General features: G+C 37.6%; 2 protein-coding genes across 2 annotated transcripts; one reads left to right on the plus strand and one right to left on the minus strand.

The window, feature by feature from the left end:
- Positions 1-22,628: 22,628 nt before the first annotated feature.
- On the plus strand, positions 22,629-23,675 carry LOC145130383 (uncharacterized). The gene is made up of 2 exons (XM_079065195.1): positions 22,629-23,193; positions 23,281-23,675. The coding sequence occupies exons 1-2, from the start codon at positions 22,629-22,631 to the stop codon at positions 23,673-23,675; spliced, it is 960 nt and encodes a 319-aa protein (XP_078921321.1).
- Positions 23,676-24,877: 1,202 nt separating this feature from the next.
- On the minus strand, positions 24,878-27,188 carry LOC145130389 (uncharacterized). The gene is made up of 3 exons (XM_079065199.1): positions 26,193-27,188; positions 25,468-26,107; positions 24,878-25,401 (listed from the first exon to the last, which is right to left on the minus strand). The coding sequence occupies exons 1-3, from the start codon at positions 27,186-27,188 to the stop codon at positions 24,878-24,880; spliced, it is 2,160 nt and encodes a 719-aa protein (XP_078921325.1).
- Positions 27,189-72,089: the final 44,901 nt, after the last annotated feature.

Raw genomic sequence — 72,089 nt, forward strand, 5'->3', positions numbered from 1 at the left:
ATGACTGTCAGCCCTACATAGATGATCTTAATGACACTTGTGCTGCCGTCCTTACAGACTATAACAAAGCCTTAGATGAGAAGAACATTGTGTCCCAAGAGATGTTCCACGTGAGAGGACGACTGGATAACAAAAGACTCAAAATGGCTATGTTAGAGAAGGACCTAGAGTTAGAAAAAGATGCAAGAATGTTAAGTGAAACCCAATTAGAGATAGCTTTGAACCAGAGAGATTTAGCTCAGAGAGAAATTGTACGCTTAAATCTCTTAATTGAAAATTTGTTTAATGAAAGTGAAGCTATTGAAAATTTGGTAAACAATGGAACCGTAGACAATACGTACAATTGGGGTTGGTCAAATGGATATCCTACCGCAATAGATTCCTCACCCCGGTTCAACAAAGATAGACTGTATGTCCCTCCAGACCGAGAATTTCATTTCCCAGTCAATGACAAGACCTTTCCCGAAGATATCAAAACTCACTTCGGTAGACTGCATACTCTAAGCAATAATTGTGTCATTGAGGAAATTGTGGCTGAGGTTTCGGGCCACACATGTGATCAAATTCCTATCTGTGGCACCATTTACCCAAATTCTCAAACCTCATCCGTAGTTGATGAAGAAATTGTTATTGAGGGCCCCGAAGTCTCGAAAGACTTTCCATCTTTGTCCTCAGACCGCAGTGTCTCACACCATAGTCAAAAGTCCCACAAATGTCCCACTGAAGTCCCAACTAAGACTTACTATGCAGTAGTCAAATCTTCACTACCTCAGTCCTCAGTAAAAGGAACCGTGACCCTTCAGGCGATTCATCATGAATTACCTATAGAGAACTTTGAAGTGGGTCAATGCTCACAAACCCCAGAATCTTCAAGTTCGGATGACTCAAGCCCACGTTTTTAAAATCATTCTAAGAATTCCAGGAAACCGCAGTTGAACAACAATGACTGCGGTTCACCAAAATCCTTGGCCAAAAGGGCCTTCAAAGAGGAAATTAGATCTCGAGGCACAAATAGACAAACTTTTTCAAAAAATAAGAAGGATGTCAGAATTCCAAAGTCCAAGAGTCCAGAAAAATTTGTTTTCTCACACTACTTTTCAAAAAACTCTCCCACCAAGAAAACAAACAAAAAAGAAAGTCCAGCTTCAAAAGTCATTCCTACTCCTTCTGACACAACCCAAAAGGGTGTTCAGTCTTTTCGAAACAATGGTTTTCAGGTCTATTCCTCAAATGATCCTAAATGGAAAGGTATATTTCCCACTCCAACACTTTTAAAGTCACGTCAAAATTTCAACAAATGGAAGGGTATCCTACCAAATCCACCAAAAAGGACTCAAAGATTTGCATGTGCTAAAACTTTTCAAAAACAAACTTTTTCAAAATCCAACAACTTACATGTCAGGGATCACCAACCTCGGACCGGTAACAAGTCCAATTCATCCTATAGACTGCTGACCAAGCATAGTGTCAGATCAAAAGACAAAATCTCTTTTTGTAAATGTCAGTGTAGTTGTCAAAAGGATTCATCCTATGTCAAATCTAGTCGGAGTCAGAAACCTCGTACTCTTTCGAAAAATCACCACACTCCAAATCTGCACAAACATCCAGGACTAGGATTAAAAGTTGACAAGAGACCTGTCCCTGCAACCTCGGTCCATGCATCATTCTGCAATTCACCAATTGTCCCAGGCTCCAAACTAGTTTGGATGCCTAAACTAACCGTGTAATTCTCAGGCCTTGTGCAAGGAGGAACAAGAAGAAGAATGGTTAATCGACAGTGCCTGCTCCTTGCACATGACCGGAAGGTTAGAATACCTTCGGGATTTCAGGCCAATATGCAATGGTGGAAATGTCACATTCGGCAACAATGCGAATGGGGTCATCCGAGGTTACGGTGTTCTCACTACGTGGAATTTCTCTATTTAGAAGGTTGCCTACGTAGAAAGCCTTAAGCACAATCTCATCAGTGTTGGCCAACTATCTAAGGCAGGACATCGGGTTAAATTTGATGATCAATTTTGCTACGTAATGACAAGTGATAGGAACACGTGTCTGATCAAATCCAGATCCGAAGGTACCATGTATCCTTTGGATGTCTCTCTGATCATTGGTAGACCACAGTTGTGTTTCCTGTCCAAAGCTGTATCCGAAGTCAGCTGGCTATGGCACCGCAAGTTAGCTCATCTCAACTTCAGGTACATCAACAACTTGGTCACAGGAGAACTAGTCAGAGGTCTCCCTATTCTCAAATTCAGCAACGATACTCTCTGTCCGGCTTGTGAATGTGGTAAACAGTCCAAAGCAAGTCACCCTCTGGTAATGGACTCTTCTATTTCTGAACCACTGGAGCTATTACACATTGATCTTTGCGGTCCATCTACCATAGCCAGTCTCCATCATAAAAAATACATACCGGTTATTGTAGATGACTTTACACGCTTCACATGGGTCTTCTTCATCAGACTCAAGTCAGAAACACCGCAGATTTTCATCAACTTCATCAAAGAAATTGAACTTCAGATCAAGCTTCCAGTAAGACGTATCCGCAGTGATAATGGAACCGAGTTCACTAATCATCTTCTCAATAGTTTCTTGGTGTCCAAGGGCATCTCTCACAACTTCTCAGCTCCCTACACACTGCAACAAAATGGAGTAGTAGAAAGAAGGAACCGCACACTAATAGAAGCAGCCAGATCCATGCTCAACTTCGCACACCTTCCTCTCTACTTCTGGGCTGAAGCTGTAGCAACCGCATGCTTTGTCCAAAACCGAAGCATTATGTGCAAACGCCTCAATAAAACACCATATGAGGGCCTTAACAACCGCAAGCCAAATGTTCGCTTCTTTCATATCTTTGGGTGTAGATGTTTCGTGATCAACAACAGAGATCAGCTTAACAAGTTTGCACCGAAGTCTGATGAAGGCATCTTCCTAGGTTATTCCACTAACAAGGTTGCTTATCGAGTGCTCATCAGACGTACAAGGCTGATCATTGAAAGCTTCGATGTGAAATCATGGAAAGCGATATTCCTGCCTCTTCAGGTCCTTTAAATCTAGTTGAAGTCAATTATGACGATCTTTTCGATCCTGTTGAAACGGCGAAACTATCCGAAGTTCTTGTGTCACCCGCAGCTCAACAACAACACGCCGATGTTTCTGGACCATCTCTATCTGAAGTAGCATCTCTTAATACTTTCACCTCTCCGGTTGAGGGTTAAAGCTCTAATCCGGATCTAGCAACAACCGTCGAGCTTCCAGTACTTGATGTTGTTCAAGTTCCCATCCGCAGAGAATCATTACCATCAAACGTATCTTCGGATTCAGATGATGAACTCATAGAGAACATTGACACAAGAACCGATCCAAGGATTATCACTCTCCCATCCGCAGTCCAGGGGGAACCTTCTCAGGTTCCAGAGGAACTCCCATCAGCAATCCAGGCGGAACCTCTTCCAACTGTTCAAGAAAACTCCATTCCCGTTCCAACAAACCAAGATGACTCAGCAGGATGTTCTCAAGTCCAGGGGGAACTGCCATCTCCAACCGCAGATTCTCCTGATATTCAAGATATTCCCTCTACCGCAACTGCTGATCATCTGCAGCCCCGTCTACACGTATAGACGAAGGACCACCCACCAGGTCAAATCATTGGCAATCCATCCGTAGGTATCCAGACTCGATCTTCCAAGGACCTATCTGATCACTGCCACTACGCAGCATGTATGTCCTCGGTAGAGCCCAGAACGATCAAAGAAGCATTGCTTGAACCTGACTGGATAGCTGCAATGCAAGAAGAGCTAGAAGAATTTCAAAGAAACAAAGTTTGGCAGCTCGTTCCGAAGCCACGTGGTCACTCTATTGTTGGCACTAGATGGGTGTTCAAAAACAAGCTGGATGAATCTGGTGCGGTAGTCAGAAACAAGGCAAGGCTAGTTGCAAAGGGGTATAGTCAACTTGAAGGCATTGACTACGATGAAACGTATGCTCCGGTAGCACGCATGGAAGCTATCTGGATCTTCCTAGCATACGCAGCCCACAAGAACATCAAGGTACACCAAATGGACGTTAAGAGTGCATTTCTCAATGGGGAATTAAAAGAAGAGGTTTATCTTCAGCAACCTCCAGGTTTTGAAAATGTTGAATTCCCAGACCACTGCTACAAGCTTGAAAAAGCAGTCTACGGTCTGAAGCAAGCCCCAAGAGCATGGTATGAGACTCTTTCTGAATTCCTTGTCTCATCCGGGTACAAGAGAGGAATGATTGACCCCACGTTATTTAGAAAAGCAAATTGTAACCACCTTATGCTTGTACAAATATATGTGGATGATATCATCTTCGGATCGACTGATCAAGGAATGGTGGATGAATTTGCTAAGCTCATGACCAACAAGTTCAAAATGAGCATGAATAGAGAGATTAACTTCTTTCTAGCACTTCAAGTGAAACAAGTTTCGTAAGGGATATTCATTCATCAAGAGAAATACACCACTGAACTGTTAAAGAAATATTCTATGGACAACTATTCTTCGGCTAAGGTCCCCATGGCCTTCGGTTATAAGATCTCTGCTGATCCCTCAGGAGAATCTGTGGATCACAAGACTTATAGAGGTATCATAGGCTCTTTGATGTACCTCACCGCAAGCAGGCCAGACATTGTCTTTGCAACTGGTGTATGTGCAAAGTATCAGGCTGACCCAAAAGTGTCACATATGACCGCAGCCAAACAGATACTACGGTACCTGAAAGGAAGCAAATCTCTTGGTCTACGGTACCCCGCAGGCAATGACTTCAGCCTGCAAGCTTTCACAGATGCGGATCACGCCGGATGCAAACTAGATCGAAAAAGCACTTCAGGTGGATGTTAATTTCTGGGTGAAAGACTCGTCAGCTGGTCTTCAAGGAAACAAAGTTGTGTATCTCTATCTACCGCAGAAGCTGAGTATATGGCCGCAGCCAGCTGTTGTTCTCAAGTCCTTTGGATGAAAACTCAATTATTGGACTACGGATATAGAATGTTGCGGATAGCGATCTATTGTGACTCTGAAAGTGCTATTACTATTTCCACAATCCAATTCAGCACTCCAAGACTAAGCATATTGAACTACGGTATCACTTCATCAAAGACCACATCTTGAAAGGTAACATTGAACCCATCTGTGTCCATTCTGATGAAGAGATTGCTGATGTGTTCACAAAAGCGCTCGACTCCACAAAACTTAACACCTTCCTGCAAATGTTAGGAATGATGAATCCAGACCCGCAATTCTTTTTGAATTGTTAGTTACCGCAGACCATCCTTGGTCTCCGTTGTGGTTCTAACTGAAAGTTACTTATGATAGATGGTTTTGGTACCGCAGTCTAGGTACCGCAACCATATATCATACTTATTTTTCATGTGTCCTTATTGTTTGTTATTACTAACTTTTTGTACAAGTGCTCTCCTCAGTTTCTTCTACTGCAGTCATAAATCTACCCATCCGCAATGACACCTGGTCATCCGCAATGAAGTTTCCATCCGCAATCACGTTGATAATTTCTCAACTGTTTTATCAACCCTTGAATCTTTGTGTGCTATTTAATGATCCTTCATTAAATAAAACATTAAATATCAAAAAAAAACATTTCCTTGAGAAACTGCCTCATTCCCTTTCTGAATAAACCTTGTGTCAGACCTATTTTTAGGGATGATGACAAAAAGAACGTTTTTCCATAATCACATCCTTAATCTGTCTTTTCCGCTTACCCAGAACGTCCCATCCGTTACAACTTCCTTTCCCCTCACCCCACGATCACCTGACGTATTGATATATGTCTGACTTTTCATTAAATGCAAACCCTCTTTTGGCAAATCTCAAAAATCTTTTTTAAACCGTTTCTTTTTATGTGGCTGAGATTTAATCTCCGATTCAAAAGATTCCCTCCCAAACGACGTTTTACCTTATCCTAGGGTAAAAAATTTCATCCCTTTATAAACCCTTCTTCTTCCCCAAAATCATTTTACGCTTTCTGAACATTGAACCTTCCCTCTCAAATTCTTCAAGAACTCTGTTTGTTATTACTAACTTTTTGTACAAGTGCTCTCAAATTTATAAACCCTTCTTCTTCCCCAGGATGTTCTCAAGTCTAGGGGGAACTGCCATCTCCAACCGCAGATTCTCCTGATATTCTACTCTTTCTCTCAACCTTCAACAATGGTGAAATCTGGTGCATCCAAGAAACAATCCAAGGCTTTAGGATCAGTGAACCCTACTGGTTCAGACTCTCCCACGATTGCATCAAGCAACTTTCGAACAGTGTTCAAAGATCATCCATCTCATAATGCTCCAACCAAGCTGATGATCAAGTTTCTGAAGAATCACCCCCTGGTTGGCCCCTTTGATGCTTACACAGATGTTGTCCCAATCTCAACCCTTTTCAAATGTGCATTCTCTGCTTATCGCTCAATCGAAAACCCCCAAGAAGTTCATCTCAACCTGGTTAATGATTCTTTGGTCATTCTGTCCAAGGAAAAGTTTCTTTCAGCCATAAACCTCCTTGTTCATCCCTCCATCAAGATTTTCTCTCCATCCATGGCGGACGTTACCTCTGCCCTTTACCAAATGGGATATCAGAAACAGATTAGAGGAATTAGTGAATTCAAGAAAAACCAATTGCCTGCGGTCTGGCAATTTATTTGCCACTTTATCATCCGCGGTCTATCCGGCAGAACCGGAGGCACAGACAATATGGGACTCAAGCTTCTGGAGCTAGTATGGAGTCTATTCACAGGACACGATGTAGACTATGGGCAGGTATTATGGGACGACTTTCTTCAATACATTCCCAAGGGGAACCCAAGGGAAAACCCAACCGAGCTCACATTTGCAAGGTTCTAGTCACTCTGCATTTCAGACCTTCACACGGACGCTGGACTCGACATGGGCAGTGACATCAATTTCTTTGTCACCAAGGATCTTAAAAGGTACAATCCCTCTTCTGATCAATCTAATTTTGGACCAATTCGAAGACTCCCTACCCACATTCTTTCCACACTTGGTCTTGAGACTGCTGATGTCTCAGATCATATTGAGGCTACGGAAGGTATTGCCCCACACCCTCCTACCCCGCCTCTTCCATCCGCAACCATTAACCCTAAAGGTACCGTAGTCCCTTCTTCCACTACTCTCTCCAATCTTTCTTAAAGAAGAAAGCAATTGGCCACCAAGAAGAAACAAAGAACACCCAAGAAGGATGCTCCCAAACGAACCACACCCACCAAGAAACGAAAAACCAAACCTACCACAACCACACCTAATAGTGATTCTGATGAGGATAGGCAACCAATTGTTATCCTTAAGAAACGAAAAACCGATACCTCTGGCCAAATGCGTAACCGGACCGATACTGAAGCCTCTCAAAAGGCTCCGGTAGTCCTTGGGGTGGCCGCAGACCCATTCAACACCACTATCATTTTCCAATCAGACTCAGAAAGTGAGTCTGATTCACAACATCGTGGAGACTCCCCCCCCCAGTTCACTCCCACAAGGATGACACTGGTACTCGCCCTAAGGTCTCCAGGGCTTCCCGACTGCATTTCTTTTCACCTGAGGAGTTGCACTAAATCCTTTTGAACGTCACCCAAACACTTCAAACACCTCCCCAAACGCAGGGCACTTCTTCCGCCCATGCCAGAACTAAGCCGAGGCCAAACTTGACCACGGGTCAAGGAGACCAAGGAAGCTCAGGAAATCCTACTCTGCTTATATCCGCAGCAGGTGGTTTAGGCACGGTGAGCACAAATGTGCAAGGATCCGTGGACCCAAAGGACACTTCGGTGCGTTTCCAAGGATTTGACGGCGATGACTCAAACGACTCGTGGTTACGCTACACTCCGGTAACTGAGTCAGAAATCAAGAAATATGATGCTTTCAGAAGAGCAATCCAAGCCCGCAAGGAACAACAAATCAAGCAACAACAACAAAAGGAGCAAGAAATCCAGTCAGTGGCACGGTATTGGGCAGACGCAATCAATAATGCCAATACCGTAGCCACCATTCTAAAGGTTCAAGACTGAATGACCAAGATGACTGAAACACTCCTTAGAGCTCAAGCAACAGGTGAAGGTGCAGGTACCTCCAGAGTAACTCCAACTCCTACTCCAACTCCAAATCCAATTCCAACTCCAACAGTTCATGAATCACAAGACGAAGGAACCGCAATAGAAGTCAGTTCTGCTCCCACCTTCGGTCTTGATGATGAACACATTCAGGAGGTAAACAAGCCCAGTCCTTCTGATGATGACCTCATGATGTTCGATGAGGAAGAGGAATCCAGTGGCTCTCACCATTCGACTTCTAAACCCAAAGAAAAGAAGAAAAAGAAGAAGAATGTTGTCACCAGGAAAGAATTTCTGAGCTTACAAGCCAAAGTCGATCAGATCTTAGCTGCGGTCAAGCCCACTCAACCCCAACCAGACGATACCCCCGGGCCGCAGTCACTGATCGAACGTATAGAACGCTTGGAAACAAGGGAGCGCTTGGCTGCTGAGAGAATTTCTCTCAAAGTGGAAATGGGGATCCGGTCCCTTGACAACAACCGCAAAGCAGATCACAAGGATTTTATGGCTGCTGCGGAACGCCTCATCACTGAGGTGACCGCAATCAAAACGGATCTCCAAGCAGCCATTGCGGATCAAGCCACTCAGTCTCAGAAACTGATAGCTGAGACTCACACTGCGTATGAGTCCACTATCTCAGTTCTTCAAGCAACAATCAATAGACTGCAACGATCCCTGTCCTCCAACTTCCATGGTCTCGAGATCCTCCAGCTCACCAAGGAAATACACAGGCTACTCTTCAGCTCCTCCATTCCCAATAATCAACAGTTGGCCGAAGCCCTCAAAGCTCAATTTCAAGAGATTTTTGCCAAGGTTGATGGCCTTAAAAAATGGCTTGAGGAAGCTCCTCCGTTGCATTCCTCAAGAGGGGGAAGTGAAGAAGAAATCCATCACTCTGATCACTCCATCTCACAACATCAGAGCCCCCCCATCATCACAGAAAAAATTCCTTCACCGCAGCCTTCACCGCAACCATCTTATCATACTCCACCTCATAACACTCCACCGCAAGAGAAAGTCACTCCTGAAAAGCCAGAGACTCCCCCTCACTTCAAAAACCTGGCTGAGCACATGTCATCTCCAAGCTCAACTGATTCTCCTGCCACCACCCAAAGGAAACACGATTGGAAGGCAGCCAAACTTGCAGAGCTTATATGGAGAGAATGCGGTTTTGATACTATGATGGACGAATACTTGATAAACTCTTGGATCAATCCTCACCGCAGACTGCTGGACGAAGATTACAGACCCCACCTCACCTATGCTGAACCCCCTACTGATGGCTACTGGGATGTCCCAATCTCTCCAAATGCCAAATACTTCACAGTATTTGAGCAATTCGACCGCAGCCTTCTTGACCACAAAAGACTGCCAATGGAATTTGAGAGACTTAGTCTTTTTCATGTTAAACATGCCTCTTCCATTGAAAATATATGGTCTAACGATAGACCATCCGCAGTCAAGAACTACAAAATCCGGAAGTTCATGAAGGCTGACTACATCCAGTATACCCTCACTAGAAGGGAGCATGACTATATCCGCACCCAGGCAGACTTTCCCTGTATGAATCCGGAAGAAATCTTTCTCATTGCCAAGGTGTTCCAATACAAGTCAGAAAAGCACCCGAAAATGAAGATTGCGCTTGAAAAGGCCAATACTTTTCTGAAGGAAACGGTCTGTGATTTTGCCAAGATCGATGCAGATATCTACCCTATCATTGCCAAGAAATTTCATCTGCCACCTCTCGAGCCTGCACAAATGACTACCGAAGGCTATCAAGAAAGATCCTTAGGTGCAACCAACTTTCCTGAACTTGGAGTCATTTTCAAAAGGAAGATCGATAATGTCAAATACTTCATTCCTATGACTGCCATGCATCACCTCACCAAGAAGCAACTTGACATCTGCCGAACCGCAGTTGAAAGATCGAAGCACACTACCGCAGAAGTCAAGTTCGAGATCTGAAGAAGAATCACCTGGCTGGAAAACATCAGGAAGTTTTGGTGGATCCTGATCAAGTTCCTCAAACTTGATAGCTGAACAAAAGTTAAAGAGGTCACTTAGGGGGAAATTGTTGAATCATAAAAAGTGACCCTCTTGAACTTCAGCTACCGCAACCTCTTCAGCTACCACAGCCATCCAGCACCCGCAGTCAAGCTACTTCTTCAGCAACCGCATCCGGAGTCTCTACCTACCGCAGTCACTTAAATAGATTACTTTAATTGTCTTTATTATAATACTCTCTATTGTCCAGTATGCCTTGCATGGCTACTCTTAGAGATGTAATCTAGTGTACTTCATGAGTCTCTATAAATAGAGCTCATTCTCTTGTATTCAATACGGTGAACATTATTCTGAATACACTTCTCTGAATTTATCGTTCTATCTCTCTATTACTCATCCCTTCTTACTCTCAAATAATACTAGAATACAACTGATTATAACCTCTCTTCGGAGCAAGTCTTTTGTGACTTAATCACTAAGTTTGATCTTCCTTATTAACTTGGTTTGAATGCATTCCTTGTTATGAATCAACTTATGTGTATTCTTGATATAACAATTGTTGTCATTTCTATTTCTTTACTTTCCGCAACTAACTCTCTAACTATCTAACTACTTATTAATATTATTGTTGAGCTTTTGGATCCTTCGAGATTAACTATTCCGCAATCCACTTGTTCTAACGTTTGTTCAAGTGTGTCTCCAAGTTTTTCTCTCAACAAATACAACTATGGATCTGTTCTTTTACTGGTAAACCCTACAAGTTATTTAAACAGTGTAATTTGGGTGTATTATGTGGAACCCTATAATTTTTTTCGATCCTTTATGTCATTAGTAAAGTACATTAACAATGATACATTTAGTTGACTGGAAGTTGAAAAAATGGATAAAGGAGTAATTTTTTTTGTACTACATCTAATTGAAGTGGGGATTTAATGGTTTTGCACAAGCCATGAGTAAAGGAGCTTTTCAGAACAATCCCATACTTGGTTCTGATAAAATGTACTCATGTCTTACTTTTAACATTTGGGAACCTGTTTTGTATCATTTTTATGTTGCAGGCCCAAGAAACATTTAATTTTGTTATAAATGAGGTTTTGGAATTGATCCCGGTAAGTTTTTCCAAGTAATTGAAATTTTTGCATAACCAGAATAGCTGAAGTTGGAAAATTTTAACAGTGATTAAATTTTATGAGATTTCAGATTTCTTATATAGCTTACTGATTTCTGATATATCTTACTACTTTCTTATATAGCTTACTGCTGAATTGAAGCTATCTGATCAAAATTGTAGTCTTCTTGATCCAGGATTGCTATAAGTTTCCCTAATTTTTTTAGGTAATTTAATTTTTTACATTTATTGTGAATTTTACAAGGTTTTATGCTATAAGATTTTCTTCAATTTTTGATGTTATCGTTTTCCTTATTTCTGATTAGTCTGATGTATTCTGAATTCTAATTGAAAATGTGATATGTGATTTCTGATTTTGAAAATCTAATATAGGATTTTGTTTTCTATAATTCTTTATAATGAGATTTTGAAATTCTGATATTGTAACTATGGTTTTGAAAATCTATAATAATAAAATATGATGTATCTAAAATCCTGATTATGAAAATCTGATGCATCTGAAATTCTGACATTGAAAATCTGATATTGGCATGCGAGTATATTTTTTTGGTTTATCATGGTGTTTCAGATTTCTTTGTGATTGTTTCTATTTGGATGGATCGCAGATGCTCCTGTGTTGACTTTTTTGCCCTTGTGATGATGGCTGCCTTGGTGGTTTTCTGATATGTTTACGGTTGCTCATGTGCTCTTGATTCAACACACAAGATCTACACATTTTTGCGTGGAATGAATCTTACAAGTGGAGAATTCAGTATCGTATGAATTTTTAGCATTGGAGAAATTGATAGCTGCATGGGATGTCGGTCTTAGTCTTAGATAATGATATGATTTAATTTCATTGTGGAAAGTTGAACAAGATGGGAAGATGGATGGGGCTGTTGAGACCTGCTGTATAATCTCTTTCAATTTACCAATGTACATTCTTTTTTATTATTATTATTTTTTATAGCATACTACAACACTTTAATATCTTTTCTTATTAACACATTGTCCTGTGAAAATTCTATCCAATTATTGGATTGTATTTTCAAAAAAAAATTATTATAACCAAGGTTGTAAAAATCGCTCTGCGGTAGCTCGGCGGTCGATTGGGGTCAAGCGATTAATCGGTTTGGCGGGAATTAATCGGGGACCATAAATTACTAATAAAACTATTTTAAAATTTAATATATCCTAAGAAAAAATAGTATTTGAAAATTTAAAATTTTTAAATTTTAAAATTTTGAAATATTTGGTATAATATTTGAAAATTTGAATATTTAAAATTTTAAAATTTTTAAGTTTTGAAAATTTTGGGGTAATACTTGAAATTTTGAATTTTTGAATTTTTTAAAATCTTCCCGCCAAGGACCGTCTAGCCTAAGTTTGACCGATATTGACCAATTTCCGCCAAACACCCCTAATCGTAATCAGTTGCAGACCGCCTAGCGCCTAGGCGGCCGCCTAGGCCGATATTTACAACACTGATTATAACAATTACACGTTTGTAAATGGACAAATCTCCTACAATGGCAACGTACTTTATTGTGGCTAACAACTTAGGCAATGTACTTTACTTTGACGCAAAAGCAACACCTTCCGCCCCCCCCCCCCCCCCCGCAACGCGGGGGGAAACTTTCTAGTTGTTATGCATGTTTTTGTTGTTTTATGTTTATGTTATTATTATTATGTGATGGTTGATAAACTAGTTTTTAAATGCAAAATAATGTTTACACATAAATAAACATCACAAGGAGTTTGGTTTTAATGAAATTTACCTTTTAACATAAGATGCTAAAAATAGTTTTAAAATAAAACAAGTTTTATCGTTAAAACTAGTAACCGGTAAAATTTCGGGATTAAAATTATATAAGTTTTAAATAGAGATTTGTAAACTTATCAAACTCCAAACCTTATTTTATAAAGGAAGTTTTATTAAAAGGTTTTCAAATGTTCTAAAGCGATCAAATGATATAACTTAATACTAGTTATTAATTTAAAACTTTGATCGCGTCAATAATATAAAACTGGGTTTTATATATAGAATATTGTTAAAAATGAGATTTTACATGAAATAAGATTTTTAAAGTATACCATGGTTTATTGAATGCATGCAATAACCATGATATAACATGTTTTTAAACTAGAATTATAAAAACATCAAAGACCCCTTACACACCTCAAATCCATGTAGTCATTTTTTAAAGAACACTCGCACGTCTCTTGTATGCACTAGTGGTATAAAGGATACCTAACCGCTTGGTGTTATCTTTTGATGGCCGAGGTGTTTTCGCGATTTCTATAACCAAGTTATAGGCCGATTACACAAGTTTTTCAAATTAGATGATTTGATCGGAAATCTCTTGTGATAAAGGATACCTAAGCAAGAGAGTTCCGAGGAATAGATGATATCAAACATGTCTAATGAAATTTGTTATTAGCGATCCCATAAATCTAGGAATTATATAGCAACATATAATTGATATTCTATATCTATCGGGTTGAATTTAAAAGGATGGGATAAAGGATGCCTAACCATTTATTTATTTTGCAACTTGGATCCTAGACTTTAATAATTAATGGTTTTAGAAACTAAAAGGGTATTAATTATTAAAGATTCAATATTGAAAATACTAAATGAGTTTTGTTAAAATTTTGTAGATATATAATCCACTCTCATAACCACGAATTGTAATTTCTCTTTAAATGACTTACTAAAACAATAACATTCAATAGATACAACTTCAATGAAAGGGTTCATGTCTTAAGAGACAATCTCGTGAGAGATGTGAAATTGTATACACTTAAAGGTCTTAATCCTAAACAAATTAGGTTGAGTAATAGACCTAAATATGTTACCTAGTAAAGACATCATTGTGATGCTCAAGATGCTTCTAACATCATACTAGGAACAATTATTCATGACTTCTAGGAAGTTTTGGATTGTTTAAACATATATCTGATGATATAACATGTCAAACAATATTCCAATAAATACAGTGATATTTTATTTAAAGCTAGTTTAAACATTGGAATAATGCAAGGCTAAAAGAATCACCTTGTGTGATCTAAAAGGCCCATATTTTATGGAATAAACACCTTTAAGCCCAAGAAATTCAATAAGGCCCACATAGATGGATCTTATTTATTTTGTGAAGAAACTGGATACTGGTAGAGGAACTGATCCCCTTATCTAGAAAGAAAGTTTGGAAGAGACTAGTACTTCAGGTATCTACTAGATAGAACTCATACTTTTCGTGTAACACTCAAGTACTTGGTACTTGAATGTTAATCTAATATTTGTAACTTGATTGCAACTATTTACAGAAGAGTAACTAGCTGAGCACAAGCAAGTTGGAACTAAACTCTCGAAGTCTAGTTTATTATTTATGCTTAGAACATAAATTGCTTGTAATATAAAACAATGTTTGTTTTGGAACAATGTACGTTTTAAATTTAGCATGTCTAAATATTTATGTCTCAGTTATTTATTTTAATGTTTGATTATTTACAAAATCGTTTTTCATAACGATAATACTTATAATATGAAATGATTGACTTCTATTATCTGAGACTAGATCTCTTAATAGAATTACAAAGTAAATATCAACATTTTATAAATAAAATTAAGTTCTATAGGCAAGCACTTTTGATTTAAACTTGTTTTAGATCAAACTTATCCATGACATTGTTATCTTTATTGTATAAATGAAATCCACATATTTCAACTTCAATACAGGGATCATTGAAGGCAAATAATGTAGTTTATTTGACATATGTGAACCTTATTTATATGTAAAGGATTCCTAATGATATTTTCACTAAGGTGCAGAGAAAATAATTAAGGAACTATACACTTTGGTGTATGAATTCCTTTCTAATGAATGTATGAGATTAAGCACTAGATACCAAATCAACTTTATTAACAACTATAGTAGTTTTAGTTATAATTTACATGGTAAAGCATAATTGTGAAATCTTTGTTGAAGGTTTCAAAAGTTGAGATACAAACCGATAAGAACCATCTAAGGTCTTAATGATAATAAAGGATGAACTAATCTTACTTGGTATGATTTACTTTCTAATCGGTAGAAATATTCTCCTTTAACCATTTTGGGATTATACTTCAATCACTATTAATTGTATCTAGAATACAAACACCAACTAATTACATTATTGTAGAATATTCTAAAAGGGCATTTAGATTATTATATACAAACCCACCAAGAATACGTTCCTTTATTCCTCTAAAACCTGAGTTAGTAGAAAGCAAGCTTCTAATGACAAAGCAAGTGGGAGGCACATGAAACTTAAAGTAGCTCAAGAACCATAGACGTATGTAACAATTGTTGGCACTAGTTTCAACAAGGAATTGTTGAACATGAATAGTAGTTATTCATAAACACAAATTGTTCAAATAATGGTAGAAATCATCTATGACTTGAGAAATGTGGAATCTCTCATTGATGACTTCTTGATGGTTTCTAGTTAAACCATCAACTACCGAAAGGTTATATCAGATCTTGAATCTGACAAATGACTTAGAGTCATGAACATTGAGATGTAATCCATGTTTGAGAATCAAGTATGGGCTTGATTAATCTTTCACTCTATAGCAAGGCTAGAAGTAGTAATAGATTCTTTTAGGAAGAATATATACATGGATAATATACACATTTAGTAATACTTGTTATATAAAGTTTTTCTCATACTCATGTCATTGACTATGGTCCTTATCATACTCACGACATTGACTATGATCAAACCTTTTCACAAGTTACTATGATTAGATCAACAAGGATATTATTTACTATAACTTCATATTCTTAATATGAGATATAGCAAATAGATTTCAAGACAGACCGCTTTTTTTAATAGACATCTACTAGAAGGTATCTATTTAGCTTATCCTGGAGGTTTTCTTAATCCAAGTTATCCTAACCAAATGTATAAGGATTAAGATCCACTTGTGGATATAAAGCAAACATCTCAATGTTGGAATAGCCATTTTAATATAAATATACAAGGTATGCTTTTATATCAAAATGAAAAGAACGTGTTTGTGTTTACTAAGAACTAGTGGGAGCATAGTGATATTCCTAATCTTGTATGAAAGAGACATACTTAATCATTTGAATGACATTCCGACTATGCAAGGTGGTTTGCACCTTGACTCGAAAAGTATTTCTAAAATGAAAGACTTAGGAATGACAAGATACATTCTTGGAATGTAAAATCTATAAGAGATAGATAAAGATGAATGTTAAAGGTTTTAAAATTCTTTTGCATGAAATGACAATATCTTGAAAGAGGTCAAGATAAAAGAATCCTTTGGAAAATTCTTGACATTGTCACATGACACCATTTTGAGTTTGTCTCAAATGGACCTAGCACATAGGTTGAGCTAGATGAAATGATTTATATTCTATTTGCTTGGCAAATGAATCCATCATGTCATATCATGAGATACAAATTTAATACATGGTTAAGTCACTAGATGACCGTGACATCCCGAAATTTAGGTCAAAGACTGTGAACGGTCAAGTTCACAGTAAGTCTCTTGGTAAATTGACTCATTGAGTTTTAGTATACCTAAAGTAAAATAAATGAGTTATTCCAACTATATACTTCCAAATATGTAATCTGACAAACAAATCAAACAGCTCAAACTGCAACCCTAGTTAACGCGACTAAAAAAAACTGAAATTTTGTATTAAGCGGTTTTGAACAATACAAACACTCTAGTCTCGTAGTACTTGTTTCTCTGATTTCGAAAATATAAATAACGTCCGAAACGGAGTTCGTATGCAGAAGATACGACCGTTTTAAGAATCCAAAACCAGTATAATACCGATTTCTTAAAAACTGTACGTTTCTATCCGTTGAGGGACTTGCACACCTCAAATGGAAATTCCGAAAACACTTTTGGACTTTGGATATAGCCTAATATTTAATTTGATATTTGAAATATTTTGAGTAAAAATAATTATAAAAGTTGACAAATCAAACGTTTTCAGGATTTTTAATCGCGAAACATTAAACTATTTATTTCGACATGATTTCTATTATTAGTTATGGATTCTAGAATAATATATATACATCCAAATCCGGTAGATTTGGAATAGCCTAATACTTAAAAAAATCGTGAACGACTAGATATATGTACGTATATACAAGTATGAGATATGTTATATGGTCAAATACAAGACGTATTTACTAGAGTTTTGATAAAATATACAATACGAGACAATCATGCAATTCATATATGTTATATAATTAAAATTATATAACAACACTGAATATATAAATATTTATATAAATCATATATCATTTTTCCAAATACGTATGCTAGTGTTTATAACTAGTAAAAAATAAATCAATACTCATCCAAGTACACAAATAATGGGAAAATACCGCTAATAGACAAAAAAAGGGGCCAATTTCATAATTTAGTCATAAAAAATGACTTTTCCACTTATAGACACGCATTCCGCGGAGGGCCCTCTGCGGACCTCCGCGGATCGATATTACCTCCGCGGAGAGGGGTATTTTTGTCATTTGCCCGTCTTCTTTTTGACAAAATCGGACCCTCCTCTTTGGTACCCCCACTCGTCCCCCGATTCCTCTTTGACAAAGAAGGTTCTCCGCATCGACTTACCACCGAAGATTCCGACGACACCGAAGATTCTGGCGACCACGATAGCAAACAACGTCATTTTCCGACGTCCAAACCGGCGACCAGGACTTCGATTACGACGTCATTCCGGTAGTAATGGAGGACAATCTCCCCAATATTTTGAGCGACGGTTTAGGATCCCGGGTATTTCTCACATTCCTTTCTTTGGATTAATGTTGTATATGTATGAAATTTGTTGAAAAACGATTATACTAAACTGAATAAATAGGCAAAATTAAAAAATTTAGATAGCAAAAAATGGAGTTCGACAGGTGGGTTCCGGAATGGTGATGATCCATTCCGCGGAGGTGTATGTCTCTCCGCGGAGGGTTATATCAGTCCGCAGAGCACCCTCCGCGGAGTGAAGTATGCTGTTTAAAAAAGCGGATTTGGTCTATCCGCGGAGGTGTTGGTCTATCCGCAGAGCCTTTTCCGCGGAATGACCTAAAGCCTCCGCGGAATGACCTTAAACATAATTTCCTAATTTTTTTTCATGTCTTTTTATATTAAATTAAATTAAATTAAATCTTATGTTTTGCAGCATTTAGATCTCAATCAAAAAGCGGATTTAACTTTAAAAGGTGTGGTGGGTACTATCATTAAAGATTATTTTCCGCGGCTAACACAATCACAACGACAATTATTCGAAGCTTCGCCGTTTGGAATATTCTTAGGAATGCATATCCCACATGGTGATCCGTTACTTGTGCATTTGATGATGTTGCACGAAGTAAGGTCTCAAGAAGTATTTGAAATGGGGAGGTTTTTTTTATATACAAGGGACGCATTTGGATTTTGGTGAAACGGAATATATTCTCATTTGTGGTTTAAAAGTTGGTCCTTATGTGGATTTACTCCACGATGAAAAAGGCCGGTCAAATTCAAGTCTTCGTGCTCGGTTGTTCCCAGACATTTCTGATGCGCGTATGCGGTTGAAAGATTTAGAAGACTTCATTATGTCTCCAAAATATTTGGCAGTTCAAGATGAAGATGTTGTGATGCTTATCCAGCTTGTTTTTGTGTTGAAGGGACTCCACGGATGGGACGTTAAAACGTGCATTCCCGCTGCAATATACAAGCTTGCTGATTATAGAGATGATTGGAACAGGTATTACATTTAAATATTGTGTAAAAATAGAATACAATAATAATAACTATAATATACAATATGAAAATTGCAGGTTTGCATGGGGTACGTATTTTTGGAGGTATACTTCGCGGATGATGCGTGGAATGTTTAAGAAAATAGTAGAATTTAGACAATTCAAGGAGGCCAATCCCGAATCCAAGAAAATACACAAGTATACCGTTCCTGGTTTTATGCTGCCGTTTAAGGTTATTTTCTAATAAATTTAATTACTTATCATTGTTTTGTTTTTATACGATAATAACATTGAACTTCGGTTTGTAGTATAAAATATAATAGCATGATACTTCAATTTTCTTTCTATAGATCTGGATTTTGGAGATGTTCCCCGAGGCAACCAAATTTTATGTACGCATCCCGACAGAATTGCCGCGGATGAGGTCGTGGAGAAGTAAAACACCGTTATCTTGGGATAACTGCCGTCGAATAATCAACGTACTTGTGGTATGCTTTTTATATTAAGGATTATTTATACTTACAAATTCCAACGTATTTTCATTTTAAACTAACAATTTGATTTTAATTTTTGTAGCCTAACAACGTACCTATTCCAGTCGTGGCAAATGGGACGGAGCTGATGTTGCCGTTTTATGTTCGCTACGTCAATTGGACTCTTAACCATGAAGAGTCTCCTCCACCGCAACATAGTCCGGTCCGAAATAGTCCACCTGTTGTTGCCTCGCCTCCTCGAAGAACTATGTACAAGTCGGATACATGTTCGACTGAATCTGCCACAAATGCTTCTTCCTCGCAACATCCTGAAATAGAAACAACTTATACGTCAAGCGACACATCAACGAGGGTCGTAAAGAAGAAGAAGAGTAGCACAAAGGCATTAGTGAAGCGTCTACTAGGCGTTGTGGCTGAGTTATCATCTAAAGTAGATCGTGTATTACATGAAAAAGATGAGCCAAACAAACGGGTTGTAGAGGAGGAGGAGGAGGAGGAGATGATAAATGAAGAGGATGAAGAACCATATTACCATGATAAACAGTTCGACTATGGTGGTTTGGAGGAGAAAGTTGTGCCTACACCTACGCATGGTGAGCCGTCACAAGACGTGGGTGAACATGACACAAAAATAGTGACTCCTATTGGTATGCCGCAACGAAAGAGGGCTGTTGCATGGTATCAGCGGACTCCGTTCACAGTGGTAAAAAACTCATATTTTAAATTTGGTATATTTCTAAAATATTACATTATTGACATGTTGATTTTTTAGATGCAATCGACAGCAAAATTGAAGAAAATCAGCAAGACAAGGAAGAAAAAAATAGAGGAGAGTCCTAAAAAAACAAATGAGGACATTGTCAATGCAGAGAGTAGTGACGTTTCAAACCATCTCTTTTTGGACAGTATTTATAGTAATAGTCCGATGAGTTTTTGGAAAGAATGGAGTGTGCTCACTTCCAAACTCATCACTAAACATAGGCTGCATATTCTCCCACTAGATATGGATTTTTGGTCGAGGTTACTTTCTGTTCCTGACAAAGGGTGGTTACTTTCTTTGGTAACATTCCTTTAATTAAAATTTTAACTATTTTTTTAGACTAGAATTTATGTAAATAATTCTAACATTTTTATCTTAAAATGTACAGCATATTGCGATATGGAGTTCCTTGTTGATGGAAAGGCGGCCGGCGAACGCTAGGTGGACGATATTTCCACAAGAAATCAATTTGGAACCCGGAAAATCATTATTTTTAAGGAATGTAGCAAATGGTTTTGGAGGTTGTCCTAAATGGAAGGATGTGGATATGGTTAGTTAACTTTAATAATTATTATTTTATAAATATAATATTACTGAAATTACGAGTATTTAATTTAAATTATTTTTTGCAGGTTCTATTCGTAATAAATGTTATTAGTGCCCATTGGTTTATGGCGGTGCTACATTTAGATACCTGGAAAGTAGAAATTTATGATTCAGCACGAATTGCCGGTTACTTCTCAAAGTACTTAACTGGTGGAGAATTCACAAGTTTTGGAGATAGTATTATCTCAGAGTTAGATGTCATTGAGTACTGGAACCATTTCCCCGTTGGACACAAAGACAAAGCAAAGCTGGAGTTTGTTGATGTTGTAGACGTGCCACAACAAGAATATAGTCGTGACAGAGGGGATTGTGGAGTATTTGTATGCATGTTTATGGAAATGATTGTTTCGGGGGGTACCAGTGAAGATTTCTACGGCACGTAGAGATGCGGGATTTCTCTACAGAAATAAGATGGCAAATGTTATTTGGGATACTATATAGGCCTAACTATATAAGTTGATATTAGGAACTTTGTATATATATAATAATATTAAATACTTGTTTCTAGATGAAAAAGTTGATATTAGGAAATTTGGCATACAATCAAACACAATAAACATTACAAATAACATAAAAACATTACAAAAGAGTCGTCTACATGAAAAAGGTTTCTTACGACTAACAAACATTACATAAAACATTGGAAATAAAACAGTCGTCTACATGAAAAAAGGTTTATCTTTTACCAGATTCCAAACGTCCGTATACTCGAAATCAGTTCCATCAAACTCGCACAAGTAATATCCATTCACATCTTGAAGAAGTTCTTCATCATCTGCTTGAGAGCGTCGTATTTTCTCATGATTGTAGCATCGATTGAACCATGTGACTTTAAACTTTAAATCCATCCATTTACTAACAATATCAAGTTTTAGTCGTTCTTGTCCTTGTCCGACCTGATAGTTGAACAAAGCTATTAGGCGGGACCATTCATCACCTACAAGACAATGAGGGGGAGCCACTACTGGTAGACCCTCGTAAATGGTAATCCAGCATTGTGTTAGGACCAACAACTCTGTTGTCGTCCATGGAGATGTACCATTTGTTGGAGAGGCTGCTTTAGATGGATTTGCTGCATTCAAAGAACTTGGTACATTGGACGCCATTTTGTAAATTGATCTCTATTATCAATTAAAGATTTGAATTTCGTGTAGATACTACGTTTAATATATATAAAAAGTTTCTCTACGCGGACTGACAAGTCAGTAACGCGGACTGACAGTTCAGTAACGCGGACTGACAAGTCAGTAACGCGGACTGACAAGGTTTACCGTGTATAAAAAGTTTCTCTACGTGGACTGACAAGTCAGTAACGCGGACTGACAAGGTTTACCGTGTATAAAAAGTTTCTCTACGCGGACAGACAAGTCAGTAACGCGGACTGACAAGTCAGTAACGCGGACTGACAAGGTTTACCGTGTATAAATAAATATGTAACGTGGTGTCGAAAGAACCAATCCTACCGAGTTGTCAAAATGATTTCAGGCAATCACGTATTAAGAAAAAGTTTCTCAACCCTACCGAGTTTTTTCCATAATCTGCAAAGAACCAATCCAAACACCTTCACGTACATTATGAAAGATCAGTACAATTGTTTCAAAATTTGTTTTGTGGCATTGGGATGTGTGGTATGTAATCCGTTATAATAAATCATTTAATTACCTTAGGTTGTTATATACCTAATATTCTTATCTTCACTTGCAGATTCGTACGTTTGTCACGTCTATGATACCAATCATATTCGTTGATCATGTACCTCTAATTGGGACGTACGTAACATCCATGTACATTGCGGTTGCTTTAGATGGAAATCATCAACCCCTTCTCATAGCGTTTACTTTGGGAACCATAAACTGTGACGATTCATGGTTATGGTTCATGAGGAGGCTTAAAGAATGTTTAGGTGACAATACAAAAGTTGGTTTCATAAGCCATATGTCTGATTCCATAGACTTTGCAGTTCAAAGAGTCTACCCTGATTCAGATCATGGCTATTGTTGTAAAAATATAGCCGAGAAAATACACGCTTCCACCGCGTGGAATACAGTGGTAGAGCAGTTGTTCTGGAAGACTTGTAAAGCGTATAATATGTCTGATTTTTATGCATGTTTGAACAACTTACAAAATCAGGTTAATGGGAATCATCTTCATTGGCTTGACAATATTCTCATTGCAAAATGGGTACGGGCTTTTTTTCGTAGAGTACGTTTCAATATTAAATTCATTGACATTCCCGACGTTGTCAATTGGTTTAGAAGAAACACGCATGAGTTTCCAATAACAACAATCATTGAAATGGTCCATGACTCGATGCAAGCAGTGTATCTTCAACGTGCTGCTTTTGGAGGTAATTATAAGTTAGGACATAACTTAAATGGTCAATTGATATGTTATTTATACGTTATGCCATCATAATTTTTGTTTATTCATTCAGTACATTTCACAGGAGATTTTCATGGTCTTTTAACGCCTTATACACTTAAGGTGATTCATAAAAGATTTATGCACTCGGATGGTTGTAGGATTAGGCATATTGTTAGCGACAAATATGAAGTGAGTAAGTATTCAACAACCGAATCTGTGCAATTAGATCGTTGTATTTGTAGTTGCGGTAAATGGCAAAAATGTGGTATACCTTGTGAGCATGCTATAGCTTCACTACAAAGGCTTGAAATTGCAGAAATCCATAGAATGGTAAATTTAAAGTTAAGCACCGCGGTGTATCGAAATGGTTATCAAACTGAGACGGGCAATCCTATTCCAACTCGCAGGCATTGGGAAATACCAGTTGAAAGTGTTGTGGTCTTACCTCCACGACAATTCAGTTGAACTATATTAATTTGTATTCAGTTGTATGTTAACCGTAGTTGTAATGGTCTGTTGGCGTTGTTTAGTTTTTAATAATAAACATTTACCTTTTAATAAAAAATGTTTACCTTTAAATAAATAAAGTATGGATGACAACGACTAGACAAACAACTCTGCGGACTGACAAACATTATTGCGAACTGACAAACACCTCTCTGCGGATGACAACGACTAGACAAACGGCTCTGCGGACTTACAAACACCTCTCTGCGGAGTTTAAGGGACTATATATAGTCATGGATGGTCGTTCGATTTTTGGTATAGAGTTATAAATATTTTATAAATTTACAAATGAGTTCATCTTCAAGTTTGTATATTTGCTCGTGCAACGAAGTTGATTGTTTCTATTGTGATCCGATCGACCCTTTTCTTGCCCCATCACCAAATTTAAGAGACGGGTATATGTCTGAGGATACTTTGCAACAACTACAATGGGCTGAAGAACAACAACAAAAAGATAAAGCGTCATCTCGAGCTCTCACTGAACGTTGTGACCTCATTGCGGCGGAGTGCAAAGAGGTTGAGGAAAGGATGGCGAATACTAAACAAGAAATCAAAGATAATGAGGATTGGATAAAAACAGCTAAGAAGAATATCAAACTGTCTGAAAAATGGCTAGCTGTCAAGGATGCGGAAATGATAGAACTTGGGAGGCAAAAGGACCGTATGGAAGATAAAATACGAATTAGGGACGACTACATAACAATGGAGAAAGAAAAGTATCCTTTGCAATTCCCTTAAGTTAATTACTGTTGTTGTACGTGTGCAATTCCCTTAAGTTAATTACTGTTGTTGTACATTTGCTATATATGTTTCTGGTTTATTGAATGTATTATCTTCGTTTTTTAGTTAGTATTCTAAAACAAAACATAAATTGATATCCTCTAAAACAAAACATAAATTGATAATCATAATATTATCAATCATCTTTAAAATAAACAAACCATTTCAAAGTACACAAATTAATATCCTCTAAAACAAAACATAATTAATAATAAATACACCATCAATCATTCAAATCAAACGTTGAACAATAGTCTTCTCTCTGCGTCTCACTCGTCCAGTGCGTCTCTTGTGTCCCGTGCGTCTCTACCGTCTCTTGCGTCATTTGTGTCCCTTTCCCTTTCCCTTTTGTGTTACTACATGATGGCGCACTATTTGTTCTAGCCTTTTTTTGGTTTCATTGGGACCAATGCCGGACAAGTCGCTGCATTATGTGTTGTACTATCACATCTACTACACCTTCTTACTATAGGTTCCTCACCTTGTGACGGGATACGATTTCTGTTTCTTGGTCTACCAGCTTGACATGTATCCATTATCGGGGGTTTAACAACCATCATCTCAGAAGGAATCTCCCAATCACACGGTTCTGGAAGGGGGTAAACCGGCTCCTCATACGTACTCCGGTATGTTTCCATTTTGTAAGCATCTATAGCCAAATGTCCGAAGTTAGTTTTTTTCAAGTGCTTTAAGACCATTATGACATGACCACAAGGCAACCCAGTTCCTTCCCAATATTTGCATGTACAAGTCTCTTGCCTCAGATCAACTATGTCACCATGTTTGAAATCATGCACTTGATATATTGCATCTGAAACACCAAAAACGGACCATCCTGTCGTACGCTCTTCATTTTTACTAACTACTTTTTCAGCCCACTCGGTTAGCACTGTTGAACGTTTCCCTGTAAAGAATATATATATAATTAAATTATTATTAGAGATAATTAAAGTCTAAATTAATTTCATACCTCCATCGATGCGACGCTTGTTACACCATTCCTGAGAAAGACGACGGAAGAACTCAAGAAGGGGTATTATAGGCATCTTCCTTGCATCTACAGATAAAGCGTTCATGGACTCTGCACTGTTGGAGGTCATGTAATCGTACCGTTTAGACGGGGAATATGCTCTAGTCCATTTAGCACGCGGAATTTCACTTAGATACGCCGCTACTTGCGGCCTACTAGAACTAAATCTAGACCACAATTCTTCAAAAACATTTCTTTTGTAAGCTTTCACAAGCCTCCAAAACAACACTTTTGTTTTGTCATTTTTCCCAAACTTGTGTACTATGTTTCCTAGTAGATGAAAAGCACACACGCCATGATGAGCTTGAGGGAAGACATTTTTAATACTAACCCGAATTGCATCGGCCCGATCAGTTACAAAAGTCAATTCTTGACAATCACCAACACATTCATACAATTTTTCTAGAAACCATGTCCAAGTAAGACCACTCTCTTTTTTGCATATTCCGTGCGCAAGGGGCACTATCTGGTTGTTCCCATCCATAGCTACTGCATGCAATATGGTTCCCTTAAAATCACCCTTCAAATGCGCACCATCCATAATTATAACTTTACGACAAAAACGTTTGAACGCTCGTATCTGCAATATATTAAAATGGAACACATAAACACTCTACAATTTTTTACAAATAGTTATATATTAAATAACAAGTTTGTGTATTTACCGTGCTCCCAATGGCATAAAAACAACACTCGAAACAATCTTCAGAATCTGTTTGTATATACGCCACTGTACCGGGATTATGCCTCTTCAAATTGTGAAAATAGATAGGAAGTTTGGAAAAACATTCTTCATAGGATCCCAACAACAATTCCATAGCATATTGTTTTGCACGCCAAGCTTGTTTGTAATTTACATTAATTTCCAGCAAAGCATTCAAATCCCTTGATATTTCATTAGGCCTCCAAACCTTGGAACGAGTTTTTCCCATAATCTCATGCAATATAGTACCCATGACTTTTTTATTAGCATGCTTATTATTAGGGTGTATCTGTAATGACGAACATGTGTGCACGTTGTTGAAACTCCTGATTTCAAATTCATCAGTGGGAACAATGCGTTTTGCATATAAACGCCAACTACAGTTCTCAATTTCACAATATACCTCATAACGATTTTTGTTAGAATGTTTGGTCTTAGACTGAAACTTTTCTCTGGTAGCTTTAAGACTCAAAGCAAATATTAGTTGTTGTTTGTTATCATACGTTTGACGAACAAACATATCATCATTTGGACCTAAACTATGAAATGGTCCGGGTTCAACAATAGGATCAGGACAATCAGGTATGGGAGGCATACCGTAAAATATGTCTAAAGCTTTTTTCCCGTGTGTGAACTCATCTTCTGACCAACCTTCATTTGACTCTTCACCATCTGACAAAGTTTTGTCACCCAGTCTTCCAAACTCATATAAATTTTCTTCTTCCACTGTATTCACTGCAACAGTTTCTTGTTCTGGACACTCTTCAACATTATCAGATACAATGTTTTCAACATTATCAGATACAATGTTTTCAACATTGTATGGTACAATCTTCTCAACCGCTTCTGTCGGTTCGACCCATCCCTCAAACACCTCCAAATACAAATGCACAATCTCCTTCGTTTCAGAAATTACATTTCTGAGTTGATGAACATCTGCTTCGTCTACAATATTCATAACATACCCATGAACCGGGTGTTGAAATGACAATGATATATTACTATGGAACAAATTAGCCTTACTTTTGACCAAATCAAACAATATTCGACGATCAAAGTTTGGCGGAAGCAGTATACCTAAGTTGTTAAACTTAGGTCTAACGTAGGTGTTAACCCCATTACTTATCTGCCAAAAACCCCCGGTACATAGAATAACAAAACTCATCTTTCTTTTGGAAAATAAATTAGTAACACTAGACAAATTTGATCGCAAATGGAGATAAGAAAATGAAAAAACAACATTTGTATCAAAAAATCCGTCAAAAAACGTTCCAACCATTCATTCCGCGGAGTCATTAATCTCTCCACGGAGCTCCTCGCCACTGGCTCTGCGGAGGGATTAAAAACCCCAGCCAAGCATTCCCTCCGCGGAGGGGTTAATGTCTCCGCAGAGGACCCCGCGGAGCAATTTTGTAAACAATAAAAAATTGTCACTTTATTAGATTCCGCGGTGGAAACAACGCTCCGCGGAGGTCCGCAGAGGGTCCTCCGCGGAATGCGTGTCTATAGCCGGAAAAGTCATTTTTTATGACTAAATTTTGAAATTGGCCCCATTTTTTTTGTCTATTAGCGGTATTTTCCCACAAATAATTGGGGTATTACAATACTTCTAAATCCAAACCAAACAAGATACGTATGAAAATTTATTAATTACAAGTTATACACTCATTTGATAATGAAACAAATACACACAATACATTACATAATGAACCAATACATTATACAACTTGCGGACTACTCAACTATTTTGCACAGTCAACTTTGTACAACTTGCGTCTTACCCTTCAGCTTATACAAAACCACCCTCTAAACATTTCACAGTTAGTTCACAGGTATGAGACATTAACTGAAAATGTTCTCCAAAAATCTTGATTTTGGTTTGAAGCTCCCCTTGTAGAACACTCAAACTACTCAGACTCAAAAGGATAAAACGTGTTCTTTTTCTCAAATGAAGCTGTCTCAAGAACAGCCCCTCACCTCCTTTCTCATTCCCCATTCCCTGCAATGAAACTTTCAACCAATACAACATCACTATCCACCTTAGTCCCTTCCTGTGTCGATGGCCAAGCCCCAATCCAAACACCCAACTGATTTCAATCAAAACCAAGAAGAGATTAAGAATTTGTGTTGTTCTTCTCCGTCTATTTCCGTTAAAAATCAAACAAAAGAAAGAGAAACCTTTACCTGTTGCATCCCGTTCACTTTTCTGTTGAAGAAGAACCAACCAAATACCCCTTTAATTCGTCACTATTGCTGCTAGCATCTCCATTCCCTCTTTGCGTTTGGCTGCCGGACAGAAGAGGGGAAAGCCAAGAACCGATCGGAGCATAAACCCCCATCCGTTACCTGCAATCGCCGGAGGACCGAAGTCCTTTTCCCTTTCTCGTATCTGTTACTGATTTCGATCAAACGCCTCATGACGACCCTCTTACCATCTTCTGACGATCTATTCTTCTTCCCTTTGATTCGTGACCACCGGTGACGAAGCAGATGGGCCAAGGAGGAGTGCGCTGGAGATCGATTGCCCCTCCCTCTCCACTTTCAATTTCTTGGCTACGACCGATGCTTCTCTAATGGCTGCTTCAATCGCGTTTCGTTCTCCCCTGATCAACCGACGAACCTTCGTTTCCCCCTTCTGGTCGCCGATTGCTTCCTTCGCGTTTTTCTCCCGTTCATCTGTTTCCTTTGTGGCTTCAATTGGGATCGATCTGTAACCCTTACCCGATTAGACAAATGAATACGGGGTAAGAGCCTGATTTTTTTTTAAATGGATCCACTTATGTGGATCGGACCTGGAGCCCCAATTAGCTGAGTTTAATCACTTAGCCTGCCCTACACTGCTATAATCGTTAATCTTCGGAGCGAGGTACATATGTATAGATCTATATGCGGTCGACAACCCCACCTGCGGTTGCTAGCTACAACCATCGACTGATCAATCGTAGCAGGTGATATGTGTCTACGATCGTTACTACGACGTCCAATGAAGCGTCGTAGGGAGGGGTACTTTTCGTCCATAGCTCGATTATAGAACTCACTAAAAACATTAACACGAATCTCTCTCTCTCTCTCTCTCTCTCTCTTACTACAACCATAGGTTTGGTTGCCTTCAAGTACATTTTTAAGTATGAAAATTTCTTATACAAAGCATTCATTTTGACTTTTAAGAATTCATTACAAGTATATTTTTAAGTATGGAAATTACTTATACAAAGCATTCAATTTGACTTTTAAGAAGTCATTACAAGTACATTTTATGTATGGAAATTACTTATGGAACATAACGTTTTGGCTTTCAAAGATTCATTACAAACACAATTTTAAGTATGGAAGTTACTTATACAAAGCATTCATTTTGACTTTCAAGGAGTTATTACAAGTACATGTTAAAAGCATGAATTTACTCATATCAAAATACATTCTTGGCTTTTAAAGACTCTTTGCAAATACTGTTTTTAACGATCGTTATACATACAAAGATAATACTTTTTAGACTTATTAAAAGTATTACTGCGTTAAAAAAAAACCTGTGACACTCACCAACCTTTGTGTTGACTTTCAAAACTACATGTATTCTCAGGAAAACACTAAACAAGCATTCAAGACAGATTGGATTACAGGTGACCTAGTTTACTTACTGTTGTATTAAATGCCTATTTGTTGAGGCAATTCATGTATTATTATTATTATTATTATTATTTGTAAAAACCTTGTATTCAAATATCAATATGGAACATGAATGCTATTTTGTTTATTGTTGTACTTGTGCTATATATTCAATTTGTCTGTGATCCATGAACTTAGTCGCACAGCCCGACGTGTTCCGCCGCCTCGGCCGGGGGTGTGATAATGACTGTGAGAACATTCTAAGAGTACTTAAGAAGAGATAAGAGAATATATATGAGATAATTAGTTTAGAATAAAATCTTAATGTAAAGAGCTACATATGATTTTGATTTCTAAATAAATATTGATAATTATTAATTATAATTAGATTATGACTTCATTATGGAATGAAGAGTAAGTTTAGTTGGAATGAGATCCAAGCAAAACAAAATATCTCTATCTACTAAATAAGAATACACTACTTTTCAGAAGTTGAAATCAAATTAATTGGATGAACTAGATCATTGAAAAACTAGGATGAATCCTTCCATTCAGGGATAACCTAGAAATCTTTTGTGAGTAATAGAGTGTACTTAATCAAGCTAAGTAACTCTATATCACATAAGAGCACCAATTACATTCTCCAAAATATTTAACTATACTTAGAGTAATGTCAAATATGGAGATGATTGTATTCGCAGAATTCACACAAATTAAATTTAGTCTAATACATTAATAAAGTCTTTCCTTTTAAGCCAAATATGAGTGGTCACACTTTAGCCATAAGACCTTTATTATTCTAGTAATGGGATTTTGATTTGAATTTAGTATTTGGATATTAGAACATTGTAACAACAACTATTAGATAATGTTTTGAAATACTGGGATATAATCATTACACTGATACTTGTTGTGTTCTATATTAGCATGTTTAATCAATGAATAATCTTATTATTCTAAAGGTTTATAGTCGGTCATGATTGTGGGAGCAATTATGAAGTAAGACTAATATGAAATGGATTGGTTGACTCTCACTAGATGAAAGTAGGCAAGTGGTTGTAACCAAGTTTCATAGGTACTTGTCAGAGAACTAGTATTGAACGAACCCGCATCAAGATCATCTCATAGATCGCAGTTATGAGTGATACTTGATTAAAATGTACTATCTTTGTATCCTTAACACCTGAGATACATAGTGGGACTTAAGTATAGGGAGTACTGTGCTTTGATATGACCAAATGTTGTTCCTTGACCGGGCAGTTATAAAAGTCATATTCGGACATGGTGTGAACTATGCAAGAGGCTTTTGTAGTCAAGATAGGATTTGTTCCTCTTATTCGTTGAGAGTTAGACATTTAACGCGCGTTACCCAAAGTTGAATTACAAATGAGATTGATTGCGATCCAATACTCATGTTTCAACAGGATGTCTGTAATTGATAAACTTACCTTAATACATCAATTGAAGCTTAGAGCTTTTCGGAATTGGATGTTGAGGAATGGCATTTTTCGTCATATGTTATTGGGGGCAGTGAAATGTTGCTAGACGTTCACCACTGTCTATATCAATCTATGATGAGTCTTGTGCAAGTGGGAGATTGAAAGATCTAGTATGCCCACGAGTCATTATAGAATGATATTGCTAATAATATATGATCATATAGGGTCACACCATATAGCAAGTTACCGTCAATTGATTATTTATTAGTATAATTTGATTATTAGTAAATAAATCAACACTTGTATTTAATTGGAAAATTAGTATTTCATGGAAATAATATTTTACTAATTGGGAATTTATTATTTGTGGAAATAATATTTATTGGAGAAATAACAACTTATGAAATATATCATAAAGTATGATTATTTATAAGTTATATTTATATCTTAATAAACCAGTTGGAGTTTATTTATATAAAAGGTAGTTTTATATAAAAGAGATATTTATATAATACTAGATACATGTTATATATATTGGAATCACTTTTATAAAAGATGTAACTGGGTGATATTGAAATAAAGCCTTTTAGCAATTAAACAAAATATGTTTCTCTGTTTCAAAAGCATCAAATTATCTCTTTGCAAATAAATCAACTCATCCCTAGACCTAGACAAATCTAACTCTAACTTTTCAATCCACATGCGCCTCTCTTCACTTTTTGACGAAACCTTGCCGAGTTAAACGGTTAAGTGAGCATTATTTAAACAGATTCATTTTAGACTATCAATAAAAATTGAAAAAGTGAAATTTAAATCATTCAATTAAGTTTCATACTGAGAGACAGGAATATTTAGAGATTTAAGAGTGATGTGTACCTTGTTAATCAACTTCTTACACTCACTGATCTGCTCAGGAACGAGTTTCGCAGCAAAACAATTATCCGAAGCATGTCCCCTTTGATCTGAAACTTCATTCCTCACCATCAAGCATCTACCACTGAATTACGAAACTTCATATTTCGCCACGAAGCTTCTTCCATGATTTGGCCTACAAACCTCTACGTCTTCAGATTTTGTTGACCATACTTCGAATCTTCCAAACTCATCATCATGTTCCTGCACAATTAAAGCAGGTTTAGCATCATCAACAAATTTCTTATTCTTGATTTCCTCCAACTTTCTGAGGAAATAAGTCTTATCATCCTCTCCCTCTTTCTTCTCATTCGTCATTCTTAGCATGTACTCCTTGGCTAGATGGTTTTTACCATGACAATAATTACAGTCATAGCCATAGTCACCAACAAGCTTCTTTTCCTACTTCACTTCTTCCTTTTGAGAGGTGTTCGCACTCTCATCCTTCACCTTCTCAGACTGTAGCTGCCCTGCCAGTTTTCGTTCTTATTCCGACTTAAATTCTTCTTTGCGAACCTCTTAGGATTGGACACCATCATAGCATAATCTTCTTTAGAGAGTTCACAATTGGAGATATAAGACTCCAAACCATCATCTTCAACCTTCTTGCCCTTTGCCACAAGAGCCAAAGAACCCATTCTAGAAACAATCTTTCCCTCACCAGTCACCTCGCCTTCATGTGACCTCAGAATACCTACGAGCTTTGACAAGGTGTAATTCTTGAACTGTTCGTGTGTCTTACCTGTCGATGCCATACCTTTCCACTCTGATCTAAGCCCATTCATGAATGTGACCTTTTGCTCAATCAGTTCACGTTTGATCTTGTGCTTCACCATCCGGCTTAATAGATGGTTGTAACGATTGAACGTCTGGTCGAATTACTCTTCTGGCTTCTGAACGAAAGCTCCAAATTCTGAAAACAATAGAGTCTGAATTGAGTGCTCAAGATCAGCGTCGCTGCAGTATAGCTCCCTAAGCCTATCCCATATTTCTTTTGTAGTTTTGTAGGAGCTAACCAAGCGAAAAGTGTCTGCAGGCAAGCAAAACGGATGATTCTCAAGGCTTTGACATTGCTAATGAGTTTGTCTTTTTTCATCTTCAGGGATATCATCAACGTCCAGAAGAAGATCATTATCCTCAGCTTGAGTCTTGATAATCTTTTTCGTACTAGTATGAGCGAACGCTCCCTTTGTAATAGCATATGAAATCAGTGAACCATTGTCTTCAAGCCCCAACACATAATCTTCAAAGTCTAGAGCCTATACGTCATAATCATTTGGAAAAAGAATGGGGATCCTTGTTGTAGATCCAATACCGCTTGAGAAGTTTATGGCGTTCACGTGAGAGTCGTCGGGCAGCATGCTGTCGATTTAATGAAAGCCTTTATGAACTAGATGTGTAAACCTAAAATCGAGATTAGGGTAAAACAAAGATCAAGATTCAGCATCTATAATCGATGAAATCGAAGAAGACGACAAACACCAGATCCTATTAAAGCGGAAACCCTAATAGCTCTTTAACAGAAGAGATGCACATGGATTACACAGCCTCCTGCTCTGATACCAATTGTTAAGAATAAATTTTGTATGATCAATTAGATTCAACAGGTAAAAACAATCAAAACACATAATACGGATCAAAGATGTATCGAATGATTAGAAATCACAGCCTCATAAGAGCTTGACAAAGAACTGTTACTATAGAAGTTGTGTAGGGTTTACAATGTCACGTGTGGCATCCCCATTTTCACGGCCAGAAAAGACCGATTTTGTTTATGCTTTATAAAAATCAGAGTACTTCTTTTAATAAAAATGTTGCGAAATTTTTTCCCAGAAAAACATGATAAATACGTTATCAAAGCATTTCTGAAGAAATGTATTTTTATTCATTTTAAAACGTTTGGGATGTCATCGTCAATACAGAAACATAAGCATAAACAAAACTTACATTCATTATCACTAATGATTTATATCTCCTTAATCTCTTAGTGTAAAGTAGCTTCATATCGACACCAGAGATACAAATAAGCTTGAGTGGGTCAGGTTGGGAAACCTGGTGAGTACATATGGTTTTCAACCCACAATAATATAATTACTATGTTTAAACATCAAACGATTAATCAACCCAATTACCCTTCCCCATTATCTCCTTTACTCTTAGGGATCTACCCTAAGAATCGGCTATTCCTCTTTCATTTACTCCATGGATTATCCTAAAGAATAGGCACGAAGTCCATCGTCGCCAAGGTTTATACAACAGGCAGTAAGTCCATAGTCGCCAGGGTTTATACAATAGACACTAAGTCCATAGTCGCCAGGGTTTAGGCACTAAGTCTGCATAGTCGCCAGGGTTTATCTTGTTTATTGACAATATCGTTTTCGAGAGTCCACTCGCAATACATGTCAATGGGTTTTTAGAGTACACCGGGTGAACATCTCGTTCACAACACCTATACGTTGCGAGCCTGCTAGTGTTCCATTGGACTATCTAGAATAGTCTGTGGTTGTCATCCATACTCTGCTAGATGACGGGGCCAACGCTTGGGTAAAAGGCTTCTCTCATTGTTCACCTCTCACCCTTATCTCATGGTATATATCACCTCTCATCTCATCATCCAACTCATATTTCATCTACCCATGTTTCACTCAACATATTTTGTAGATATAAAATACATATACAGTTTAAATCATTTAAAACATGTATAAAATCGTTCATCCAGCATAGACGACAAGTATTCAGACAATATGCACACATAACACGTAATTTATATAAAATACTTCATATCTATGTGTAAGATGAAATTAACTATGCACCCACCTGTAAAGGTGGTGGTTATGGACTCAGACAGCGCTTCGCTTCTTAAAAACAATTTCCCTTGACAAAAACTTATATTGGAGTTTAGCGAAGAACCGGGCTCTACGCGGGCAGAACTTTTAAACTGAAAGCTCTTCTTCTCAGGGCCTTCTGGCGCTCCGGGACTCGCTACTAACTCCTAAGAAAGGCTAGAGAAAAGCCTTGAGGCTTTGGGGGTGTTTGGGAGAGAAGTTGAGAAAAGGTGTGAAGAAAAATGAGGAAAACGCCTCTATTTATAGGCTGCCAGCACCGAGTACGCTGAGCGTACTCAAGAATTACGCTGAACGTAATGGGTTTTAAAGGGTTATGCTGAGCGTACTCAAAATTATGTTGGGCGTAATGTGCCACATGCCACGATCTCGTTCAAAGCCGTCGGGAAGAAGGTGCGGCTCAGATTGCGCCACATGTCACTCGCTGGTTACTCTAGAAACTAATTATCTTCTAAAATTCGTAACTTTCGCATACGAGCTCTGTTTTCGACGTTATTTATATCCATGCGTAGGTGGGACCATACTCTACAACTTTTGTTTAGACTCCGTTGGCTAAATTTGACTTTATTTTTAAAGTTATATTTTTAACAGTCCGGGACAGGAAAAGTCTGTTAAAAATTCATAACTTCTTCGTCTGACGTCCGTTTTCGTCTGTCTTTTTACCGTTAAGCTACTATTAACGAGATCTTCAATTCTCGTTTAGGTTGTGTCGGCTAAAAATCGGTCGATCTAAAATTTGAATTCCAGGTTGCATACTACTATGCAAAATCTTATAAAAATCATAACTTCCTCATATGAAGTCAGATTTGAGCGTTCTTTTTATGCATGCTCTCGGTTTAACGTTTACTACGACTTTTTTTATATTGCTAAGGCTAAATAGTACTTTATCGTAAACTCACTTTTTACATCACACAACGTCGTGCCGGTTTTGTCGCAAAACTTCGACGTGTCATAACTTCTTCGTTATAACTCGGATTTCGGCATTCCTTATATGTACGAAACCCTTGTGAAATATACTACAACTTAGTTAAGATTATTCATTCTAAATAATCTTCTGTCGAAAAGTCATTTTCGACACTTATTGTTTCTAAATCGACTAGCCCGGATCTACAGGCGTTACATCACGACTACTCAATACACGATGCATGCATGCACCTTAAATAGTAGAACCATAATAATAACTAACGGGTGGATAGGCCCGACCCGGTTTACAAAACATGGACTACATAAATAATACAATTGATGCAATCCAATATACCCAACAATTTGTGGGTTAAACCCCGATTAATTAATTAAGGTTATTTTTGGGTTATGATTAGAGCGAGGAGCCGTGTTAGCAGCAGTCCAAATGTGTGATACAATTATCTTCTATTAGAGGCGAGTCTTCTCATTATACCCGTGGGTTGGAGGCACTAATGCTGGCCCATTATGTTGTTATGTAGAATGCTAGTTGTTATGTGGCTTTTACATATTTGTTGATCGGGTTGAAATAAACCCCAAGGTTGGGCCCATTATTGTATCATTGGGTTAAAATAATCTACAGGGCTATGGCCATATTTGTTGATCGGGTTAAAATAAACATCATAGTTGGGTCGATTATTGTATGATCGGGTTGAAATTAACCCTAGGGATGGGCCCATATTTTAATGATCCGGTTGAAATAAACCCCAGGGCTAGGACCATATTTATATATTGGGTTAGAATACACCCCAGGGCTAGCCCAGTTGTATGTTTGGTATGTGGTACTTTGGGGAACTCACAAAGCCTTGTGCTTACAGTTTATGTTTATGGTTTCATGTACTTCTAGTACGAAAGGAAAGGGCCCGACGTGATGGAACTGTTGGATATATTGTCTAAGTCCATAACTATATTTGGTATGTACTTGACCCGACCCGACATGGTCCATTTGGGTTGCACTTCACTCGAACAATTTATGGATAATCTTTTGAGAATAGTATAAGTTATGATTTATTAATATATTATAAGTTCTAATATATTAATATAAAATCATATTATTTAATTAGTATTGATCTATAATTAATTTAGAATTAATTTAGAGATCAAAAGTATGACTAATTAAATATGGGCTCTTGTATTTATATAGTGTGGGCTAATGCTTATTTGGAATGGGCTAGGCTTGCATGGAAAGTCCATGGATACTCCATGGAGCTTTAACCCATGGATCTCATGGAAATGAAAAGACATGGGTATTAGGGTTTACATGGATGTAACCCTAATCCACCACACTATATAAAGGAGGCTTTGGTTCTTGAAATTGCACTAGTTGATGTGAGTAAACTAAGAGGGCCGATTTCAAGAAGGTTGTGACTATTCTCTCAAGTTTCCAAGTTTGTGGTGATTTGTGACTTCCATTTGAGACATCCACACTATTGGTGCTAGGCTCTCAAACTCCAAGCAATCAACTACTACTACAAGGTAAGTAATTCTACTAGCTTTATTTGATTCAAGTACCCCATGCCATGCTAGTTAGGATAAGAACCTTGGAAAAATAATTATTTGCATGTATCTTAGTCAAACATAGATCCAAGGTTTCTAGGGTTGCATGTACACCATAGGAGTGTTAGAATGCTCAAAACCCATCAGTGGTATCAGAGACTAGGCTTGTTTACTTGATACTTGATGCAAATTACTTGAAAATCGAATTTTTTTGTTCACTGCACGTATGAACTCGCCGAGTCCATGGGGGGACTCGACGAGTCCATGAAGAAATGCATGCTACTCGTCGAGTCTGTTCATGCACTCGACGACTAGAGGCTTCAGTGTCCAGATTTTCGAGTTTTGCTACTGGAAATGGACTAGAAACATTACCCTAAACTGTTTTGGTGTTATAAAACTTGTTTTAGATGGTGTAATGTTTATGCTAATCCATTTACAGTGGCTATTATAAAAAAATTACAAGTTTTATATAAGTTATTTATGATTCTTGAAATTATTGATAATCATGTTCTTGAACTTATGAGATTAGATGATCATAGGAATTATTTGTAACCTCCTTGGTAGTTTAATTCTTGATCATTATGTGTTTTAATGGAGTCCATAACTTGTCCTCAAGTTATGGAAAACCAAATGTCACACTTTAATTAAAAACCATTATAAGAACACATGAGTTATAAAATGAAGAGTCTTCATTTTAATACTCAATTAACTCATAAGTTATGAGAAATGTAAAGTTTTGAAAGTTTACAAAACTTGCCCTCAAGTTTTGGAACAAGTAAAGTCATATTAAAACTTTAGTTCCAACCCTTAGAATTTTAATTAATAAAATTCAACCCTTATACTTTATAATATTATAAGTTAATAATATATATATATATATATATATATATATATATATATATATATATGTATAAGAACAAAGTCTTCTTACCATTAGTAGGCCTCATTCACGAAGCCGGTCTATAAGGGGGTATAAGGTTGTTGCCTATAAAATAGCAACTTAATGGGTGTCCATTCTCACCCACTGCTTCCTTGATCGGTGGAGGGTCGTTAGCCGAAAAAAAAGGTAGGACAAGGACTATAATTCTCATTTAAGTATGATGATTACACTAAAGTAACTAAACCCTTATTAAATTCCCAATCTTAGTTACTTTAGGAAAATGTGAATAAGGTGCTAATCCATGAAATTACACTTTGCACTTTGATTAAGATGTTAGTGGAGCGTGTGTGGTTAACCGGCACACTAACCTGGACTTATCAAGGTAGGCAAAGGGTGACTTAATGTTTATCATAGTATCGATGGAGCGTGTGTGGTTAACCGGTACATCGATTGAGGGGTAGTATATCAACGGTACCAAGTAATTTGCATGGTTACTTCACACCTTGTTTTGTGATCCTCGGCATCCCAGTCACAAAACTTGAAGGGCACACTCGAGATTGAAACATGCCATTGAAAAGTTCAATGAATCTCAAAGAATCTAGGAGCTTCTAAACCAATTAAAACCTAAATATTTCGTTTTTCATGGTGGAAATTGGTGAATCGTCATTCACCTACCTTCAAATATAGTAGCATGCATCATGATGGCCACTATGACAGCTGAGCTCCAAAAGTCCTATGAGGACCACTACCCTTTTGAGATGTACATGGATTTGATGGACCACTACCCTTTTGTTTTGTTTTAACTGCTACTCCAGGGTGTTACTACTCCTCCTACTCCTACTGCGGCTAATGTCTTGGCAATCGGGCATGGCAAAGGTAAGAATAGAAATAACCCTTCTAAGGGTACCAAGGGTAAAACCCTTAAAGGCTCCTATTCAAGCAAAACCAAGAAAGGTTTTGTCACTCCTTCTGCTAACCCTAATGAGGCTGAATGCTTCTATTGCCATGAAAAGTCGCACTGGAAACGAAACTGCCCTAAATACCAGCAAGATCTTAAGGATGGGAAAGTAAAACCCAACCATGCAGGTATATACACTATATTGTCTAATAAATCACCTCATTCTAAGTCTTGGGTCCTTGATACAGGTTGTGGAATTCACATATGTTCTGATCTGCAGGGACTAAGAAGAAGTGAGGATTTGGAGCATGGAAAGATAAACCTCATCATGGCGAATAGGAAAGTTTCACATGTCACCAAGATTGGAGTTTATTCCTTGTTACTAGATAGTGGGTTTACATTAGATTTGAATAAATGTTGTTATTCGCCAGAAATGGCAAGAAATGTTATTTCCTTTCATGCATTGTATAAACAAGGTTTCACCTTTTATTTTGATAATAAAAGTGATGGTATTGATGTTTTCTATAATAGTGTTCTTTATTTTAAAGCATTACCTTGTGATGGTGTGTATGAAACTGTATCTGTTGTAGATAACTTAGGAAATAATGTATTGTGTATCGATTCTTCCACTAGCTTAGATAAAGCATCCTTATGGCATTGTCGTCTTGGACATGTAAGCAAGAAACGCATAGGCCAACTCCAAAAGGATGGAGTCTTGGAATCATTTGACCTAAAGTCGGATGATAGTTGTGAATCTTGTCTACTTGGAAAAATGACAAAGTCACCTTTTACTAGCACTTGTGCTAGGGGTGAAGGTTTGTTGGACCTCATACACACGGATGTGTGTGAACCCTTCAGAACCGCCACAAGAGATGCTAATCGCTTCTATGTGACTTTTACTGATGATTTTAGTAGATATGGATATGTCTACTTAATCAAGCATAAGTCAGAAACCTTTGAAAAATTCAAAGAGTTCAAGCAAGAAGTGGAGAATCAGTTGGGCAGGAACATTAAGATGCTTCGATCCGATCGAGGTGGTGAGTATCCTAGTACTGATTTCCTTGACTATCTTAAGGAATATGGGATTGTCTCACAATTGACACCTCCTAGGACACCACGGTTGAATGGTGTAGCTGAGAGGCGCAATCGGACCTTTTTGGACATGGTTTGTTCCATGATGAGTCGAGCTTCGCTACCAATCTCATTTTGGGGGTATGCCTTAGAGACTGCCGCCCATATCCTTAACCCAGTCCCTACAAAGAAGGTTGCAAAAACACCTCACGAGATGTGGACTGGAAAAGTTCCCAATCTAGACCACATCAAGATTTGGGGTTGTGAGGCTTTCGTGAGACGCAAGACTCACGATAAGCTCGAACCTCGAAGTGAGAGGTGTATCTTCATCGGCTACCCACAAAAATCCTTTGGTTACATCTTCTACAGACCTAGTGATAATGTGGTCTTTGTAGCAAGAAGAGGAGTCTTTCGAGAGAGAGAATTCATAAGCCAAGGAGACAGTGGGAGGTAAATTGACCTTGAGGAAATTCAAGAGTCAAGTGGTGAAGGAACCTCAACCCCTAGCCCTCAACCTGAGGAGGAAACTCCTGTTGAGCCAATTGACAAGTCTGAACCTCTGAGGCGTTCCACAAGGGTTAGGAATGCACCTGAGCATTATTATGGCTTCCATATTACTGCAGAAGGTGAGACACTTATTAGTGATGCGACATTGGTATGTCTGGATGAACCTAACAGCTATGCGGAAGCCATGACAGGCCCCGAGTCTGCCAAATGGAAAGAGGCAATGGACAGCAAGATACAGTCGATGTATGACAATCAAGTTTGGAACTTGGTTGACAATGTACCCGGTCGTAAGACAGTTGGGTGCAAATGGATTTTCAAGAAGAAAACCGACATGGATGGTAATGTACACACTTACAAGGCACGACTGGTTGCAAATGGTTATTCTCAAACTTCGGGAGTTGATTATGATGAGACCTTTTCACCAGTGGCTAAGATTAAGTCTATAAGGGTTCTGTTAGCCATTGCTGCATTTCATGACTATGAAATATGGCAAATGGATGTCAAAACCGCTTTCCTTAATGGAAAGTTGGCTGATGATGTTTACATGGTTCAGCCAGAAGGTTTTGTCAGTACAGAGTATCCTAATAGAGTGTGTAAGCTTGAGAAATCCATCTATGGATTGAAACAAGCACCTCGCAGATGGAATCTTTGTTTCGATGAGAAAGTCAAAGAGTTTGGCTTTTCGAGATGCAAATATGAATCTTGTGTATATGTCAAGGCTAGTGGGAGTATAGTCAGCTTTGTGGTATTGTATGTGGATGACATACTACTCAAAGGAAATGACATTCCAACCTTGCAGGAAGTAAAGTCCTGGCTTGGGAAGTGTTTCGCTATGAAGGACCTTGGAGAAGCTGCCTATATCCTAGGGATAAGGATTTTGAGAAACAGGAGTAAAAGACTAATTGGACTTAGTCAAAGCACCTATGTGGACAAAGTGTTGAAAAGGTTCAACATGCATAATTCCAAGAAATGTGAGTTACCTATCCAGTATAATGCCAGACTGAGTAAAACTCAGAGTCCGAGTACAGAGGCTGAGATAGCTGAGATGAGTCGAGTACCATATGCTTCCGCTGTAGGCTCGATCATGTATGCTATGACTTGTACACGTCCTGATGTTGCCTTTGCTTTAAGCATGGTCAGCAGATATCAGGGGAATCCTGGCAAGGCTCACTGGACAGCGGTAAAGAATATTCTCAAGTACCTACGAAGGACTAAGGACTGGGTCCTTACCCTTGGTGGGAGTGATGACTTGAAAGTAGCAGGGTATAGTGATGCTAGCTTTCAGACTGACAGGGATAATTTCCGCTCTCAGTCGGGCTGGGTCTTTACCCTAAATGGAGGGGCAATTACTTGGAAAAGTTCCGAGCAAGATACAATGGCTGATTCCACTTGTGAATCAGAGTATATAGCAGCAAGCGAGGCAGCAAAGGAGGCTATATGGCTAAAGAACTTCATCGGAGATCTTGGAGTTGTACCAGCTATAAAGGAGCCAATGGAGATTTTCTGTGACAGCAATAGTGCGGTTGCCTTAGCCAAGGAACGAAGAGATCATAGGAGATCCAGACACATTGACAGAAAATATCACTTCATCAGACATCGAATAGAAGAAGGAATCCTCGTGGCAAAGAGGGTATCATCGGATGAGAACCCAGCAGATCCTCTCACGAAGGGACTGACTCGGGTTAAGCATCTCCAGCATGCTCGGAGCATAGGGCTGAAGGATGATATTAGTTTTTAGTAGTTAGATAATTTTGAAATTTGTAAAGTGTAATTGACATTTGATGATAAATAAAAGCTGTTATTTATGAGTAAAGTGTTGCTATCTCTTGTCAATCGTTTACTATTATTTATTTTTGCATGTTTTGACTTCCAGAATAATTATGTTATGATATATATCATACTATTCAAACTCTCCACAGTCGATCATATATTGGAAGTAGATATGAATCAAGACTGTCATGGGTTGACTTGTAGAGGTCTAAGATGTTAGACAAGGCGGGGCTACAACACTCATGAGTGCTCATAAGTTCTGAGTATTGGATTCAACCCACGCTCACTGGTATCACTTCATGGAATTTATCTCGAGTGATCGTGAGACGGTAATATCATATAAGTCTTCAAACCTAGAGATATGATTTGTTGCCTATGAGTTGGTTATGCATTGATTGCACGAAAATGCATTGGTAACTCGATGTTATAAACCGTTCCTTTGTGTGTAATTCAACAAGTAGTAGAACAAACATATGAGTCGAAGTTTATCTGTTCCTTCTAGGATTAGAAGCGATATCTGGGCCCTCGATGATTTTGTTTTGACCTATGCTAAGCTTTCATGGATGGTCCATGGAGCTTTTAACCCATGGATCCTATGTAAATGAAAGGTCATGGGTATTAGGGTTTACATGGATGTAACCCTAATCCTCCATAATATATAAAGGGGTCCTTGGCTTACAAAATTGGCACAAGTGTGTGAAAATAAGAGTGGGCCGATTTTAGTGTGCATACATATTCTCTCAAGTTCTTCCAAGGTGTTTTGGTGATTTGTGATTCCATTTGAGGCTTCCACACTATTGGGGCTAAGCTCTTAAAGCTTGAAGACATCAAGCTACATCAAAAGGTATGTCATCTAACTAGAACTTTGTAGTATAGGTGCTTCATAATATGCTAGTTAGGATGAAACCTTGGAATAGTTAATATTTGCATGTATAATAGAGAAAACATAGATCCAAGGTTTATAGGGTTGCATGTACACCATAGGAGTGTTAGAATGCTCAAAACCCAACAGTGGTATAAGAGCCAGGTTGTTTTATGTTATATTGATGCAAATGTTTTATTTTCAAGTTGGAAAAAAAAGGAAAAAAAACATGACGTTTGTCAAATTTTAAGATAATTACTTGTTTTGTGAAAAACGAATTATTTGTAAAATTTGAATCATTTGTTATATGAGTTGAATTAGGTCAAATTTAGTAAAAGATAAAATGATATGATTATTTTATTAGTTTTAAAAGTTTGATCTAAATGTTTTAAGGAGTTACATATTTTGTCATAAAATTTTGGAGCTCAAAAGTTTTTTTTAAAGTTGTGATCTTAAGGGTTTTTGAAACTTCCATAAGTTATGGATATGAAAGTTTTTTTTATAAAAAAAAATTTGATTTAAAGTTTTTATGGAGTTACAAAATTTGGTGTTAATGTTTTAAAGAATTCCATAACTTGTTCTTAAGTTATGGAACATGGAAAGTTTCATCATAAAACACCATTAATTCCATAAGTTATGGAATCCAAAGGTTTTCAAGAATTACAAAACTTGCCCTCAAGTTTTGGAATTTGAGAAAAGTTTTTTATGAAAAAAAGAATTGAATTCTAAAACTCTTGGGTTCATAACTTAAACAATTAATTAAATGGTTTTAATTTTGAGTTTAATAATTGGAATTATGATGTTTTGTTGAATAGTTCAAATTAACTCTTATGGACTTTATTAATAGTTAATTAAAGCGTTTAATTAAAAGAGTATTATTAATCCATAAATATATGGTTTGAGTTTAATTAAATTAAAAGTCTAGTTTAATTAATAGATTAAACCACCAAGTATTTTAAATGTCTAAAATACACCCTTATACTATTATAATATTAAAAGTTTAATATATTATATGTATAAGAGCAAGTCGTCTTACCATTAGTAGGCCTCATTCACGAAGCCAGTCGATAAAGGGGGTATAAGGTTACTGCCTATAAAATGGCAGTTTAATGGGTGTCCACTCTCACTCACCGCGTGGAGGGTAGTTAGCCGAACAGGTAGGACAAGGACTATAATTATCCCTTCATTATAAGTATAATGATAAATACTAAGTAACTAAACACTTATAAATTCCCAATCTTAGTTACTTAGGAAAATGTGAATAAGGTGCTAATCCATGAAAATACACTTTGCACTTTGTTTAAGCTGGTAGTGGAGCGTGTGTGGTTAACCGGCACACTAACCTGGACTCAACAAGGTAGGCAAAGGGTAACTTAATGTTTATCATAGTATCGTTGGAGCGTGTGTGGTTAACCGGCACATCGATTGAGGGGTAAATATTAAGGGTACCAAGTATATTTGCATGGTTACTTCACACCTTGTTTTGTGATCCTCGGCATCCCAGTCACAAAACCTGAAGGGCACACTCGAGATTGAAACATGCCATTGAAAAGTTCAATGAATCTAAAAAGAATCTATGAGTTTCAAAACCAATTAAAACCTAATAATACATTTCGTTTATCTTGGTGGAAATTGGTGAATCGTCATTCACCTACCTTCAAATATTTTATAGCTTGGATTACGGCATCCCTCTTCCAAGTTATAAAATAGTTTGTTGGATCGTAGCCTTAATATATCATATTGGGTGTTATATTAAGGACTTAAACCAACTTTACGTGAATTTCTCCCATTGTTGATGTCTGGTTTAGACAACAATGATCTTCCCAAACCAAGCTTTCCTAATGAATATGACTTCCCGAGTTTGGCTCATGGAAGTCATACTTCTCTTCCTCCACCTCCTCCAATTATTCTCCCTAACCCACAAGTTCAAGGTCACTCAAGCCCTAATGGCAAGCAAGGTCTATGTGTGATCACATCTTAGAGATGAAGTCACATCTTGACAAGCCGGGAGAGTTGGGTGTCAAAGTCTTGAGAAAGTTGGATGTTCAATCACTTTCTAAGTCACATAGTGAGTTCCTTTGGGACTACTATGAAACAGACTATGACATGAACCTTAATGATCATATCTATTTGCTTGGTGCTGCTGAATCAGCAATGATTTGGAAAGATAGTAAAGCAAATTTGATTAGAAGATCAACTTCCCAAAAACTTTATGGACAGTGACAATGGTGACACTGGAAATCCAGAAAAAGCATTCTCTTCCCAATGGAAAGGGATTGGCCATAGTCAACCCGGTTGACCAAATGGTAAATAGAAAGGCTAAGTCTGAGATAGTCCCATTACCAAAGGGTCCATATGTTTATTTTGCCAAAGGAAGGGGCGTTGATTGCAAAGCTGCCAAATTTACCTAAGGATGTTAAAGTCAATAAGTTTGACTCTACATCAGGTAGAGCCCATTATCTAACTCTGTTAAGTTCTATTCAGAGATCCTCATTACATGATGTGACTGGGTCACATGTTGATGTTTTAAGAATCAAAGAATAGAGAGAAATCTTAAAGGAAGTATATGCTGATTCTGATCGCGAAGGTGGATTTCGATCGCATCAGAATTTTGAGCAGTTGCTTAAGAAGTTATGATATATTGCTAAGGAATAGATAACAACAATTTTCCATGTGGATTGTAAGGATAAGTTTTTCCGCAAAGTTTTAAAATAAAAGAAAATTGTTTAATTTTATTTATTTGAAGTATCCTTACAATGGCATTTGTGGAAAATTGTTGCTTATATGATTCCACTGACAGCAATATTGGAAAATGGATTTGATTCTTTCATTTGTGGTAGTGTCCAAATTTACCAAATCAGGAAAGTTCCTCATCACCCAAGTTTCAATTGGACCGAAACTTGGAATCATGCAAGTTGAATAGTATGATGAATGAGAACTTTCAAGCATTGGAAAATCAAGACTAATTACTTGTTCACATGGATGTGTGAGTCAAGTGAAGGACTAAAGGGATCGAGTACACATTCTTGTGCACTGGTCATGTCCACCACAAAGCTCGTTAAGACTATTTGATTTACTAAAGGGTAGTAAATATGGTTATACTTACAAGTTTAAGTATAATTCTGAAACATTGGAAAAGTCTCAATGTATGGCAGAACGAATGGGAAGAATCAAATTAGGCAGAAAGATAAAAGTTTCTCAAATCTGAAAAGGTGGGAGAGTACTTTAGTATCATGTTTGTGATCATCTTAATGATTTAGAAATCATATCACAATTAGTCCTCTAAAGGTCATCTTAGTGCATTCTTATGACTAAGAAGAGGAGTCATGAATTGTTGAAATGGTTAGATCAGGAAGATGAGTCATACTTCGTTCCAAAACAATTCTTAGAGTCATACTCCAAGATTGTAACTTGAGTGACATATCTTAAAAAAAGGTTTAAAACACTTGTCAAATGTAAGAGTAAAAGTGTCCTACTCTTGTACATTTGAAATTGGTAAGTTGTGATGTTTTTGATAAAACAAAGACCAACTAAGGCCAATTGTGTGAAGTGTTTGTCTTGATAAAGAATCCGCACTATCTCTTGAATATTTGGCAAGATAGTCTTATATGTCAAGAGGATAGTGGGAGTCTTAAAGATCCTAAAAAGAATTTCAAGAACTAATCAAGAATAAAACCTGAGGTTCTTCACTAGCACACGACTTGAGGTTTATAACCTATCGTGTTGACATATTCTGTGCCCATTCCAGTTAAAGTTGGCTTTGCATAGGAGTTCTGAAAGTTCTCAATTAGTTGCATAACAACTTGGAAGTAATGGCAGGCCCTGTACTGCCAGGTGGCAAGAAGTTAAGATTGCATAAGTTCAGTCCATATGAGTTTGGATTTGTCATTATCCTTGTCTTGTGACTATGGTTTTGACGATTCACATGGATAAGAACACATACACCATAAAATCTAAGGGTCATAAGGTTTCTCTCCGATTCATGAAAATGATGGTGAGGAAACACTTCCACCAAGTAGATTTGAAGCAGATGGCAAAAGGTCTAAACAATTGAGACTATGATTACGGAATCCCTTTTCATAGTTCTGAAATTGTTTAGACACACATGCATGCTATCTAAGGAAAGGTGTATGATTTTGATAAAGTTTTATCAAAGCATCTCGTATCAGAAATATGAACTTTGGTAAGAAAGTCAATAAAGTATTGATTTCTAGAAGTCCAGCTGATTTCTGAGTACATGTCAAAGCTAGTGGGAGCATAAGTCTTATGCTAATAATCATCATGTTAGTGGGAGCATGATAATTATTGTTAGTGTTGCAAGTTAGCAATGTTAATTATAGAAAACAAAAGTTTCAATTCGTGAGGCTGCAGGGATTGAAAAAATTGTTTTGCTATAATTAAGGGAGAGGATATACTTCATTTCAGTTCTAAAGGCTTAGATTGAGACCTTAATCATCTTTAGTCAAGAATATATATATATATATGAATTTCATGTTGGATTGGTTCAACTTAAGGAAATTCTATATATTGCGTTCTCAAAATTCGATTATGATTACGACATCCCTCTTCATAGTCAAATTTTGAAAACATGGCAAATAAAAATATTGTAGCAAAAGACTGGTCTAGAATCATGTCTTTATGTGAGACATCATGAATCGTGTACCATTTGCTTTGGGTACAGGATCGATTGCATGTGCTATAATATTTGTCATTTCTAAATTTTTCCAAATGCCCAGAGGCATTAAGAAGGGAAAAGATCTAGAATTGGATATGACTAAAATGATTAAGCAATTGTCGAGGACAATATGAGGTTTACCAAAGATTGGTTGCTCAGGGACAGTTGGAAGTATAATGCTAATTTTGGAAGGACAATATTGACATATTCTGAAAAGAGGCATCTCTTATTCAGAAGTGATAGTCAAAATGAGAATATGGAGTTGTCTCCATAGGTGGAAGTTATCTGTGTAAGATTAGAAAACTTAATGCAAGAAGCATGTCCAAAGCAATGTACTTTGAATATGAGACTTAGTTTCCATGGACTTGATCTCCATTGGAATACCTTATAATGACTGTTGACAAGTCTTTGTGACTTTGTAGATATTCATTACAGGAGGCTCGGTGCATATAAGTTTAAAATCTAAACAGATTTCGATAAATGATAGGAATTTGAAATTCTCACATTTTTCGATAAGGATTTGGGAGTGTGAAATTAGAATCATTGAAATTATGTTCAATTGGTTTATTTCACAAAGTAAGGATCATAGACAAACATAGAGTGCATACTTGGTGTATGGCAAAGCTATTGTTTAAGAAAAACATAGTGTACATGCTTGGAGCATGAGACAACTAGTGTTTTTAATTCAAGTATAAACTTGATAAAATCGAAACAATGAATAATGAGTAATCAGTATGGTGATAAATAAAAGTGTTTATTTATATTCATAGGGTTTGATACCATATTTGATTCATTTATTCTTGTGTTTCACTTTGCATGTTTTGACTTCCAGAATAACTAAGTCGCTCTTCCTGAATGATTAAGTTATTCAAACCATCCACAGTCGGTCATATGTTGGAAGTAGATATGAATCAAGACTGTCATGGGTTGGTTTGTAGAGGTCCAAGTTGGTGGACAAAGTGGTGCTGCAACACTCATGAGTGCTTATAAGTTCTGAGTATTGGATTCAACACGCGCTCATTCGAATCACTTCATGGATTTTATCACGAGTGATCATGAGACGATAATATCTTATATTCTTCAAACCTAGAGATATGAGTTGTTACTATGAGTTGGTTATACATTGATTGCACGAAAACGCATTTGGTAACTCGATGTTATAAAACGTGCCTTTGTGTATGATTCAACAAGTAGTAGAACAAGCCATATGAGTCGAAGTTTATCCATTCCTTTTACCTTCGGGATAAAAGCGATATATGTGGGCCCCTCGATGATTTAGCGATGACACATGTGAGTGCTTGGCCAAGCCAGGACTGATTTGATTTGTTCAATCAGTCAGTCATCATAAATCGAAAATCGGGAAACAACAAATGGACAGAGAGAATGATTATAATCCATGTCTTAGTCCATATGATATCTAGAATGGAGGAATATATGATCCCTTATCTAATGGACAAGTCATTGACAAGGTCAGAGTTCGACATCGGCTTTAAGAGCTACGATTGCCAGTTAGGTTTTGAAGTCATACTCAATAATAGTTTTAGACTTATCCAAGTGGGAGACTGTTGGATTAATGTCTAAGTCCATAACTATATTTGGTATGTACTTGACCCGACCCGGCATGGTCCATTTGGGTTGCACTTCACCGGCACAAGTTATATGGATAGTCTTTTGAGAATAGTATATTTATGATTTATATTAATATATTATAAGTTCTAATATATTAATATGGAATCATATTATTTAATTAGTATTGATCAAGAATTAATTTAGAATTAATTAAGTGATCAAAAAGAACTAATTAAATATGGACTCTTATATATATGGAATGGGCCAAGTTCATTTAGGTTGGGCTAAGCTTTCATGGATGGTCCATGGAGCTTTTAACCCATGGATCCTATGTAAATGAAAGGTCATGGGTATTAGGGTTTACATGGATGTAACCCTAATCCTCCATAGTATATAAAGGGGTCCTTGGCTCACAAAATTGGCACAAGTGTGTGAAAATAAGAGTGGGCCGATTTTAGTGTGCATACATATTCTCTCAAGTTCTTCCAAGGTGTTTTGGTGATTTGTGATTCCATTTGAGGCTTCCACACTATTGGGGCTAAGCTCTTAAAGCTTGAAGACATCAAGCTACATCAAAAGGTATGTCATCTAACTAGAACTTTGTAGTATAGGTGCTTCATAATATGCTAGTTAGGATGAAACCTTGGAATAGTTAATATTTGCATGTATAATAGAGAAAACATAGATCCAAGGTTTATAAGGTTGCGTGTACACCATAGGAGTGTTAGAATGCTCAAAACCCAACAAATATGGGCTCTTGTATTTATATAGTGTGGGCTAATGCTTATTTGGAATGGGCTAGGCTTGCATGGAAAGTCCATGGATACTCCATGGAGCTTTAACCCATGGATCTCATGGAAATGAAAAGACATGGGTATTAGGGTTTACATGGATGTAACCCTAATCCACCACACTATATAAAGGAGGCTTTGGTTCTTGAAATTGCACTAGTTGATGTGAGTAAACTAAGAGGGCCGATTTCAAGAAGGTTGTGACTATTCTCTCAAGTTTCCAAGTTTGTGGTGATTTGTGACTTCCATTTGAGGCATCCACACTATTGGTGCTAGGCTCTCAAACTCCAAGCAATCAACAACTACTACAAGATAAGTAATTCTACTAGCTTTATTTGATTCAAGTACCCCATGCCATGCTAGTTAGGATAAGAACTTTGGAAAAATAATTATTTGCATGTATCTTAGTCAAACATAGATCCAAGGTTTCTAGGGTTGCATGTACACCATAGGAGTGTTAGAATGCTCAAAACCCATCAGGAACAACATCCTCCCCTCTTGAATTCTGCACGTTTTGGATACTTTTACTATTATGTTTTGGATATTGTACATGGTGGTTGACTTGGAACTATTTGATGTTTGAAACTATCAATTTTTAAATGAATTTTTTTATCACAGTTTATGGGATGTTACAAGTTGGTATGAGAGCCTTGGTTTGAGGGATTCAGGCACACTTTCGTGTGTGTCAGAATTCAAACTGAGGAAATAATAATCCTTTCAAAAGAAAAAGAGATTGAATTTGTAAAAAGATTTTTTTACTAAGTAAGAAAGGGGGGTGCGATGCGTGCAATCAGCCAAGCTCAATTAAATGGTTCCCAAATTACCCATACCTAAGTATTATGATTAGTATGCTTGATATATGAATTGCATGCTAGATTAGGGATAAGGATACCTTTAGGAATCATATGATAGAATTAACTTATTGGAATTGATATCGACTTAATTAAATGCTAAGTGTATGCTTTTAAATTTGTATACAAATAGGATCATATAGCCCTACAATGATCGATTTAGCCTCATTTCGTGTTCCTTTTTTTGTTGTGGACTTAGGATAGAATCATCATTTTACAGTCTATATGATTCCATTTTTTGTATAACTTGCATGCATAAGGAAACCAGTGGTGTTGATTAAGGTTCTTGGTATTGATGGCGGTGGAATGGGAATTCCTACAAAAGTCTAGGATATGTATGTTGTTTAGCATATGATTGGTATATAGATTTAGTGTGATGACTTAGAGGAATCAGGATGGCTCTTGAGGATGGTATAGATAGTTGTGAAAGGTAGTATTGAGCTCGTACTAATGGAATCACATGATTTGTACTCGATACAAAGATGAAACTGGGATTCTAAAGAGACATATATATTGTGAGTTCCCTTGAGTTTTATGTTGATCGTTTATATGTTTGTATGCCAGAGTCGAGCATGGTGATGGTCACTCGAGGAGGAGGTTCCGGTTCAGGTTTTGGTTATGGTTCATGATCTGGCACATAATTGATTGATGAGAGACTACAAGATCTCATAGCAGCCAAGGTTACTTGCAATATCTTGGATGCTAGTCCTGTGACATTCGGTATCACCAAGGAGAGTATTTTAGAGCTTATGAAAGAGCGACTTAGGGCTTTCCGGTCCGAGATTATTGTGGTTCAGATAAGAGCACGAACTCCCTCGTTTCGAGGGTTCAAGGCTTATGGAGCTCCTAAGTTCTTTGGGGATAAGGACCCCATTGCTAGCCAAAGCTGGATCACTGACATGGAGAATGCTCAGCGGCAAGTTTTTTCCTTGAGGGGGAAAAAGGTGGGGTTTGCATCCTGCTTGCTGAGGCACCGAGAACGTGATTGGTGGGATGAGGTTGGCCGAGCCGTAAGGTCTACGGTAGTGGCGGTCATGACTTGGTAGGAGTTTGTTACGAGATTCCAGAGGGAGTTTGCATCAACAATCGAGGTGCAACAGCTAGCGAGGGAATTCCATGACCTTCTCTAGACTACTGAGACTGTGGCAAAGATTATCGCCATCTTCCGAGAGAGGGCTCTATTTTTTCCGCAGTATGCTGTGGATGAGGAGATGAAGAAGACTAGATATCATGACATGTTGATGGATGACATCAGGTAGTTCGTGAGCTTTTCAGGGTGCAAGACCCTGAATGATATGATTGAGAAGGCCCGTGAGTGAGAGATTGAGCTGGAGTGTGGGGTCAAAAATATGGTTTATACTTTGCTTTTCTAAGCATTTATTGTTTTTAGTCGTGGGCCAAAAATATTATTGGTTTATTTGTAGCTTGGACCGAAAACGCATGTGTTTTCGGTCTAGCCTTTGTGTTTTGGGCTTGGGTGTAGTTCATAGGTATATATAGGGGCAAGGGGAGTGTTTTAGATGAACATGAGAGAAAAGGTGGTCCATATCATAAAGGGAAGCGATTGTTGAGGGGAGGGAGCTCTAGAGAGAGAAAGTTAGAGAGAGAACTAGTGTGTGTGAATCTTGTGTAAGGAACTAAGGATTATCATTCATATCATCAATATATTCAAGATTCATCAAGTTCTTCTTCTTCTTCTCCTCCATTCTATCTTGCATCATCCACTTGATTGAGATTCCGCACCATCAAATGGATCTGATTGATACTCCATAGCGAATTTTTGGGACTTACAGCTGGTATTAGAGCTTGGATTGTATCAATCTTTTTGGCAAGATCTTGAGCGTTTTTGGATTTTTTTTTTCTTGAAGGATTTTGCGTTTCTGATTAGTTTTGGACAAAATATTGGGGGTTTGTTCTTCGTGTTTTTCATAAAAATGGCTTTTTGATCGAGTTTTGGAGCTAAACAGTTGAAAAATCGCGTTTTTTGGTCGTAACCAGCGAAGGCGTGGCAACGGTTTTCAGTCAGCAGCTAGGGTTTGAGAGGGTTTGCGGTCGGAAGTTGCTGAGTGTTTTCGGTCCGAAGTGTTTACAGTCGAAATCTGTTTTCGGCCTCGGACGTTTTTGGCTTCGGATATTGCACACGTGTTCGGTCAGCAGCCTCACACGAGTTCAGTCCTCGACATTTTCAGCCTCGGCTCGTTTGCAGTCTTCGCGAGCTTTTGGTCAGCAGGAGTTCTCGGTTAGAAGGTGTTCTCGGTTAGCAGCATATATATAAAAAAATTCGGGGTGGAGCAAGGATCGAACTCGGGCTCCCTACACACACAACCCACCATCTTACCACTCAGTCTAGTACACCAGATGTTTTACATTTTCTCGGTTTAGTTCAAGTAGCCTCGCTATTTCGACCCAAATTTCGGAATTTTGACAATTTTAGCCCAAAAATCATTTTTTTGAATTTTAAAATTTCGTTTTCAGCCCAAAGCTTTGACTTTTGGTTTTTGACTTCCTAGTTTGACTTTTGACCTTAAAAGTTGACTTTTGACTTTCGCTTTTGACCTTTGACTTTCAAAGTTGACTTTTGACTTCAAGTTTGACCTTTGACTTTTAACTTTGACTTTCTCGTTTAATTTTCAAATTTTCACGTTTAGCTTTTCGGTTTGACTTTTAAATTTGACTTTTAAGGTTGACTTTCTTAGTTTCAAGTCAAATGACATTTTTGGTAAACAATGAGTTCCTCAAACACCAAGGTCAATGAAGTTTCATGTTCTCAGTCTTGTAAAGCTAAAATTAAACTTTATCGTGATAAATATGATTTACTAAAAAGGGAAGTTGAGGACCTTAAATATGAAGGATATACACTTAGGAAGGCCCAAAAACCCTTAACATAACAATTAGAAGCCAAAACCAAGGACTTCAGAAAACTTCAAGAAGAATATAACAATAAATGTGCAAATTGTAAATATGTTAAGAAACAGCTTGCTGACTTGACTACCGAGCTTGACACTTTGAAAAATAAGTTTGAAAATGTAGTGGTGTTGATTATGATAGCATGTGCGGAATAAGAAAAGATCTACTAAATCATCATGTAAACTCAAGAACACAAGGAGTAAATAATTCTTTGTAAGCTCATATTAGATCTAGAAATGATATACAAATCGGTTTGTACAAATTTCACTCTCTAGTCTAACACTCCAAAATGATAATTACATAATGGGAGTCACTCACTTCATATTTATAGAAAGACTAAACCCATTTACACATACAAGAAGGTAAAACCTAAGACTCCACATCCAAGCATGACTTTGTACCCTAACATTCTCCCCCTCAAAGTTAGGATTGGATGTCCGACTTCAATATCCAACGAGCTCGCGCGATCAAGACCAAACTCCCCGTCGAAGTAACATCGGTCTTCAAATACGCAAAGAATACCCGAAAAAATCGCTTTAAATACCCATCATTCTCCCCATTTTTATAATAAAAAAAATGATTATAAAACCCATTAAGGGTGAGAAGCGCCCGAGGAATGAACTTCACAATACTCCCCTTTGATGTGTACCAAAAATGAAACACCAAAAATCTTGCACGGAAAAACAGTCATGAAAAAGCCTCAAAAAATTTCCAATTTGTGAAAATTTTTGACTTTTTGGGTGAAAGTTGCAAGATTTTTCAAAATCCGGGTAAAAACCGTCAATAACATAATTCTGCTGGGACCCGTTGAGCCAAAAACAACATAATATGTGAAACTCTACCCATTTGCGAAATTAGGCATAAAGTGTAAATTCGCACAAACTGCAGGGGCCAGAAATGAACATTCTTCAATTTCTCAGAAAATTAGTCCATTTTCGAATTTGGGTGTAGTCTGCCAAAATTTTGAAACTTCAGGTACTACTTTCAAAAAGTTTTCATTCTGCACAATGTTTTTACTCCAATGTCGAACTTGGACTAATGCTACCAAGTTTTTGAAATTTCAAGGACCAATTTCGAAAAATCTGCATTCTCAACAACTTTTGCTACAAATTCGAAAGTGGACCTCTTTTGCCATATCTTCGAAACTACAGGGACAAATTTCGAAAGATTCCATTATCTTCTTCAAATGTTCCGTGAATCCAGTGACAAGGGATTCCGTCTCCTTCCCAAATCGTTATCAACTTTCAAACCAAAATCATCTTCCCGTCAATCAACAGACCTTCGATTTCAAAGCCTTCAACCATCGAATATTCTCTCAAAATCGACATCTGACTATCAAACCAAATCAACAATAACATTTCGACACTCAAAACGCAACATCCCAGTCCCAGTCAATTCCAACATCAATCGATTGCAATAAACTCCAATTCTTCGAAATTTCAGACCCTTCGAAATCTAACCCCAAAGTCAGTCAAATACTCTTCGATCCTCAACTTCAAAAATTCAACCGTCGACATTAAGCAAAAATTCAGTTGAGTACGATGTGAACGATTCCAAGAATGGACTTTTTCGTTCTAGACACAAACAGCAACACCCACTTCGATTCTAAGAACCCCATGAACACAGATTTTAGTCAAAATTAGTTTGACTCCAATAAACATCGTTCAATCCTTCATAGATTCAAACAATCTAAAATCGAAATCGAACAAATATCATCAAAAAATCGATTTCAAACTACGAACTCAAGAACCAGACAAAATCGAAATCATCCAAAACGACATTTAATCAAATACGACTCCGAGAATCGGTAACAGAAACTAATTTCGATTCTAATTTCAAATTCGTATGAATCGAGTATCAATTTAATTACTATCTCATAGACAATAGTCGACTTTGACTTTTAATGGACATTCGATTTCAAATCAACAATTTCGATTCAATGTTAAACACTATTAGAACTGAATAAGAACGGGAGATATCGTAATATTGAGGCATTGAGCTTGATATGTGAACAGTAACGTGTTATGGACCTAAATTGAACTCAATGAATGAACAGTAAATGATTGTAGATCTGAATCGAAACTGTTTGGGCTCAAAAGAATAAATGGATGAATTATAAAATTGATTTTGTTTTGATTTGGGCTTGTGAACTAGTTAAAATGAATAAAAATGATTTTAATTCAAATTTTGGGTTTGATCTAAAAAAAATTGTTGGATCAATAATAGGGTAAAAACGGATTAGATCCGACGAAACAAACCGACAAAAATGAAAAACGCAAAGTATGAATCGAAATCATGGACGTTTTGGAATCCATTTGAGAATTTGAGATACCTTTTTGACGAATCGAGTTCCATTTTCAACGAACGAATCAAATTTAGAAGATCTTAGTTCTTTTGTTGGAATGAGAAAATCTCTAATTTGAACATTGTACCACCCATTATGCGTGATGTACAACTCGTTCTTCGTGTTACTCGTGTTCTTCAACGATCCAAGAACATCTTCAAAAGAACCACCAACACTTTTGGGTTTTGACTTCAAATTCAATACAACATTTGGAGATTGTTGCTTTGGAACCCAAATTTGTTTCACGGATTTCGACTTCACAACAACATTCGACGATTTTTGTGAATAAACCCACTTGTTCTTCCGATTAATCTTCTTTTTCTTTCTCATCTTTTTGCATCTTGAAGACTTGATTTCATGAACAAACCCACTTTCCCCAACTTTAACATTGTGAATTTGAATCAAATCTTTTGGAGTTTGATACTTGTGAATTTCTTGAATCATCGACTTCTGATAGGGAATCATTCCTTCAAACGAATCACAAGAACACAAAATATCATCAGTTTGAACTCCAATCGACCAAAAAACTTTTTCATCATAAGAATCAACTTGAACATCAAGAACATCACATTGAACTCCATTGTCAAGAACTTCTAGAAACTTAAGAGCACGAAGATCACTTGGGTTTTCAATTGGAGAAATGTATTTCTTATTAAACAAATCTCTTTCTTTTCCTTCCTTTTGATTTCTACTACGAACTAATATGGACAATGCAATTTTATTCAACCATACAATCTTACAAAGTGGTTGAAAAATCAAGTTTCCATTATCATCCTTCAAATCTCCATAAGAAACCATATTACCCCATGAAATCAATTTGCTTAACACCAACCCATAAAATTGATCTTCATTGACTTTGTATTTGATATCTTCAACGATCACAATCCAAGAATCATACGGAAAATCCACCATGATCACAAGAACTTGAAAATTTCTAGAGAGAGAAAGTGATTTTGAATGGGAAGAGAGAGAAAGTAAAAATCACTTGAACTCTAGTGAAGAAAATCGAATTATGAATAGAATAAAAACTGAATTCAATTTCTAGAATCCAAAAACTCTCTAAAACACGAAGATCAAAACTCAAAATGAAGAATCACCAAATCTAGAAAGCCACCATGAATCAATTCTTGATCAAATCAAGAACACCCGCTATGATACCAATTGTAGTGGTGTTGATTATGATGGCATGTGCGGAATAAGAAAAGATCTAGTGAATCATCATGTAAACTCAAGAACACAAGGAGTAAATAATTCTTTGTAAGCTCATATTAGATCTAGAAAGGATATACAAATGGGTTTGTACAAATTCACTCTCTAGTCTAACACTCCAAAATGATCATTACATAATGGGAGTCACTCACTTCCTATTTATAGGAAAAACTCAACCCATTTACACATACAAGAAGGTAAAACCTAAGACTCCACATCCAAGCATGACTTTGTACCCTAACAATAACTAGAGTCTCTTGGAGGGAGAACGAGATATTGTGTATAGATCTATACGGGGTTCACGCCCCCACACCTGAGCTGTTCGCTACAGCCAGACAGGCTGGTCTAGGGTGACAAATATCTTATTAGAAACTGACGCCTGAAGAACGTCAAGACAGGCGCTTTACTCACATTAGTATGATTATAACGACTCACATAGAGAATAACAATATTAATTTTAAAATTTACGCGGAACATACACTCTACTCGTTTTATAAAGCTTAAAAACTATGTGTCGCCTATTTTGTAACTAAATTCACCACTCTGGTCTCAGGGTTTTAAGACCACAACTTTTCATATAACAGAAAATATAGGATTTTCTGGAAACACTCTCTATATAATTTTAAACAAGGAAAACAATGAACATGCATGCAATTATACATCATTTGAACGAGACTCACAAACTATTTTTACAGAAAATATTGGATTTTCTAGAGTTTACAAACTAATACAAAGTTTTCTTATAAAAATGCTTATGAAATCACCAACATTCTATGTTGACGCTTTTCAAAACAACTTGTATTCTCAGGAACACAGTGAGCATGTTTTTTAGCTATGGACTTTGGATGATTGTTGTATTTTTGAATTATCATACGTATTGTTATTTTTGGATGTATTTTCATGAACAAATACAAAGTTTGTAAACAATGCATGTTGGTATTTTTAATGTATGATGATGGTTTCTATGTTCCATTTATATTCATTTGTTATGATATTACAAGATGAAGTCACCCGCCCCGGACGTTTCCGCCGTCCTGGTTCGGGGGTGTGACAGCATCGGTACTCGGACTCTGAGTCTTACTCAGTTTAGTATTGCTCTGGATAGGTAATTCTCCTTTCTTGGAGTTCTCCATGTTGAAACGTTTCACCACCTTGTCCAAGTAGGTACTTTGACTAAGTCATATTAGTATTGTACTCTTATTTCTCAATATCCTAATCCCAAGAATGTAAGCAGCTTCCCCAAGGTCCTTCATAGCAAAACACTTCCCAAGCCAGGACTTAACTTCCTGCAAGGTTGGGATGTCATTTCCTATGAGTAGTATGTCATCCACATACAATACTAGAAAGTTAACTATACTCCAACTAGCTTTGACATATACACATGACTCATCCTCGCTTCTCGAGAAACCAAACTTTTTGACTTTCTCATCGAAACAAAGATTCCATCTACGAGATGCTTGTTTCAATCCATAAATGGATTTCTCAAGCTGACACACTCTATTAGGGTACTCTTCACTGACAAAACCCTCTGGCTGATTCATGTAAACATCTTCAACCAACTTCCCATTTAGGAAAGCGGTTTTGACATCCATTTGTCATATTTCATAATCATAAAATGCAGCTATGGCTAGCATAACCCTTATAGATTTAATTTTAGCCACTGGTGAGAAGGTCTCATAATAGTCAACTCCAGGAGTTTGAGTGAAGCCCTTCGCAACCAATCGCGCCTTATAAGTGTGTACTTTCCCATCCATGTCGGTATTTTTCTTGAAGATCCATTTGCACCCGATAGTCTTACGACCTGGTATATTGTGAACCAAGTTCAAAACTTGATTGTCATACATGGACTGAATCTCGCTGTACATTGCCTCTTTCCATTTTGCAGACTCGGGGCCTGCCATGGCTTCCTTGTAGTTGTTAGGTTCATCTAAATTTACCAGTGTACCATCACTGATAAATGTATCACCTTCAGTAGTAATATGGAAACCATAAAACTCAGGTGCTATTCTAACTCTACTGGAACGTCTCATAGGTAAGGACTCGTCAATTGGTTCAACAGGAGTTTCCTCCTCGGGTTGAGCGCTAGTGTTTGAGGTTCTTTCATCACTTAACTCTTGAAGCTCTTCAAGGTCAATTTGTAACACCGAAAATTTTCAACCAAAATTTTCATTTTAAAAAAATCTCATAAATCCCATTCACACAAGTTACAAATCCCAAAATGTCAAATTATCAAAAACATGTGTTCATAAATTATTTAAACATCATCCAGGATCCTCAACATAACTCTACCATGTGTGTACAATCAAGCCGATGCCTACCCGTGATCCTGAGAAGTACCTGAAACACATAACACATAACACGGTAAGCACAAAAATTAGTGAGTTCCCCAAAATACCACACACATCACATTTGCCTCTCATGGCTATATCTCAAATAAGACCCTTCGGTTAGTGTGTCTCAGTGGAGACCCTCCGGTCCTACAAATCGGGTAGACCCTCAGGTCCTAACTCAACAAGCTCATAATAATAATACTTAGCATAAATCACAAGGGCATAATACAGAATTCGCAATACACAGATTGTTGGATATAGTGTATAAGTCCATAACTATATTTGGTATGTATTTGACCCGACCCGTCATGGTCCATTTGGGTTGCATGGCATCATGCACTTGAATAGACTAAATGAGAGAAATAAGACACTTATGGTTTATTAATATATTATAAGTTCTAATATATTAATAATAAGAATAATGATATTTAGTTAGTATTGATCAATAATTAATTTAGAATTAATTATGTGATCAAAAGAAGACTAATTAAATATATGGGTTGATTGTGTCAATCATCCATAACTTATATAGTGGGCCAAGGCTCCATGGATTATCAAGTTGGGTTAAACCCATAAGATGCTCCATGAATGCTCCATGGGGGTTACATAACCCATGGGTCATGGAAATGAAAGGTCATGATAATTAGGGTTTACATGGTGTAACCCTAATTGTAACATACTATATAAAGAAGCTATTATTCACCATTTTCGGCCACTAGAGTGAATCAAAGAGGGCTAGCCGAAAATCCAAGTGTTCTTATTCTCTTAGAGTTTATTCCAAGTGTACTTGGTGTTGTGTGAAGCATTTGAGGCATCACACTTGAGGTGCTAGGCTCACAAGGTTTCAAAGGAATCCAAGCTACAAAGAGGTATGTAATTCTTACTAACTATTAGAATAAAAGATTCCCATGTATGCTAGATAGGATTATGAACCTTGGAAAATCATTTTGCATGTATCTTAGTCAAACATAGATCCAAGGTTTCTAGGGTTGCATGTACACCATAGGAGTGTTAGAATGCTCAAAACCCAACAGTGGTATCAGAGCCTAGGCTTGTTTGTTAAATACTTGATGCAAACTTGTTTTTCAAAAGCCAAAAACTGTCCAGACAAGAAAACTCGACGAGTTCTGGACAAAAACTCGCCGAGTTTATGTGTTATTGCATGAATTCGACGAGTTCCTTGATGAACTCGACGAGTTTGTCATCCAGTGAGCAGTTTTTGGAGCTTTGCTGTTGGAAATGGACTAGAAACATTACCCTAAACTGTTTAGGTGTTTTAAAACGTGTTTTAGTTGGTGTAATGTTTATGCTAATCCATTTTCAATGGCTATTATCAAGAATTACAAGTTTTATATAAGTTTGTTATGATTCTTGAAATTCTTGATAATGATGTTCTTGAACTTATGAATTTAGATGATCATAGGAATTATTTGTAACCTCCATGTTAGTTAATTCTTGATCATTATGTGTTTTAATGGAGTCCATAACTTGTCCTCAAGTTATGGAAAACCAAGAGTCACACTTGAATTAAAACCATTAAAAGAACACAAGAGTTATGAAAATGAAGAGTCTTCATTTTAATACTCTAATAAAATCATAAGTTATGAGAAATGAAAAGTTTTGAAAGTTTACAAAACTTGCCCTCAAGTTTTGGAACAAGTAAAGTCATAATTAAAACTTTAGTTCCAACCCTTAGAATTTTAAATATTAAAATTCAACCCTTATACTTTATAATATTATAAGTGAATAATAATTATATATGTATAAGATAAAAGTCGTTTTACCATTAGTAGGCCTCATTCACGAAGCCGTTCTATAAGGGGGGTATAAGGTTGTTGCCTATAAAATGGCAACTTAATGGATGTCCATTCTCACCCACCGCTTTCTTGATCGGTGAAGGGTCGTTAGCCGAAAAGGTAGAACAATGACTATAATTCTCATAATAAGTATTATGAATATACTAAAGTAACTAAACATTTATAAATTACCAATCTTAGTTACTTTAGGAAAATGTTAATAAGGTGTTAATCCATGAAATTACACTTTGCACTTTGATTAAGTCGTTAGTGGAGCGTGTGTGGTTAACCGGCACACTAACTTGGACTTATCAAGGTAGACAAAGGGTGAGTTAATGTTTATCATAGTATCGTTGGAGCGTGTGTGGTTAACCGGCACTTCGATTGAGGGGTAATACATTAAGTGTACCAAGTAATTTGCATGGTTACTTCACACCTTGTTTTGTGATCCTCGGCATCCTAGTCACAAAACTTGAAGGGCACACTCGAGATTGAAACATGCCATTAAAAAGTTCAATGAATCTCAAAGAACCTAGGAATTTCTAAACCAATTAAAACCTAATAAGATTTATTCCGTTTTATGGTGGAAATTGGTGAATCGTCATTCACCTACCTTCAAATATTTTATAGCTTGGATTACGGCATCCCTCTTCTAAGTTATAAAATATTGTGTTGGGTCCTAGCCTTAATATAGCATTTGGGTGCTTTATTAAGGACTATCCTGAAATCTAATCTAAACTTATTCTTTCATTTCAGATGTCTTCCAAAAACAATGCTTCTGGCTCAAACCCTACTGGCTCTTTCTCTCTCATGAACCTTTGTGGGAGAGTCATCTTTGATGGATCCAATTTTATGGATTGGATCAGAAACATCAGGATGGTCACTCACTATGAGGACAAAGAATATGTCCTTGATAGGGAGCTGAAGGAGATTGATGAGTCAACTGCTACCCTAGAGGAGATTGCTGTATTTCAGGCACATGAAAGGGATGCTACCAAAGTAGCATGTATCATGACTGCCACAATGACAGCTGACCTCCAAAAGTCCTATGAGGACTATTACCCTTTTGAGATGCACATGGACTTGATGGAGCGATACCATCAAAGTGCTCGTCAAGAGAGGTATGAAATAATCTCCTCCATGATAACCACCCAAATGAAGGACAATGAGTCCCTCATGACCCACATGCAGAAAATGCAAAAATTTGTGGATCGCTTGAAGAAACTGAATGTTGACTTTCCTGAGGAGTTAGCAATAGATATCATTTTGCACTCCTTACCTTCATGTTATGATCAATTTAGAATGACATACCACATGAATAAGGAAGAAGTTACACTTAGTAAACTTCAAGGACTCTTAAAGACTGCAGAAAGTAGTCTTAAGGGTAAGTCGGGTGTTACTACTCCTCCTACTCCTACTGCGGCTAATGTCTTGGCAATCGGGCATGGAAAAGGTAAGAATAGAAATAACCCTTCTAAGGGTACCAAGGGTAAAACCCTTAAAGGCTCCTATTCAAGCAAAACCAAGAAAGGTTTTGTCACTCCTTCTGCTAACCCTAATGAGGCTGAATGCTTCTATTGCCATGAAAGTCGCACTGGAAACGAAACTGCCCTAAATACCATCAAGATCTTAAGGATGGGAAAGTAAAACCCAACCATGCAGGTATATACACTATATTGTCTAATAAATCACCTCATTCTAAGTCTTGGGTCCTTGATACAGGTTGTGGAATTCACATATGTTCTGATCTGCAGGGACTAAGAAGAAGTGAGGATTTGGAGCATGGAAAGATAAACCTCATCATGACGAATAGGAAAGTTTCACATGTCACCAAGATTGGAGTTTATTCCTTGTTACTAGATAGTGGGTTTACATTAGACTTGAATAAATGTTGTTATTCGCCAGAAATGGCAAGAAATGTTATTTCCTTTCATGCATTGTATAAACAAGGTTTCACCTTTTATTTTGATAATAAAAGTGATGGTATTGATGTTTTCTATAATAGTGTTCTTTATTTTAAAGAATTACCTTGTGATGGTGTGTATGAAACTGTATCTGTTGTAGATAACTTAGGAAATAATGTATTGTGTATCGATTCTACCACTAGCTTAGATAAAGCATCCTTATGGCATTGTCGTCTTGGACATGTAAGCAAGAAACGCATAGGCCAACTCCAAAAGGATGGAGTCTTGGAATCATTTGACCTAAAGTCGGATGATAGTTGTGAATCTTGTCTACTTGGAAAAATGACAAAGTCACCTTTTACTGGCACTTGTGCTAGGGGTGAAGGTTTGTTGGATCTCATACACACAGATGTGTGTGGACCCTTCAGAACCGCCACTAGAGATGGTAATCGCTTTTATGTGACTTTTATTGATGATTTTAGTAGATATGGATATGTCTACTTAATCAAACATAAGTCGGAAACATTTGATAAATTCAAAGAGTTTAAGCAAGAAGTGGAAAATCAGTTAGGAAGGAACATTAAGATGCTTCGATCCGATCGAGGTGGTGAGTATCTTAGTACCGAGTTCCTTGACTATCTTAAGGAATGTGGGATAGTCTCACAATTGACACCTCCCAGAACACCACAGTTGAATGGTGTAGCTGAGAGGCGCAATCGAACCTTGTTGGACATGGTTCGTTCCATGATGAGTCGAGTTTCACTACCAATCTCATTTTGGGGGTATACCTTAGAGACTGCCGCCCATATCCTTAATCTAGTCCCTACAAAGAAGGTTGCCAAAACACCTCACGAGATGTGGACTGGAAAAGTTCCAAATCTAGACCACATCAAGGTTTGGGGTTGTGAGGCTTTCGTGAGACGCGAGACTCACGACAAGCTCGAACCTCGAAGTGAGAGGTGTATTTTCATCGGCTACCCACATAAATCTTTTGGTTATATCTTCTACAGACCCAGTGACAATGTGGTCTTTGTAGCAAGAAGAGGAGTCTTTCGAGAGAGAGAACTCATAAGCCAAGGAGACAGTGGGAGGCAAGTTGACCTTGATGAAATTCGAGAGTCAAGCGGTGAAGGAACCTCAAACCCTAGCCCTCAACCTGAGGAGGAAACTCCTGTTGAGCCGACTGAAGAGTCCATACCTCTGAGGCGTTCCACCAGAGTTAGGAATGCACTTGAACATTATTATGGTTTCCATATTACTGCAGAAGGTGATACCCTTATCAGTGATAATACACTGATAAATCTGGAAGAGCCTAACAGCTACACGGAAGCCATGGCAGGCCCTGAGTCTGCTAAATGGAAAGAGGCTATGGATAGCGAGATACAATCCATGTATGACAATCAAATTTGGAACTTGGTTGACAATGTACCAGGTCGTAAGACAGTAGGGTGCAAATGGATCTTCAAGAAGAAGACCGACATGGATGGTAATGTACACACTTATAAGGCACGACTGGTTGCAAAGGGTTATTCTCAAACTCCGGGAGTTGATTATGATGAGACCTTTGCACCAGTGGCCAAGATTAAGTCTATTAGGCTTCTGTTAGCCATTGCTGCATTTCATGAATATGAAATATGGCAATTGGATGTCAAAACCGCTTTCCTTAATGGAAAGTTGGCTGAGGATGTTTACATGGTTCAGCCAGAGGGTTTTGTAAGTACAGAATACCCTAATAGAGTGTGTAAGCTTGAAAAAATCCATATATGGATTGAAACAAGCACCTCGCAGATGGAATCTTTGCTTCGATGAGAAAGTCAAAGAGTTTGGCTTTTCGAGATGTGAAGATGAATCGTGTATATATGTCAAGGCTAGTGGGAGTATAGTTAGCTTTTTGGTACTGTATGTGGATGACATACTACTCATAGGAAATGACATCCCAACCTTGCATGAAGTGAAATCCTGGCTTGGGAAGTGTTTCACTATGAAAGACCTAGGAGAAGCTGCCTATATCCTCGGGATAAAGATTTTGAGAAATAGGAGTAAAAGACTAATTGGACTTAGTCAGAGTACCTACTTGGACAAAGTGCTGAAGAGGTTCAGTATGGAAAATTCCAAGAAAGGAGATTTACCTATTCATTGCAATGCCAGACTGAGTAAAACTCAGAGCCCGAGTACAGATGAAGAGATAGCTGTGATGAGTCGAGTCCCATATGCTTCCGCTGTAGGCTCGATCATGTATGCTATGACTTGTACTCGTCCTCATGTTGCTTTTGCTTTAAGCATGGTTAGCAGATATCAGAGTAATCCTGGCAAGGCTCACTGGACTGCAGTAAAGAATATTCTCAAGTACCTGCGAAGGACTAAGGACTGGGTCCTTACCCTTGGTGGGAATGATGACTTGAAAGTAGCAGGGTATAGTGATGCTAGCTTTCAGACTGATAGGGATAATTTCCGCTCTCAGTCGGGCTGGGTATTTACCCTAAATGGAGGGGCAATTACTTGGAAAAGTTCCAAGCAAGATACAGTGGCTGATTCCACTTGTGAATCAGAGTATATAGCAGCAAGTGAAGCAGCAAAGGAGGCTATATGGCTAAGGAACTTCATCGGAGACCTTGGAGTTGTACCAGCTATTAAGGAGCCCATGGAAATTTTCTGTGATAGTGAGAGTGCAGATGCCTTAGCAAAGGAACCAAGGGATCACGGGAGATCCAGGCACATCGACAGAAAATATCATTTCATCAGACATCGAATAGAAGAAGGAATCCTCGTGGCAAAGAGGGTATCATCAGATGAGAACCCGGTAGATCCCCTCACGAAGGGACTAAGTAGGGTTAAGCATCTTCAGCATGCTAGGTGCATAGGGCTAAGAGATGATATTAGTTTTTAGAAGTTAGATAATTTTGAAATATGTAAAATGTAATTGGCATTTGATGATAAATAAAAGTTGTTATTTATGAGTAAAGTGTTGCTATCTCTTGTCAATCATTTACTAGTATTTCTTTTTGCATGTTTTGACTTCCAGAATAATTATGTTATAATATATATCATATTATTCAAATTCTCCACAGTCAATCATATGTTGGAAGTACATATGAATCAAGACTGTCATGGGTTGGTTTGTAGAGGTCCAAGATGTTGGACAAAGGGGGCTACAACACTCATGAGTGCTCATAAGTTCTGAGTATTGGATTCAAACCACGCTCACTGGTATCACTTCATGGAATTTATCTCGAGTGATCGTGAGACGGTAATATCATATAAGTCTTCAAACCTAGACATATGATTTGTTACCTATGAGTTGGTTATGCATTGATTGTACGAAAACGCATTGGTAACTCGATGTTATAAAACGTACCTTTGTGTGTAATTCAACAAGTAGTAGAGCAAACATATGAGTCGAAGTTTATCTGTTCCTTCTTGGATTAGAAGCGATATCTGGGCCCCTCGATGATTTTGTTTTGACCTATGTACCGGGCCCGGTCAGAACTAAATTGATGTGTTCAATTAAGTTCTATGTCAAACAAATCGGAAATCGGGAAACAACTGCTAGACAATAGAAAGACATTGTTCCATGTGTTTGTCCGGCTGATATCTAGAACAAAGAATTATATGATCACTTATCTAAAATGGCACACCATCATCTTCTCAGTTCCGAGAGACCTTGAAAGAGCTACGATTGCTGATCGGTTCCTGAAGTCATACTTGCAACTATAGTTATTAGACATATCCAAGTGGGAGACTGTTGGATATAGTGTCTAAGTCCATAACTATATTTGGTATGTACTTGACCCGACCCGGCATGGTCCATTTGGGTTGCATGGCATCATGCACTTGAATAGACTAAATGAGAGAAATAAGACACTTATGGTTTATTAATATATTATAAGTTCTAATATATTAATAATAAGAATAATGATATTTAGTTAGTATTGATCAATAATTAATTTAGAGTTAATTATGTGATCAAAAGAAGACTAATTAAATATATGGGTTGATTGTGTCAATCATCCACAACTTATATAGTGGGCCAAGGCTCCATGGATCATCAAGTTGGGTTAAACCCATAAGATGCTCCATGGATGCTCCATGGGGGTTACATAACCCATGGGTCATGGAAATGAAAGGTCATGACAATTAGGGTTTACATGGTGTAACCCTAATTGTAACATACTATATAAAGAAGCTATTATTCACCATTTTCGGCCACTAGAGTGAATCAAAGAGGGCTAGCCGAAAATCCAAGTGTTCTTATTCTCTTAGAGTTTATTCCAAGTGTACTTGGTGTTGTGTGAAGCATTTGAGGCATCACACTTGAGGTGCTAGGCTCATAAGGTTTCAAAGGAATCCAAGCTACAAAGAGGTATGTAATTCTTACTAACTATTAGAATAAAAGATTCCCATGTATGCTAGATAGGATTATGAACCTTGGAAAATCATTTTGCATGTATCTTAGTCAAACATAGATCCAAGGTTTCTAGGGTTGCATGTACACCATAGGAGTGTTAGAATGCTGAAAACCCAACACAGATAAGCACACAAGACACCTAGGTTACACAAAGTTACCACTCATGGTAAGTATAGTGAGAAGACTCACCTTGCAAGCTAGCAAGTAATAACCTCGCACACGCAACCTCGAACTAGCCTCCGCCTAACATATATGATAATTATCTCAAATAAATACTCAATTCACACTTGAAATAAACCAAATGTTATTCTTTCTTTACATGAAGTGGGTAAAAGACCATTTTACCCCTCCTTGGCCTCCATTACTCATGTTTGACCAAACTCTAAAGTCAATAGAAGTCAACAGCTAATGTTTGACCCGACTCGCCGAGTGAATCCATGTGACTTGTTGAGTCCACTCGTTTCCTCAGAAGTCTCGCGAAGGCCCAGCTTAGCTCGTCGAGTTAACCCCCAACGCGTCGGGCTATCGCATGATCAAGATCATCGGGACAAACCCTAACTGACTCGTCGAGTCAGTTCATAGACTCGACGAGTCCCTTCAATCTGATTCCTCGTTCAGACGTTTTTTAGTAGATCTACCACACCTAACACTAGATCTAGGCTCCCCAGGCTCGATTGTCAGGTAAAGCTTTGATCTTTACGTTCATGCATGGCATATATTGCTCTAAATGCCAAAATAACTCTAATAAGGGTACTTAATCACAATATCTCTTTATGTAACTAAATAAAGCTAACACCTTGGGACTCTCTGAACCTCACAAGGTCTAGATCTGAAGTCTAGACCTAAAAAGGGACCCCATGCACTCATTGTCCCAACAAAATGTGGTAAAAACTCCAAAACTTCATAAACATGAGATCTAACCACCATAATGAGAAAGGTGTAGACTTTTTACCTTCTACAGAAGCTCTGAACGAAGAAGTAATAGATCCAAAGACTCCCTTCTCGTTCCTTGCTTGAATCCTTTCCTTCTCTTCAAAAGGAATGCACCAAAAACAACCAAATGTCACTCAAACTCTCTCTTGTAGCTTAATGGCTGATTAGGGTTTCTCTCAAGCTTATAGAACAGCTGGTGAGGCGGAAATGAGGCTACAAGTTCCCTTAAATAGGCCCCAAACCCGGGGATTTAGGGTTTCATCACCCAACGCCAACTCGGCGAGTCGGCACACTGACTCGTCGAGCCCGCTCATTAACCCACGTGGCCACTCTCGAATCTACTCGACAATTCACCCATTAGTTCTCAAAAATAAATAAATAAATAGTATACCTGAGAGCCCGAATGTTACACAATTTGCCTCCCACTGTCCTCTTGGCATATGATTTCTCTATCGCGGAAAACCCCTCTCCTCACAACGAAGACAACAGTGTCACTCGGTCTATAGAAGAGATATCTAAAGGATTTATGTGGATAGCCAATGAAAATACATTGCTCACTACGAGGTTCAAGCTTGTCGTGAGTCTCTCGTCTTACGAAAGCCTCACAACCCCAAACCTTGATATGTGCTAACGAGGGAACCTTCCCTATCCACATTTCATGAGGTGTTTTGACAACCTTTTTAGTTGGGACTAGATTAAGGATATGGGCGGCAGTCTCTAAGGCATACCCACATAATGAGATAGGTAACGAAGCTTGACTCATCATGGAACAAACCATGTCCAAAAAGGTTCGATTGTGCCTGTCAGCCACACCGTTAAGCTGTGGTGTCCTAGGTGGCGTTAATTGTGAAACAATTACACATTCCTCAAGATAGTCGTGGAATTCGATACTAAGATACGCACCACCTCGATCGGATCATAATATCTTTATCTTCCTGCCCAATTGATTCTCCACTTCTTGTTTAAACTCTTTGAACTTTTCAAAGGGTTTTGACTTATGCTTGATTAAGTAGATATAGCCATATCTGCTGTAATCATCAGTAAAAGTCACATAGAAGCGGTTAGCATCCCTTGTGACGGATCTGAAGGGTCCACACACATCGGTGTGTATAAGATCCAACAAACCCTCACCCCTTGTACAAGAACCAGTGAAGGGTGACTTGGTCATCTTTCCAAGCAAACAAGATTCACATGTGTCATCCGACTTTAAGTTAAATGACTCCAACACTCCATCCTTTTGGAGTTGGGCTATGTGCTTCTTGTTGACATGTCCAAGACGACAATTCCATAAGCATGCTTTATCCAAACCATTGGACGAATTGATATGCAACACATTATATCCTAAGTTATCTACAACCATCACAGTTTCATATATACCATTACAAGGCAATGCTTCAAAATAAAATTTACCATTATAATAAGCATTAATACTACCACTCTCATTATTAAATGAAAAAGTAAAACCTTGTTCATACAAACCATGTAAATAAATAATATTTCTCGCCATATGAAACGAGTAACAACTATTATTCAATTCTAAATTTAACTCACTACTAAGCAATAAAGAATAAACTCCAATCTTGGTGACATGCGACTTTTTCCTATTCCCATGATCAAGTTCATCTTTCCGTGCTCCATATCCCTACTTCCTTTTAGACCCTGCAAATCAGAACAAATGTGAAAACCACATCCTGTATCAAGGACCCAAGAAATAGCATGTGATGGGTTATTAGATAGAATAATGTAAATACCTGCAAAGGAGGGCTTGATCTTCCCATCCTTTATGTCGTGCAAGTATTTGGGGAAGCTTCATTACCAGTGCCCCTTTTCATGACAATCGAAGCACTCTGCTTCCTTTGGATTTGGAAAGGGTTTAGCATAACCAACTTTGGTCCCACTGGAAGACGATCCATCATGGGACTTTCCCTTGTGGCTCTTAGAAGGAGCCTTCCTCTTCTTTCCCTTCCCATGTCCAATTGCCAAGACAGGGCAGCAGTAGTAGGAGTAGGTACAACAGATTTGCCTTTTAAACTACTTTCAGCAGTTCTTAAAAGACCTTGAAGCTTGCTTAGAGTGACCTCCTCCTTATTCATATGATAAGTCATACGAAACTGATCATAACAAGAAGGTAAAGAGTGTAGAATAATGTCAATGGCCAACTCTTCATCGAAGTTGACATTCAACTTCAGCAAGCGGTCCACAAACCTTTGCATCTTTTGCAAGTGGGCCGTGACGGATTCTCCATCCTTCATTTTGGTTGTGATCATGGAGGCAATGATTTCATACCTTTCCTGCCAAGCACTTTGATGGTACCTTTCCATCAAATCTTGGTGTATTTCATAAGGCCAAAAGTCCTCATAGGACTTCTGAAGCTCAACAATCATGGTAGCAATCATAATACACGACACTTTGGTCGCGTCCCTTTCATGAGTCTTATACTCAGCAATCTATTCAGGAGTAGCAGTGTTTTCATCAATCTCCTTTAGCTCTTTATCGAGGACATATTCTTTGTCCTCATAGTGAATGGCCATGCGGATGTTTCGAATCAAATCATTGAAATTCGACCCATCAAAAATGACCCTCCCACATAATTTCATGAGGGAGAAAGAGCCGGAAGGGATTGGGTTTGAAGCATTGTTTGAAGTAGACATCTGAAAAGAAAGACAAAGTTTAGATTAGATAAAGATCCTTAATATAACACCCAAATGAAATATAAAGGCTAGGATCCAACACAATATTTCACAATTCGGAAGAGGGATGCCATAATCCAATTGTAAAATATTTGAAGGTAGGTAAATGACAATTTACCAATTTACACCATGAAAAACAAAAAGAAGATTTAGGTTTTAAATGAATTGAAATTCCTAGATTCTTTTGAGATTCATTGAACTTTTCAATGG

Source organism: Lactuca virosa, chromosome 1 (assembly GCF_052849685.1).
Source record: "Lactuca virosa cultivar CGN04683 chromosome 1, Lactuca_virosa_CGN04683_v6, whole genome shotgun sequence".
NCBI lineage: Eukaryota > Viridiplantae > Streptophyta > Magnoliopsida > Asterales > Asteraceae > Lactuca > Lactuca virosa.

What these genes read in the sequence shown, in the direction of transcription:
- LOC145130383 (XM_079065195.1), top strand. Translation starts at nt 22,629, where the DNA reads ATGTACATTGCGGTTGCTTTAGATGGAAATCATCAACCCCTTCTCATA. An exon ending in TCAACGTGCTGCTTTTGGAG is followed by an intron (nt 23,194 to 23,280) that starts GTAATTATAAGT and finishes TTATTCATTCAG; the next exon opens with TACATTTCACAGGAGATTTT.
- LOC145130389 (XM_079065199.1), bottom strand. Translation starts at nt 27,188, where the DNA reads ATGAATATTGTAGACGAAGCAGATGTTCATCAACTCAGAAATGTAATT. An exon ending in TTTATGCCATTGGGAGCACG is followed by an intron (nt 26,108 to 26,192) that starts GTAAATACACAA and finishes AATATATTGCAG; the next exon opens with ATACGAGCGTTCAAACGTTT. An exon ending in CAAGCGTCGCATCGATGGAG is followed by an intron (nt 25,402 to 25,467) that starts GTATGAAATTAA and finishes TATTCTTTACAG; the next exon opens with GGAAACGTTCAACAGTGCTA.